The following is a 71,904-nucleotide window of genomic DNA, read 5'->3' as shown; positions in this document are numbered from 1 at the left end:
ATCTAATTTCCCTCCATTTTTATTATCCAAACACATGCCTTATTTTTCAGATGCTGAAGTTCATTTCAGTTATCTGGGTGGGCTGTTTTTTTTGCTCATCTTGAGGGGTCATGACTATGGGTAAACACAGAAACAGATATTTAACAGGGGTCTCTTGGCTGATGCTCCTCAAATGACACATGCAGCTTTACCCCTTTGGCCATGTGCAGAGCTGACAATAGGATTTGGCATTTAAATAGTACAAACATTAAATAATGCAATTTGGCAAACTTATGGCACAGTAGGGAACCTGGGAAATTGAAATTATATTTTTGGCTCAGTTGTAAAAAGTGTAGAAAATTCTGTAGCTTCCCACGGCCTCAGTTTCTCCATCCGTAAAATGTTCATGTGAAAGCCCTGAGTAGACCGCCTTGATAAAAGCAGGTGAAAGTATATGTAAGAGACAGGTGTTACAGCATTACTGCTGATCTCTCTGTGATTGGGTCTAAGCCCTACTGGCCGTGGGCTGGTGCATTCTGGCTTCAATTCCTGTGGTATTGAAGAGCTCGGGGGTCAGCTCTGTGGCTGGCACCGGGTAAGGGTTGCGCAGAGAATATTCCCCTTTGCTAGCAGTGGTCAGCCAGCTGTGTTAAAAGGAGACACTGTAGTTATTTTTTCCCAGGAACATCTATGGGCACTCGTCACTCTCCAAAGTGTTGGAGGAGGAGGAGACCTGTTTTTGTTTGTTTGTTTGCTTGCTTGTTTATTTCTGTTTGTTTGTTTTTCTGGTAACTTTTTGCTGAGTATTTAGCAGTACTTGGGAAAGAAACACTTTCATGGTTTATTTTCCTGAAGCCTCCTCCTGTCCCAGTCCTCATTTCCTATTTGAAAAGAGACAGAGCAGCAGTTTTTAATGTCTAAAGGGACTTACCCCATGAGTAAGCAGGGCTTGTCAGTCTTTGGATTGCAAAATCACCCCTTCTGTCCTTGGGAGCTGGCTATGCTGTGCAGTTTCTGGAAAGAAATGACTAAACAAAACTGGAAAGCTGAAACATTATTATAATCGTCTTATCAAGCACTGAAGAAAAACCCAAAACACATCATGTTGAGACAGAGGAGCCACTCTGCAGACCACCCTGCAATTGCCATACCCAGGAAATTGGTAACCATCCCAAGAATCAAAGAAAGGAGCCTAACCCTAACAAAGAACACAAATCACCAACATCCCAATTGCAGGATAAAACAGTAGATGGACAAGATATGCAGAAACTATTTCTGGACCACATAAAATATACAGATTCAACAAATGATGCATTAAAAATGACAGCACAAATATAAGTTGACTTCCCTTCCAATGCCTCCCTTACCACACTGTCTCTCCCTGTAATACTTTCCTTCACTCTACTGATATAATAAATGTATGAAAAAAAAAAAAAAACAAAAAAAAACAGAGAGGGCAAAATGAATCTGGGATTCAGCTCTGCTTAGCAGGAAAGTTAGTGGTGACCAGCAGAACCAAGCAATTCTGAGTGGCACAAAGATGACGGTATGGGAAATGCTAAGCAGATAAATAGCAGAAAGAAGACAAATACAACTAGAGTGATCTTAGAGTATACACTGACTGTTATGTAGGTGAACAGACAGGGAAGAAAACTTTCTGCACACTAAGGAAGGTCTCATTTGGACTTGCTGTGCTCCATATGTGCCTACCAAAGAAAGCCCTTAGTTCCAGTGTGAGCTGTAAGGCTGCAAAGGCAGTGGGAAGGGATGGCCTTGTGGCCACTCTTCTCTCTGAGGGCTGCAATGAGCCTGGTGTCCATCTGTCTCAGCTGAGCCCTGGTTGCCCCCCAAACCTTCAATCTCCCCTAGTCCAGCACAATAGATAGAGTCGGTAATCCCAAATGGCAGTAGTTCTTAATGGTCAGGCCATTAAGTCTTGTCTTTATACTCTTAGGAAAACGGGGGGTGCAAAACCCAACTTTTTTCTTTTTTCTTTTTTTCCCCAAAAGAGACAGATTTCAAAAAAATCTGGGCTGGATGGGTTGGAAGTCACTGGAGGAGAGTGTGCTGGTGGAGGGGTAGCCCTCCCTGATGACTGTGCTGTGATTAGCATTAGAGATCCAGGGCTTCGTGGTGCCCCACCAGTTGGCAACAGCTCCAGAGATCACAGATGGACTAAAGATGCACCCAAAAGAGGTACCTGGAGGCAAGCTGCCAGATAGCACTGGGGACAGCTTCAGGGAAATATTTGTCTCTCTTGTGGAGATGGGGGGAAAGCCAAGTTAACTAGTCTCAGAAGAAGTAATTGCAGTAGATGGAAACTAGTATTTTCTGAGGTACAGGCTGCTTAAACTGCACTGAAAGGTATTAAACTAAACAACAAGAAGAACAGTGGTAAAGGAGATAGCAGAAAAGTCAAAATACCCAGAACAATATTAATCAAGGTGCCAGGGATGTGAAGAAAAGTCTCCAATTGCCTTTAGGGACTGCAAGGAGCCCAGCAATAAGGAAAAGGATATAGATTTGCTCACTGATGAGCACACACACACTTGGTATTATAAGACACTGGAAGAAAAACTGGCATGACTGGACTGTTAAAGTCAGCAGTTCAAAATTTCTTTTTAAAGACAGATGAAATTAGAATAAAAGGACAGGGAATAGCATCCTATGTCCAAAATGGCAACAACTGTCTCAGAATCATTGTCAGGTGATCTTCTGTGCTTATGGGCTTGTGTTCCAACACACAGAGCAGAAGATGGGGGCTTACTGATGTCTATGGCTGTCCACGAAATCCCTCTAGAGTACAAGATGACTGGCTGCTTAAATGCCAATCTCACAGGTGTAGAAAAATGAAAACTCTTTTGTAACGGAGCATTCCAGTCTGAATGGCATGTGCTGGAAGTTTCGTGCTTCCAGTACTAAAATATCTTTGGAATTTTACCGAATTACAGATGACAATTTTCTAGCTGGGAAAGGGTGGCAGTTGACATGGGACATTTCTAGACTGGACGTCATCCTGGCAGAGAGATAGAAGCTGATCTCAGAACCAGAAATCAGCAGTTGTTTAGACTCAGATCAACTACATCGGTTCATGCAAAGCATATAAAATTCACATCAGTAAAATATATATATATATATATTTAGAGTTTCTAAGAGTCCAGTTTTACAAAACTGGAGTAATTAAGACATATTTCAGCTTGGAAGAATGGAAGTGGTAAAATATGAAAGATCAAACTCTTTAAAAATGTTTTATAAATTATCCAAGATCTAAAAACCTAAAGTCAAGAAAGATGGTTTAAAAACAGCCAGGTGCATACGAAAAAAAAAAGAAAGCATGCATAACAATTAAAACCCCGTACATAATATATGGAATAAAGAGATGTGGATAGCAGTGTAGATAAATTATGAAATGTGAAAAGTTGCTGAGGGAAGAAAAAAGATACAAAGGGAAAGCTATAGCCAGAAGAATTTAAGACAGTAGAAGGATTTTTGGGCATCTAAAGAGCAAAAGGAATCCCTAGTGTTGCTTCACTAGTTAGTCATGGCAGAACTGTCAATAATAAGCTGAAATATTCAATAAACCTTTCTGCAATGGGGCTGGAGGAAGAGAGAAGGAGAAAATGGAAAGTGTATTAAAGTCATGCAATAATGATAAAATATATCCCCCTTCCACAGTAACTATATGTGGTCTTAAATTACAGATACTGAATAGGACCCCTTCAAATCATCATGTTGGTGAGTTTCAGTCTGTGAGCTGAGAAGCTTTTGGTGGATCATTAATAATGAGTTTCAGTAAATCCTGGGAAATGAGAAGACCATAAAAAAGCAGATGCACCCATATTTAGAAAAAGCAGAAGAGATACCTCAAGTAACCAAAGCCAACTGATAACATTCCCTGACAAAGTAGCAAAATAGCAGATGTGAGACCAGATTAATAACAATTTAAAGGAAGGAAATATTGCTAATAATTATTTATAGAAAAGAATCTTGTTGAACTAGCTTAGAATAAATTTTAATGTGATTACAACTTTGGTTGATAGAAGTAGTAGTATTTGCAATGCAATAAAATCATGACATTATTGCATATGGGGCCACACATCTTGAATAACAAAGCAGAATGTTATAAAATCAATGTCACATTAAAAAGACTGAGAATGTGTTCAATGGTCTGTTCAAATCTGATTATATACAGGGAGTCTCCATCAAGATGGTCCAACAGTGATTTTTTTCCCGTTTTCTATTTTAGCAATAACTTAAGGGGCTAGGGTGGAGTTCCTCACAGCTGAGACAACAGTTTCTCACTGAAACAGAGAGAAAACACGGGACCTGGTCAAATAAGTATTTTAGGGTGGCTGAATACAAAATGAACCAGTCTGGGAACAACACATGTAGGTTGCATTTCTATGGGTTCTCTGCATGTGGAAGGAGAAAATTTGGGAAACAAATCTAGTGGTCAGGATGAAAATCACCTGAGCACGACCTTCTAGCATGTCACTATGGCCAGAATTCAGTCTCTGCCTGTATAAAAAAAGAATGAAAGTTTGTGAGAGTATTTCCATAGTTGTCAGTACTGGCACTGTGGTCTCTGGTGTCCCATGTCCAGATCTGGTACCCAAACTTCAGAAAGGATGCAAAAAAAATTGGAGTGAGTTCAGAGAGGAGCTCTGAGAATAATTAAAATATAACTAAGAGTAAAAGATTTAAGTAATGGCTAAGAAAGAAGGTTAACAGTGACTTGATCATACCCTGTGAGTATCTCTACAAGGAAAAGACTTAGGTAATACAGAGCTTTTCAGTCTGCCAGACAAAGGTACAGTGACTAATAAGACCAATGGCTGGAAAGTGCACTGAGGCAAATTCAGACCAAAAAAGAAGGCGCATGTTCTTAACAGCAAGGATAATTAATCATTTGGAATGATTTACACAGGGTTGTGCTGGATTCTCCATTACTGGAATTTTTTCAATCAAAATGAAACACTCTTTTAAAAGAGCCGCTCTGCTGCAAGCACAGCTTTTAATCTTAGGGCATAAATTAATACAAGAAAGTTGTAGAGTTGTACGGAAAGTAATGAAACTAGTGAGACAATCACAATCTCGTTTGGCTCTAATATTGATCAGTTTAAGAATCTACATCAGTAAGGGGTTTATATGTTCCTTTGCATAACACTTGGAGGGTTTTCTTCCTTTCCTTTCCTTTTTTTTTTTTTTTTTGTGATGAAATCTGATTTCTTACATATCCACAGGATTCCAGGTGTCAGAGCTTTAAGAGCCATAGTGCAACAGAGGCAAATGGTTGTATTTTCAAAAGCAGAAAAAGTTGAGATCAGTCACAGGATGAGATTCAGTTTTAAAAACAAATCTATCCAGAGCTGAAGCACTTGTTATAGCCTTTCATTATAAGATTTTATTAGTTTAAGCCCCTTAGGAATGAATATTCCTCATTGGCCTGATAAAAATTCATAGCAACAAAGTTAATAAAATCTCTCTTCACCTGACAAATACAGCAGGGAGTATTTTTAAAAAAACTTCTGTTACAAAATAATCCTCCCAAACCGTGTGTGCATTGTCAAAGAGTTAACTTTAAATAGCCAGAAGTGGTGACCCATCTTTTGGTCATCCTGTGTGCCAAAGGTGACCCATTAGACTTCAGAAGAAGGGAAAAAGATAGGAAAATGGTTGTTGATAAGTGAAATGACAAGAGAAAGAGAACTCTGTGCCTCTGGTTCTCTGAATCTATGATTTCGTTTCCTAAAAATCTTTTTGCTTTCACTAGCACTTATTAGTCAAAATATCTCCTAATTTCAGTGCTGTCAAAAAAGGCCAGATGCCACCACTAGACCCAGAATTTTCCTTAAATTAAACTTGTCCTCTCTTGTTGCACCCAAGAGTCTTTACCATCAGTTGGATGTAACACCATGTTCCAGCTCAGGGATTGTTCCCTCTGTGCTCTGACAGACATTTAGGGACCTGTGTGGCTGAGACCTTTGTGGAAGAGACCAAATACCCGCACACTCATATTTACATTTGCAGATTCTATAGATTTGCAGGCACACTGGGTCATCCAATGTACCACCAATGCCAGGCTGAATGTGTGGCTGTGCACCCCAGGGATGGGTTATGTGTGCACCAAGTCTACCTAAGCACACGTGTTTCCCAACACAAGAGACCCCTTACGTCTTGCCTTGCATGTGGGACAGCAAGGCACAGTGAACAGAGGATTTATGACATGCAGGCTCTGCAAAGGACTTTTCCTTAGATGTGCCTGAATTTATTCCACTCTTCATTGGCGAGCATTCTTTACTGCTGGGGCTGTCCTGCTCTTGTAGCTTGCATACAGAGGAAGCTCCCAGAAAGTTTCAGACTGAGATGAAAATTTCTCCCTTGTAAAAAGAAGTGTCTGGCTGAAGAATACTGAAAAATATCGTCTGTGGGATTATGTAGAAACTGTCTTTTCCTGAAGATCTGAGAGGGTCATTTTCCTTCATTCTGTACTGCACTGTAGTGAGTCATGAGTTCTTTATTCATTTTTTTGTTAATACAAAAATGATTGTGTAATTAACTTTACAACATCTGGGAGTAAAAAAAAAAAAAAAAAAAAAAAAAAACTATATCAAAAAACCCTTGCAAATGGGAAATAACCAGGAACATGAGATCATCTTTATATCACTGCAGACTTTTATTAATGTTTGACTCAAAGGGATCATTTTCTCTAGATTCTTTGGAATCCAATTCTTCATTTTCATCAACATTCTGGTAATATATTAAGCATTTTCATGCACTTAGTTCTAAAGTTAACTGTTTTCTCCCTCCCCCTCACCCCCCCCTTTGATCAGTGACTTGTTCTTAAATTAAAAGAACAGAGTTCTTCCTTTTACCTCTGTACAGAGCATCTCAGATGTGACCCTTGGATGCATTAACTGGCTTGGCATAATTCTCTGGTGGTGCAGAGCTGGGCTGCCTGTTCCCTCCCACATCTTCTCCTGCTTAGGTGGAAGGGAGGAGAATAGGAAAATGCATTTTGGGACAGGGTGGGGCATACCTGAACTTGCCTAACACTCAGCTGTCACACAGCTTCTTACAGTTTGAAACCACCTGATATAAATTACAGCTGTCCCTCCTTAGATGCAGGGGGGAAATCTATGTCAAAAGGTACAGATTTTGTGTTATTTTAAATTATATGATCTGACGGTTAATGGGGATCATCACAAGAAGAGGAGAGGAACAGATCATGTCCCATAGTAACATGAAGTTTTGATTTGTGTCAGTCTGGGATGGCCACTTAACTCTTGAGTGATGAAATCATGGTAAAGGTATGAAGCTCTTCTCACCAATAGTTTATACCATATGAGGACATGTTTTGCCCATGCCACCATCTCAGAAATGACATTAATTTATTTTGCTAAGGAGGTGTTGAAACTTTCTCTTTGTATATTCTGTATCTCTGCAGATAGAGCACTGCAATCCTGCTCAGCAAGGTTTTTCAATGTATTAAAATCTGCTTTGCCACAGAATCAAGTACATTTGTCAGCCATGAAGTACTCAGAGCTTTTCAATCGAAAGGCATAGCGCATGCTTTGGAGGGCAGATGAGGCAGTCATTCAATCGCAGGGGCTATGCTTGTCCAGAAAACCTCTGCTGACTCTTAAAGTCTCCTTGGTTTTGCATTTTTCAGCCCCAGACCCAGCCTCTCTGACCACCTCTGGAAGTTCCTGGACTTCTTGGGCATTGTACATCCTGTTACTATCCTTGTTCCCCTTGAAAGGGGCAAGGTCATGAGGGAGCCATCAGGGAGCTGCAAGGGGAATAGGTGCACCTCAGTGTAGCCTCTGACAGAGCCCAACAGAGCCCCACTTCAGGACCTAACTCTGCTGCTGTCTTTGCACACTGATATCTACGTTTTTTCTTTCAGCAAGACAGAGGGCAACTGTTTATAACAAAAGCTATGGCTGCTGCTCTATCCTGTTGTAGTAAGCAACGGGTGTATGTTTTTCAGCTTCCTGAGCCCATTCATGCAGAGACAGCACTAAAGACGAATAGACTCCAAGACACTGCAACAAGACCAAAAAATAGGAGCTTTTTCTACTTAACTGCAATGTTGTTGGAGTGACAAATATGTGGTGGACCAACTTGCACACCTGGAGTGGCTGTGATGGACAGGTACAGGCTCTTCATGAGAAGACAGAGAAGATGAGGGAGCAAGGGGCTTGTTTGTGCAAAGTAACAGCTTGGGTATAAGGAGCTTCTCAGTGGGGTGGATGATCAGCTGGTCAAGAGCTTGGAGGTCAGAGAAAAGACAAGTAAAGGCAACATCATGGTGGGGGTGTGTTAGAGGCATCCCATCAGGGTGAGCAAGTGAAATAAGCCCTCTTCAAAGCCTCTGAATCACAGACCCTGGTTCTCATGGAGGAGTTTTTAACCATCCTTGATAGGTGCTGGAAGATTAGCGTGGTGGGACATGAGCAATCTAGGAGGTTTCTAGAGGGTGTCAGGAATAACTTCTTGAAACAGGTACTGGCTGGGCCAACCAAGGGTGACCCACACCTGCATCTGTTCTTCACTGATATGGAAGAATAGGTTGAAGATGTGGAAATCAGCAACAGCCCTGACTATGACAACCATGAAATGGTGGGGTGTAAGATCCTGAGTGCAGTGAGGAAGGAGAGCAGCAGAGGGCAGACCCAGGTCTTTGGAAGAGTGCAAATAAGTGGGATGCCGGGGGAAGAAGCTTTGAAGGGCAAAGTTGCTCAGGAAAGCTGGCAGACCTTTAAGGACTTGGATGCCCAAAACGCAAGAACAGCCCATTCCAGTACTCATGAAGACAAGCAGATGTATCAGGAGAGTGCTTTGGCTGAGCAAAGAGCTCATGATGGAGCTCCAGTGCAAAAAGGTATCATGCAGTGGGTGGAAGCAGGGACATGCTACACCTGCATTTAAAAATATTGCCCAGGCATGTCAGGATGGTGTCAGGGAAGCTGAAGCATGCCTAGACCTAACGCTTCCAAGTGACGTCAAGGGTATTAGGAAGGGCTTCTACAGCTCCATCCATTTTCCTTGTTGAACGAGGAAAATATGGGTCATTGTTGAATGGGAGGGGTAGATTAGTGACAGTGGACACACACAAGACTGAGCTAGGTGTCCTCTTTGCCTCTTTGCTAAATGTGACCCTTGTGCTACTATCTATGCTAATAAAACAGGTTGCTATGAAGTAAGCTGTCACATTCACAAATTGTGTTATTGTTAAAACATTTATGTTTACCATTTTTAAAAGTTCTTGTGTACTCATAAATGTAACATCTGGAAACAGGAGGAGAAGAAATGGAAAAAAAATATTGCTATTTTTATTTTTACTCCAGTTCTTAATCTCTCAACTTAGATAATAATGGGAGTAGACTGAAGTTCAAGCTGTATTTCTGCATTGGCAGAAAAAAAGTACAAACATGCAGGGGCTTCCTGGTGATGGCTGAAACTCTCCTGCTTGTGGAGATCAATTTTCCACTGAAACGTTTTATCGAGGGCAGAACCCTTTACACAACAACACCTCATTGTTTCTCTACCAAGATCCAACCCTGCAGCCATAAGTGACTGCAAGCCCACTGAATTCCTTCCACAGAGTTCAACGGGCTCCGAAGTAGACCCTGGAGCTTTAAGTAATTACAGTTGACTTTCCTGAAAAGTTAGATGCTCCTCTTCCCCTCTCTGAGCCTCCCACTTCTCCCACGCGGATGCTGGAAGATCCCAGTTCAAGCACTGTGGGCCAGTCCTGAGAGCAGGCATACTCCGGGATAATGCGAGGCGTTCCTGCTCTGGCTGCAGTGAGGCATTGACCCAGCACTGCACATCTGTGCACACCTCATGGGCTTTGTAGGGTAACTGCAGTGGGTGACCCTGAGTGCATTGTCCCCACTCTGTGCACGGGAGCTTTTCAGGGTGAGAATGGGAGTCCCTCAGGTTCAAGAATTCAGGAGGAAGAAAATTAGGGAATTAAAAGAGATTTTGCAAAGGAGAAGGGGAAATATTTGGCAGATAGGAAAAGGCAGAAGTGCTCCTCCAGGTACGAGGTATGGGATGAGAAGCGATGCAAAAATGAGCGGGACAAAGTGTGAGAGGCCATGAGCCTTGCAAGCTGCTTGCTCTGATGTCCCAGGGATGTGTCTTGCTTTTAAATCTCCTTCCACTTCCTGAGCTGCGAGGAGTGAGGTCACTTTCTTAGAAAATTTCCTAGGACTACAGCCCAGCACATGAAAGTCCTGTTAAAATATACAAGCTTGCTGCACTAAGCCCATAATTTTAACAGGTCGGTTGGTTTAACAAGACCTATTTCAGAGTGCAGACCTATGTTCTGAAATATGTTTTGGATTAGTGCGGTGGAAATGCGTTGGTTTTATAGGTCTATTCTCTACTGTAAATTGCTTCTCACTTGTAATGGATTTTTATCCTCTAGCAGGTTTAGTCTTTTAACAGGAATTCATTGGACGGACACACAAGTCATTCAGTCTCATAATAAAAGCTGCTTCATGATACTAACAATAATAGAGGACTTTATGCTAAGGGCTGGATCCTCAGCATCAGTAGAGGGGTTATTCTCACTGCATTGCCACCCTACCTCCAATCACATGCCAAGCCTGTGGCTGGTGGACCCTTGCGGTTGCTCTGCATTACGGTTATCTGGAAAAGCCCTCAGAGGAGGTGCTCTGCATCAGGGCATGGCAGGAATATATTTGCCCATGCCCCTTTCTTCCCTATGTAGCTGTATTAAGAACTTATATATCCCTTGGAGGATGTGCATGCTTCCTCAGGGCTCCCCACTTTGCTGGTCACAGCAGCTCTGGGCTGCAGGAAATGGGTGAAACAAGGTTGAGGGAACTTCATCCTAAATACTTAGCTCTGGGCCAACACAGTCCTTGCTAATATTTTTCAGGCTGCAGGTGGATGGGGATCACATCACCTAGCTCAAGTAGCCTACATGTGAGATGCTGCCTTGTGGCAGCAGCAGGGACTCCAGTAGGTGACTGACCCTCCCCACCTGCCTCAGGCTCCTGCCTTGCGGTATGGAGTGGCTTGTTCTCAGGAGGAGCTTTATTTTTCTCTGTGGTCTACAGAACACAACTTGATCTGGACATCCAACCATAAGTAGTCTAACATTAACCAAAACAAACCCCATCCTCTGCTGTTGGCCTCTCACTCCCTTTTTTTTTGTCAGGGACTGTGGCATCTGTCATACGAGGGGTGGATTTTTCTGCCTGTGGTAGAATTGCAACTGGGAATTCGTTGAGGAACAATATTGTATGGACAAGTGGTTCACAGGCAGTTCCTTTACCTCTTCAAAGCTCTTGCAACATGTATGATTTGATATGGGAGCATTTTATGCAGACACCTTTCAATTATGTCTTTATCCCTTTACATTGTGCTTACTGTACGTCACTAATGTTTTCCTGCAAGTACAGATTCTCTGTGTGAGTGGAATGTTTTTGTGGACTAATGAAATTGTTCCAAACCCCAGATGCAGGGGACTGAAACGATTTACTCAATTAAGACAAAGCAAACAACCTCCCCACCCCCAAAATATAAAGTGCTAGTTTCTACTGCTTTGGAAGCAAGATATTTCAGCTTCTCATTAGGAAATGACATTTGGAATGTTGGCTAGTATTTATTAAGAATGGAAAAAAAAAAAAAAACAGCTTCAGAACCAGGAAAAAAAGTTTTAATTGCAGGTTAGATGGAGCATTCTGCACTGATACAAAATAAGCTTTCTGTTTTGGTTAGAAGAATTTTTTTTCGCTTTCTTTCCTACTTTTTTTCTGATTTGGCCACTGAACCAAAAAAAAAAAAAAATCTGTTGTGCCCTGAGCTCAAGTTTATATGTCGTGAATGCTAATGGCCGCAGGAAGAATAGCTCAATGTAAATAAGTTACATTTTCAAAATTAATGAGGTCTGCTAATTGAGTTTATCCAGGTAATAAAATCCATCTAATAAAATGTATCCATCAAATATAATTCCTCCAGTTCTATAAAAAATATATGTTTCTTTGCCTGTATATCATCTGTGTGGAGATAATGAATACCTTGTGACATTGGGGTCATAGGTCAAATCCCAGACCTTATTACAAATCTAGGGAAAATTACCTTTTTGCTGACCTATAGTACGACCTAATAGTCTAGGAGGAGTTAAAGGCCAATTGTTCATTCAGCATTGCCAAATAATATATATATAAGTGTATATATATATTTAATAACACTGATGCAATGAAAACTTACTGCTGTAGATATGGATTTACAGCACGTCCACAGGGATTTCTCATGCAGATCTCAAGATGTCAAAAAACAACATAACAGCAACACTCTGAAGTGCATGTTTGAAATGAATGATGACAGACCTTGGCGTGTGGGGTAGGGTTTTATTGTTCCTCCAGTGATTTGCAATAGACCTGAGAAGTGCATCTTTAACAGCTTAAGACGACAAGCCTCTCTCACACGTTTAAGGATTTGGGTTAATTGCAGCTACTTTTGCTGGCTGCAGGGAGAGGAGATGCTCAGGGGTGCCGCTACATGCAGCAATGCCAAAAGCCCTTCCAGGATATCCCAGCTCTCCCTTGCTGCAGCTTCCAGGTGGTGCTGGAGCTGGGGCTGGGCTGCAAGGCTGAGCCAGGGTTCTTCAAAAACCCTTGGAAAGGGGGACCTGGAGCTGTGTGTGTTCCTTACTCTGCTTTACAGCAAGGCCCCTGTGGTGGTTTTACTTGGGTGGGTGGCCGAGCTTCACCACAACCGCTCTCTCACTCCCCCTCCTCAAAGAGGAACGGGGAGAAAATATGATGAAAAGGGCTCAAGGGTTGAGATAAGGACAGGGAGATCACGCAGTAATTATTGTGACAGGCAAAACAGACTCAGCATAGGGAGATAGTAAGATTTATTACCTATTACTAACAAGCTAGAGAAGTGAGAAACGAAGGAAAGAAACCAAAAGCACCTTCTCCCCCATCCACCCTCTTCCACCTCCTCCCCCCGAGCGGCGCAGGGGAACGGGGGAATGGGGGTTATGGTCAGTCTATAGCGCTTCTTCTCCGCCGCTCCTTCTCAGTCACTCTCATCCCCTGTGCTGTGGGATCCCTCCCATGGGATGCAGTCCGTGCTGAACTGGTCTGGTGTGGGCTGCCCACAGGCAGCAGCTCTTCAAGAACTGCTCCAGATATGGGTCTGCACCACGGGGTCCATCCCTCAGGGGCAAACTGCTCCAACCTGGATCTCCCACGGGCAGCAGCTCCTGCCAGGTTACCTGCTCCTGTGTGGTCTCCTCTCCATGGGCTACAGGTCTGGCCCAGAATCTGCTCCGGCAGGGGTCTTCCATAGGCTGCAGCCTCCATCAGTGCAGGTCCACCTGCTCCACTGTGGTCTCCTCCACGGGCTGCAGCGTGGAACCCTGCTCCACCGTGGTACTCCATGAGCTGCAGGGGGACAGCCTGCTTCACCATGGTCCTCACCAGAGGCCGCAGGGGACTTCTGCTCCGGCACCTGGTGCATCTCTCCCTCTCCTTCTTCACTGACCTTGGCCCCTGCAAGGCTGTTCCTCACTCCTCTCACTCTCCCAGCTGCTGTGTGGCGCAGCATTTTTTTTTCCCCTGTCTTAAATATGCTCTCACAGAGGCACAAAACTACATCACTTATTGGCTTGGCTCTGGTCAGCAGTGGGGCCCTTACCTAACATGGGGCAGCTTCTAGATTCTTCTCACAGAAGCCACCCCTATGGCCCCCTGCTACTAAAATTTTGCCATGTAAACCCACTACAGCCCCTCAAACAACTGCATCAGTGGAAAGTAGGAGAGAGCAAGGTGACTTGTGTGGTGTGCAGGACCAAGCTATGCCCTAAGAGGTTTTTCAGTTCTCTGGCCAAAGAATTCGGCTTTCATATGAAGAGGGAGAGCGCTGCCTTTTCTGTGGCTGAAAACACTGTCCAGTATCAGTTATTATGAGGCCTTTCATAACAGCCTCATGCAGTCAGAATGGGGGAGTTTTAAATAGTCACAGCTGTTCTCCGCATTCATTTGCTCCCTTCTTTAAAGGCTCAGCCCCATTCCCAGGATGTAGGTCATTCACACGTCTTTCTCGGTGAGCTTTTCTCCTGATTCCTTTCCAGCCAGCCACACGGTCACATCTCCCATACTTCCCTGCATGGTCATGTTGAACAGCATCCTGCGTGCTTGAGCCAGCCTTGATTTGCAGGTCTGCTGCCCGGTAATGACTGACAAACAGGCCACAGATTACTTCCATTTTATGACTTGAGTTTAGGGAAATTGAGCATCCTAATTAAGCACAGATGTAAGGTTAAAGTGTAGAACAATCTGGACTGGTTTTCATTTAAGTCTCTTTCTGATTCATTTGGTTCCATAAGAGAGTCACAATTAGAAAAAAATATTTTGTCAATGTTGAAAGACATGTGATGTAGAACTGATTGGATTAAATCTGAGTTCATGTGAATTTTGGCAAATTCAATTAGGAGAGGCCCTTGCAAGTACTCTGTGGAAAACCTCCAATGGCTTTGCAAACTGTATTTGGATTTTCCTGTCCATAATGCTGCATGTGTTGACAGCGTGCCATCCCCGCATAATGTGCGAGCATTACAAAAAAGGTTTCTTTGCTTTGCAGGAACTGTAAGGTGAGAAATGGAGCGAGACTGCAAACCCAGCTGCATGTGAGGCTTCCCAGACCATGCAAAACGCCAGGTGAGCATGCTTCAGGGGGCAATGTGAGGACAGATCGTGGTGGGCTGCATCGAATGGGGCTGGTTTCTGGTGCAACAGAAGTCCAAGGCTAGGTAGGAGAATTTTCTGAAGCAGGGGGTCCTTCTTGTGCCATCGTTTGTCTTGCAGCTGGTGCACAGGGACCCTAATTTCTGGCTGCAATCTCTGTTTGCAACCACTGTGACCAGGTTTTTGTACCTGGTACTAAAATGTCTCATGAAATGCATTTCTGGGTCTGAAAGCTGTCGGTCTGATCCTGCTGCTTTTTGACAGTTCTCTTATTGCTCCTCACTTTGGTTCATAGCCCTTGTGTGGGGAAAATACTTGCAGAAGTTCCTGTGTCAAGCCAGATCTACTCTGGGGGAGAATTGGCTGAGTTTTGCCCAAACCCAACTTGCTCTCCCCAGCCTCTCCTCCCCACGCAGGCACATATGTATCCCTGCTAGAGGTAATGAGCCTGAAACAGTTTTATTTTCTGACTTTGTTCAAGATAAAATCCAGCTCCTGGCTTTCCCCACAATAGGCAGGAATGTGCATCAATTTTAATACCGGTAACATATGTCGTAGGCTTATAATATTTTTAATAACCCTTTGTTCTGTCTGTGCTGGCAAAACATGATCACCAGGGCTCCTTTGGCTTGATAACTGCTCTGAACAAACCAACAGGCAAGCAGGCACAGCCTTGTTTGTGAAAAGCAGTTATTTTCCTTTCCTTAGAAATGCGATGTTTTGTTATTGATGCAAAATGAATTTGCTTCTCCCTGTTCTCTCTCTCTTCTTCAGTCATGCGCTGGATAGCATGGCAAACAACAGCAACAACAACAAAAACCATCAACAAAACAATAAAAACAGCATGTAAAAATGGACCCCTGCAATACAGTCAAAATAGAAAGCAGGGAGAAATCTTGGTGAGAGAACCATGAATTTTGTTGGCCGTTTCCCATCTCTCCCCGTAGCGGGGGATTGTCCCATGTGTCTGACAGGGGTAAAGTCCCTTTTTTGCTGTGGCTTTCTGAGAAGCCCCTAGCTGTGTCAGCTTTGCCTAAGAGCTTGAAGTGTTTTCAGAAGCTTTAGAAATACTTGCTGTTTTTGATGCAATTTACAGAGCCCCTTCTTCTTTCTTTTTCTTGTGTAAAATATTTTAAGAACAAAGTCACTTCATGAATGTCCTGAAAACAAAGAAAACAAAGCACACACACACACACACACATACCGAAATGAGAACCCCCTGAAACCAGCAGCCAAGGATATCTGAGCCCTGACGTAGCAGCCGTGTGGGCTAGAGCAGCTGTGGCTGCAGATCTAGCTTCCCTGCGACATGTACAAGATTCAGACAAGCCCAAATCCATGGTTGAGGCTCCTGGGCAGGCTGGGTGTATTCACAGTGTTACCTCCCATCTCCTGAAGTCCTAGCAGCTGGCAGTGAGGACAAACTTGTGCCTTGTCCCCACTCAGAGTCCCCCAAATCAAAGCTGTTTCTGTTTATATCTTTTGTTGAAATGTTACAAGGGGTGATTCTGCCAGAAGCAAGAGCTGTTTACGTTGACCCTTTCCACTGCAGGTCTCTTCTTCCGCACATATACTGGTGTTGGCTCGTGGCACTGCAGTTCATGAGAAAGTGTGGTAGTTAGAATGCTGGTGCATCTCAGACTCCTGCTCTTTAATGGAAGTTCTTCCTCTCAGCACAACTTTCCCTCTTGGAGGAAATTCTTGGCTCCACCGAGTCAGTGGGAATTTTTCCTTTTCCTTTCATCCAGCCAAGATTTCCTCCATCATCTTCTGATAGCATCGTGAATTTGCTCCTCCTTTCATCATCTCTGCCTGTTCTGGAACTTGCTTCCTGTGCTCCTCAAGTCCTATTGTCGAACTGTTCCAATGCCCTTCCCCTTAAATGCCGTACTGTGGTCACAAGTCCTTGTAGGAAAGCCCGGGGAAATTTTCTCTGGATAACCTTAAAATAATACATGCAATCTTCTGCAATCTGGTATACCACAAGGCAGAAGAGGAAATTATACTTGGGTCTTTTGTACCATTAGAATTGACAGGGATTAATCCTTCAGATTTAGGTGGAATCTAATCTCTCTCTTCCACCTCTCTACATTTTGGATGCATAATTATGTCTCTGTGGGGAGACCAGGGATAGATTCTGTATGACACAATTATTCTTCCCCTTGTCCGGCCATCATGAACAATGAGGCCAACTTTCTTGATACTTCTTTGGAAGTGTGCACACAAATCCCATTAGCAAATTAAACGCTACAAGGAAAATCATCTTGAAGCCTTGCTGTAGTTGTTGAGGAGCCAAGCTGGGTCATATTGCAAACTTGAAAAGAAAATGACTAAGCTAGTGATCTCTGTTTTGGAAATAAACTTTTCCTTGGAGGTACTTTGGAGGCATGTGGGAGTGTTTGTTTGTCTGGTATATGTGAATTATTCAATTATGTCTTACTGAACTGTGGGTAGTTAAGTTATTTTGTTTTGAGGTACTTTTACAAATCCTCTGTAGACAAACCAGTTCATATTGGTATAGTCTTAATATGTTATTGTTAAAATGGTACATGAAATGTTACCCAATTTTTTTCTTCTTTTCTTATAGTGCAGTTGTGGGATTCTATAGAAGTAGCAAATATGAAGGCACTGCTTGCCTCTCCCGTAGTTTGAGGAGCTAGATTTTGGAGTTACTTGCCCAAAATGACAGCAATGCTATATCTTCCACAAATCAGTTTCTGCATCAGACACCTGAGTTTTATGAACCTAATATCTATTAAGTCAATGAACTGTAGGATATTGCTTCTGAAGCAAGGCTGAGACACTCAAGTGTACTGACAACACCCGCTTCTCAAAACCAACTTAAGCACTTGACCTTAAACTTAGCACCATCCGTGAACCACTGGTGGGCAGGAGGAACCCCTGAAGCACAGCTCTGTTCAGCAGCTTGGGGGGAACTTACCTAGGTCAACAACCTTCCCTCCCTCCTTCCCTCCACCCCTGTGAGCTGTTGCATAGTGCTTTCCAAATATCTTGTATCTGGCTCTGGCTTCCTTCACTGTGCAGAATGTGGCTTCTGGAAAATGTGCCTTTCAGAGACACTGAGATGGATATCCATCCAAATTGCATGGGTTTTACGTGGCTATGAAGTCCACATGCAAAATTTGTCAAGGAGGACATGATCCTAATCCTGTTTGGAAATGACAGAGGAAAGAAAATAACCACTGTTATTACCATAAACACACAAAACCTGTGCCACAGCTGGCATGCCAACAGACTTCAACACATTCAGTGTTGAATCCTTGTATATTGGGCTTGTTCACTTATTTATGCCCAAAATCAAGCTCCTAGCCATGCATCTCCCTGCTTGTACCATGACTGGGTGCAATTCTGCTATACTAATTTCAGACTCATTGAGAAAAACTCCAAGCATCATATTACTCTGTGCATTGCATATGTACATGGTAGCAGCTGATGAAATCTTCCAGGAAGGAAGGGGAATATCTGCAGCCTTGTTAACTAACATTTTTGAAATGAGAGGGAGAAAAAATCTTAGCTGGAAGCGTGGATCTGTCTACTTACCACCATAAAACGGATCCTTCCCGGTGCCTTTGCAAACATGCAAAGAAGCAGGGCAAAATCTCTCCTAAAAATAGCTTGGATTAACTAGTCTGGAGATTTACCAACCTTGTTAATTCCAGGGAACTGGTAAGAAATTTTCCATATAAATTGGAAATTATCTGAATGGAATGAAAATGTTGCCAAAATGTTAGCAAATTCTTCATGCTCAGCCTCTGTTTTCCTGTAGCTCTCCTTGGGCCTGACTCACCTCCTCCTGGAATCACTGGACATCCTTCTCCTGGATTGTTCGAAGCTTATCTGGTCGTGTACATTTTATTTTGAATTTCTGAGAAATTTATGTACAATGCTGTGAGTTGATATAGAGGTAAACATTTATTGTACAGAGAATAAATACTGAAAAGCGATGTTATTTAATGGAAAAATCATTCTGCTGGGGACACTATACACAAAATCTAATGAAACTCTTAGGAACACATGAGAGAAATGTGGGGTTCCTTCACTTTGGGGTGAATTTCACATGTAAGACCTCAGCTACACTGACATCATACTATGAAGCAACCTATTGTAAACATTTTGCATTGAAAACAAAAGGTAGAACTTAATTGAAATAATCATAAAACTATTTTTCCTATACTAACTACAGCTGTGGGGCATGTTTCTATGGAAACAGTTTTCCTTATGTGCTTCTCTATAGCTAAAGGTCTCAAATGGACCTTCTGTCTACTCATTGCCTGTATAAACTGCAGATTCTGTACAATAATCTCTAACACAGATCAGCTGAATCTCCTGATATGTGTCAGAAAACATTATCAGGAGGCAAACACCAGTTATTGCAGGTTCCCATAAATTTATAGATAATCAGGTCCTTAGTGGCAAGTTGGCATCTTCAGTGTAAGGACTGTATTGAGGAGTTCTGATTAGAGGTCATTGTCCTACCCAAAGATGTAACACAGCCAGGAATTCTGTGGCTTCACCTTTGCTGTACAAAGATTTATGTTGCTTTGATTTGAATAATTTATGCTGCATACTGCATTCTAGATACCAGAAGCTGAAAACAATTTGTTCTTTGTTGACATAAGTAAAACACTCGCAAAATAGGTGATTAAATGAACCACACACTTTTAATATTTTTTATTGTAAACCATCCTTGTAGGAAGAGAAGGCATAAGTAAAGCTGATACTTGTTCAGTGATACCTGACAGCATGAGCTAGTTGGTAGATAAAGCCATGTAGATTGTGAAACAGCTTCTATTTAAAAACACAGGATAAATTTTTAAGGTATGCTCAGGTTATAAACTACTAATCCGTACAGTGTAAGCTATCTCTTTATATTTTTCACATTCAGAGATACCTCAGTGTGAAGGTATATATATGCAGTTGTTTTTATATGCATATGTACACATAGTATTCTCTGTAAGAATAATGCAGATGCAGTTGGGGTGTACAGACTGTGATACCTACATGACTGGGTATTATTGAGTTCAGCAGAAGGCAATAAGTACATCCACATTTATTACAACAACCAAAAGCGTTTCTTTTCAAACTGTGGGATGTTATCGTTGATAGAACATGGGCCATGGCCATGCATTTGGTTGCCAGAATACAAGTGTGTTATAACTACTCCTAATCAGCTTTGAAGTCGGTAGGGGGTAACTTTAGAGTCCTTTGTATTGCACAGGAGGGTAAGACCCATCTTACCCTGCTTTGGAGTTAAGCATGATGCCAGAAGAGTTGCTTGGGATTATTCTGGAGTCAGCAAAGAAGTACCTCAGAAAGGGAGCTCTCTCTCTGAGGCATGCAACATGGGAGGAGATGGGTGGGCTAAATGAAACAGGACAATTTCCCTCATAAGGGAGACAGCCTCTGTGTGCGGCATAGAAGAGGCAGCCCACACCACCAGCTTTAACTGGGCACCTGACTCTTAGATAAGTATATTTAGCTGACATGCATACAGTCATGCAGCTACTTCTCATTACCTGATACCTCCAATGTCACATTATAAAATGTGATTCATTTATGCATTTAATTTTAAATCAACTTCACTTTTCATCAGATACATTCTCAGTTTACACTCCACTCAGTTCAGACAAAATAAACTGGCAAGTCTGTTATTTTACATAAAAATTTCCTCTTTCTGGTTTCATTCTGTGCCACAGTGTTTTTGGACACCGATGGGAGACTTACAGTGTGTGTTTTACACATAGTAAAAAGCTGACAAGTCTGTATCCTATCCGAGTAAGTGTGGTTGGGTTAACCTTCATGGCTGGGCATGCTGCATTTGGGTAAGGGGTGGCAGAAGGAAGCGAGAAAGAATGAAATCAGGGTGAGCTCCAGCCTGGCTCTTGCCACTTTATGGGAACATTTGGGGATTGAAAACAATGTCCTGGCTTAATATCTCCTGTGCAGCCCCCACATGCAGTTCCTGTTGCCATCACTGAGTATTATCAACCATGGACTGGGAGGAGAAATTCATGCTATAAAAATGGCTATGGATTTCCTGAACTCACCACTATTATGACTGTTTATACTAGACCAAAGTGTGCCCAAAATAACCAGGGGTTCCTGTAAGCATTTTGGGATCAGTCTGTGGTCTCTTAAAGGATTTTGAGTGTGCAGTAATTCCATTTATTCTCATGGAATTTCATTAGATTTTTACCTGGGTCCTCAAACCATTTTTTTCCACCTTTCTTCCCTAAAATTAATTCCATTGCTTTTGCTATTATTTGGATAGCTAGGGTTACCAGATGAACATTCTGAAGCGTGTGGAGCCCTGAAAGAGCACTTTCAGATCAGGGAAATGCTGCAGAGCAAATCAAGGGTGGTGGACCACGTTGGCCCAAACAAAGGAAAAGCTGTTGAAAAGGGAAGCCTGCGTAAGAGGGTTTTGGTCAGGAAGACAGAAGAAACTTAAATAGATAGACAATTAAAAAAAAAATCCTCTTGCCTTCTCAGTTTATCTTCTTTGGTTCAGTACCAGATATTTTTCAAGCACTAGACACCAGCTATCTGAGAATACCTCAGCCCATTGAAACATCTCAGAACCGTGTTACAGGTGGGCTGTATTGAAATGTTAAGTACCCATTCATTATTTTTTATTAGGGATTACTGGCTGGTGAGATACAAGTACAGACAGATTATAGACAATCATTACAAATACACATCACATCAATACACAATACACATTGCTCGGTCTCACTTGTTTCACCGTCAGGCTCAGGAGTCCAATACTCTTATCTCCAGACTTGTGCAAGAGGTATATTAAGGAGATATGTCCTAACACTAAAACATTTGCTATCCTGCAGGGTGCTTTTTTATTGATTTTTTTTTCTCATTATTGTTAACATATCCTTATATAGCCAAGTCTAATGAAACTGTAGCTAAGCTTCATGCACCTGCTTGGGCTTACTTCCCTTCTCCCAACAGTCAGAGTAAATTTCTGTTAGGGTTAAATGCAAAGAAAATGAATAAACAAGGAAGACTGCATTAAAAAGAAGGCTCTCTGGAGCTGAGCAGTGAGAGCCAAAACCACCTCTGCTCCATAGCCCTCTTTGTCCTTCACAGAAGCCAATTTTGCAGGACAGACTTCTAAATCTGAGCACCAGCATGTGGAGTCACTGAGCACTGCACACAAACTCTCTTTCCCTTAACCCACATGATGTGAAGCCTGCTCAGCTCTTGAGCTGTGTCTCCTCTGGTTCCCATTCTCTTTAATATTGGTGTTTTACCACAATTGCAGATCTGCCTTTTTCACTCTAAAGAAGAGACACTTTACTGAAATTGTTTCCATCATTTATAAGTGCTCCTTTCCACTATCGCTTTAACAACAACCATGTCAGCATGCGTTTAAGCCATCAACACCTGTGTCTCAACTCACCCTTTGAATTATGGAAGAGTTGTAAGGGCTGCCTATCAGAATGGTATCTTCATTAATCAGCCTTTTAATTTCACAGTATATTGCTGCTACAAGTGAAGAGAAGCCTGATTTGGGTTTGGCTAAACCTATTCTAACTGCAATGTTTACAAAGGAAAGCAGCACACAAAAATATAAGTATTGGACAAGAAATAATAATATTTACATTTATGGACTGTGTTTTCCATTCCAAATACATCCAGCCCTTTCCTTTCTCTTTGTAGTGACATGCAGCTTTTAGGTGGTTGCTCTCACTGAAGCTGTTTGCTTTCTGTGGGACGGAGGAACCTGAACAAATTTCCCTTTAAAACCTCTGTCCCAAATTTTGGTCTATTTGTTCTCTTCTCCACCAATTAAGGTAGTATGGTGTTGTAGCCTTGTAGCACCAACATAGCAGAGCTCAGGGCGAGACCTTACAGGACAGGGAGGTGATTTTACCTCAGAGCAGCAGTTTTGCTGGCTCACACTCCCACACCTGCATACTGCCATGCCCCAAGTCACACATCCACGTGGCCCAGCTAGCAATCCTGTGGCAACAGATAGGGCAAGAGATACTGCCTGGAGACTCCTCTTCACATCTCTTAGGGTTTTAGACTGGTGATCATGGTCTGGTTTTGGATGTATCCCCTTTTAGGCATTGTCATCAATTACCCTCTTTTCTCTTTCCTTCTCATCCCACCACAGTGGTCAGTAGGATTTATTCTTCCTCCTTTGTCACTTTCTGGATGTTTTGAGGCTTTGGTCCCATTCTGGCCCCTGCTGTGTTCATCTGTCTTATGGCTGGAGGGGATGGAGAGGACCTGGTTATAGGGGATACCTAATTCAGGTACTGACATCAGGCGGCTGATAGCTGTAGGCTTTCTGTATGAAGGTATTCTCCATTAGGGGGAGATTCAGGAAAAGACCATAAATTAGACGCTCAGAATTTACTGCTTGAGGCACCTGTCCCAGATGCTGGGTGAGGTTGTGAGGCAGTGAGTCTAGCCTCAGAAGGGAAGGATGGGAGCTTGGTGTTAAACTCATCCAGCATGGATGTCTGTCCAGGCTCTCAGCTTGGATTCCTGGACATAAATGGGGAGAATGGCATATGAACCCACCTGAAAATTAATTCTTAATGTCAGGACTTTGAAAACATCTAGTAAGGCAGGCAGGCAAATACTAAGTATTTCAGATGTGTCAATGCACCTAAATTCATTTTCCACAGACAAGTGTTGGGCAGCTCCACCATGAGCATCTCACCCAGGCCTGCTGTGTACTCTTGGCTCTGGTCTGGGAGTGGTGGTGGCACTGGTGGCTTTGACATTTTGCACCAGGGATTTATGGCCTGTGCATGCATCAGAAGCATGGTAAATTCTGAGCTGTGATTTTTAGGATGGTAGGATAATTCAGGTGGGAAAGGACTGTAGGTCACCTAGTCCAGCTCTAAGCAGGGTCAGGTCTGCAACTGAGATATATACTTTTACAGATGTATATGCTTTCTAAGACTCATTTTGTTTCTTTTGGAGAACATGATTATGGAGACTATATATGTATTTTCCTAGTGAATATTGATTTTTCCCCCTGTACAATACACTTGCTTAACACTAAAGGTTGATGTGAATTAAGGAGTCCATATAAGTTATTATTTATAAAATTATAATTTTAGCAAACTGAGAGAGCATTACTGATGTATAAATAGTTTTGTTTGGCAAACAAGTTTCAAAGGTTTTGATGATCATTTTGGAAAGTCATTCTTTGTCATTCTTTACATTGAAAAAGGCTTCCAGTAGCAGAGCTAAGTCTAACATCTTCCTTTCAACTTGGCAAGCAGGGGAACCACATGAGGTCACCTGGCTTGCAGCACACGTCTAACTTGGAGGCAGAAAAAACTGGTGACTGTTGAGCCTTGTTGCTGATCGATTGTCTAATAAAAAAATAAAACTGAAGCAATGTTAAGAAATGTCTGTTCAACCACCCCTGCCAAAAATCTTTCTTAAACTACGGTTTAGGATTAGCAAATATACTAATGCAACTTTTCTCCCAGTGGACCTGTTTTATTTTAAAATCACTTTAGAGGTAATAGAAATTCAAAGTGTGCACAATTTACATTTGACATTTCATCCAATCTGTCTATTATATAAGGATGATGTATCTGCATATGAAGGAACTTGAGGCACAGGAAGGTTGCTTGGTAATGCACAAATAGACCACAAAGGAAGCTTTCTTTTCTCTCTCTCACATTATGATTCTCTGAAGGACAGTATCATTTTTGTGTCTCCTCCCTCAAGCAGCATGAAGTCTGTGTCCACAGAGCCTGAATATATGCCATGGGAAAACAAAACAACAAATGGAAAAAAAAAAAAAACATAGCCTAGTTTGAAAAATCTTAGAAAGTAAGGGACAAAAACACAGCCATGCTTAGTGGCTGTTACTAGTAAGTTATTTTTAAAATTAATTGCATCTGTGTGCTTCTGGAAAAACAATCACATGAGCTATTATGTAAAAATTTAAATAAGGAAAATTATTCAGAACCCTCCAATGCATTTCACTTGCGTGTTCGTAAAAAAAATAAGGATTAGTCAGTCCCGAGCATTTACGTGTACATGTAACCGTCCAAACCATGACTGCAGCAGTGCTCAGTGCAGCTCCCCGCATGGGGTGCTACGTGTGTGTGCAAGACAAAGCCAGCCAGGGTCCAGCAGCCGAGGTGAGGACTCTTTCTTTCTACGAGTGGGAGGAGGAGGTAACCTCTGGCAGAGGCACGGCAATAAACAGCTGGTGATGGCGACTCCTTAAACTGTTCCAGCTAGGTCTGCCAGGTTTAATCTGATCATACCCCTCTTTTGCTGTAATGGAAAAAAAAACAAAAAACAAACAAACAAACAAAAAAACCCATCAATTTGTAATTGCTTAAACCTTCCATCTCAAATACACTCTCCAGTTTGGGGTGCCTCACCTCTTGGTGATTTATGAGATATATGGGACATGATTTTTTGAAGAGAATGGTGCTTAACTTGCAAGTGTTGAAGACAACAGGACTTGACAACACACACCACGGCTTTAAATCCGGACATGTCTCAAATTAAAGAGGGAACACCGGCGTGTGAAATGACCAGCCACTTCTCAAGCCTGGCCTCTGCTCTCCCCAGCCACCCTGGGGCAGGATCTGTGCATCTCCTCGATGCAGGTGTGGGGTCCATGTCCCACACAGGTCCTCTCCTTCCACGTGTCATCCTGCTGAGAATCACAGCACTGCTCAGTGCTTTAGCCTGATGAAGAGCCATTGTTTTTGGCTGGCTGGTGAGCACAGCGGGTGAGCTGGGTTAGTGTACTAGATTTGCCCCCAGTTGTTTGGTGAGAGGCAGGGAGCTCACAGAGATGCTGTGAGATGGTGCCCTGCCTGTGGCTCATGGGAACAAGATGTGGTGAACACTGAGGCCAAAGGAATGAAAAGGAAAGAACCTGTTAAACTTATCATCTGTGTTATGGAAAATGCCTACAGGTCCCAGGGAACATGACACTGCCAAGTGCACAGACACAACAGAAATGAAAGCAATGCCCTAAACTGTAAATAAGGCAAGTAAATGAAGAGAAGGCAAGATGCTCTGTTATAACTCCCTTTTTGCAGGTGGGAAACCGAGGCAGGGAAAGATTAAAAAGCAACTTGCTTAACAGCACATGGGTAATGCATGGCAAAGCCCCATACCCCCTCATGCTCGCAAATCCCAGGTATTCCTGCACCCCAGCAGCACAACCACCCAGACCCCTTTTGTACCCCACTCCTTTACTCCTGCCTTCCCCTTTCATCCTCACCACGGCCTTTGTGTTACAGCAATACTGGCCTCCTGTTTTCTTTTTTTCTTCACTGATGCTTGTACATAGCATGATACGTTAGGCTCGATGCTGCACCTTAGATTGAAGCGTGTCCTCTCTCAAAGACAAACAGTGTCACTCTGGGTGGGAGAGGCTGACCCCTCTCCTGCCCCGGTGTCCCTTCCTAGGCACCTTACCAAGTAACGGGAAGGACGGACGTAGCTCGGAGAAAGGCCGCGGCGACCTCTGCTAATGCTAACAAGTCTCTCTCCCAGAGAACACAGCGAGGATTCATTAGCACAGGGAGGAACCAAAAATATATAGGATGAAGAAAATTAGGCAAATTAAGGATGCAGTCAGTTTCGCCTCCTCTCACGCGGGTCCCCAGAGGAGTGCAGTCAGTTTAAGCACTTGAAAAAGCCACGGGGTCTGGAGGCAATGTGCTTAACTGCACGGGGAGCACCTGGCCCCTTGTCTTCTGCTTGTTGCCAGGAGGGTTCATGCAGGGCTTTTCCCCCACAGCCCAACACCAGCTCCCGGCATGTTTTTCCAGGCCTGTGGCCCCCATCCCCAGGCTCACCTCTGCGGGTGGGTGGCCAGCCCTCCACAACCCTCAGTGGTGTGGCTGTGGCAGGCTGCTTCACCACCTTCCTGAGCCTGGAAAAGCACTGAGGGACTCTGTGGCCTTTCCTACCCCTCCAGTCTCTCTCTACCATCCCACCACAGCCATCAGCTGGCACCCTCCGTACCTAGGAACCTCCCTGTCACAGCCAGCCTAACCGTGCAGAGCTGATAATCTTCTAATTAATAACATGGAGTTAGTGAATAACTCATGCTTTACAAATAAGTCAGCACACGGAGGTCTCAAGACCCCGGTGCATCCAAAGGAAGCCCGAGAGAAACTAATTGACATCTGTGGGGGCTACAAGGTCTGTTGGCTAGCCTTGCAGCTCTCCACAGCTGCTCACACGTACCCAGAGGAGCTATGGGGAGGCTGCAGGCAGCCAGTTTTTAAACAAAACCAGAAATCTCCACAGCGTCACGGACGGGTGAATGCTTGTACGCGTGGGTGCGTGGTGAGGAGTTTAAGTGGGAGTGGATCCGCAAGGAACGTGTGGCTTCATTTGGGTGCATGGCAGCCCAAGTCCTGCTTATTTAGTGAAGTCGAGGACTTACTTCCTTCTTTAAGGAAAAATTAATGAATAAGCACTCTTCTCCCTGATAGTGACTCCCACCCCCTGCCCCAAAAGGAGTAGCATGACTGTGCTGTTAAGCCTTTTCCTTCCCACAGCTTTTCCTCACTCAGCATTAAATGAAGAGCTGGTGCAGCAGAGGGACCTGCTGCAAATGTCAGCCCTGGGCCTCTGCTTCCTTGGGCCCGACATCAGGGGACCCATCTCCTTCCGAAGGCTACTGAGCAGCTGAGCCCTAGGGAGCAAACCCGGGGCAAACCACTGGTGTGGCATTTCTTGCTGCAGAGGCGGTGGTGGGGAATGGAAAGAAGAAAAGACGAGCATCAGTTGGGAAAATAAAGCCCAAAGCCCCTCAAAGTAGTGTGAGGAGGGAAAATACTCCACTTTGCTCCCTCTGGTGCCAGCAGCCCCACCAGTGTCACCTGTCCCACTGGTACAGCACCCCCCTGGGATTGGAAGGAGGCCCCACCACTCCCCAGGTGCCCCAGGCACCACAGGCACCAGCCCCATTGCCACCTCCAGGGGTTACTGGAGGCCAGCACTGGCCCAGGGCCCCCTGCACAGTGCAGGACCTGGTGGTCTCCATCAGTGCTTTCAGAAGATGGTCACTCACCTGGCAGGTGAAGGGAACCTTTGAAACAACACTAAAATGCATGGCAGAGTTTTGATTTTCCTTGCATGTCTGAGTCTAGTCAAGTCTCTTCAAGCATCACTAAATCCAATTAGTCCCCAGAAAGCCTGTGTGCTTGCAGGTAATTAGCCTCGGAGACGTCCTTGTTGCCTCTGCCTGCCTCTGTGCAATATGCTCTGGGGAGCTGGAGACTTCAGTCCGCCTGGAATGGGGTTGTGTAAGAAACAAGCTCAAAATCCTCAGAGTGCCTCTGTCACTGAAAAAATAAACCCCGCTCTTTCAGGTGCTATGTACGGAGATGCAGTGCGAGCACCCTTGGGTGCCTTGTGACCACCGCATGTGCTGGGTGCTCGCAGGGCTGTGTCTTTCTGGCCACCAGCAGCTGCTGACAGCCAGCGAAGCCAAGGGTGAGCTGCGGGCACAATCCAGGGGAAAACCACAAGGACGGGATGTTCCCGCAGTAAGGAAATGTTAGGGAAATTAGCAGTGTGCTGCAAGTATCAGGGAGAGATTTGGCTGTGCCATTCAAAGGCTGAGCGTGTTAAATGAAGTTTGTCGTATCGCTCATCCCACTGGCCTTCCCCTGATGGGGCATATCTTCCTGGCTGCTTCCACTCTTCCTTTTCTGTGCTAGGCACCAGGCTGTGCTGCAGTGAAGAACAGCAGCGAAGGAGAAGCCGAGGGCGTCTGGTCTGGGTAAACACCCCTCTCTACAGTGGGTTTCGCTCCACTGAAAGTCGAGGATGTTTGAGGGGGGACAGCACCCTGCAGGGCTGGGGGCCTGAAGAGGCTGGGGAGTGAGCCTGCAGTGGGGAATTAGGAACCTTTTCACACTGCTAACCCCTTCTTCCCCCGAACCCCGAGGAGCAGGAGGAGAGGGCAGGGGAAGGAGGAGAGGACAAGCCTCTTGCCTTGCAGCCTCCACGCTTTGCTCACCACCGACCCCTTAGAGCCTCGCTTGTGCTTGGGGCTTGGAAGCCCAGCAGACCGCCCTCGTGTAACTTCGTCGCAGTGCTCATTTGCTTCTACCTAGAGCTACTGTTCCTGGGCTTCCCACCTCCCCGAGTCTCACCTACAGTAATCCCTACCATAAGCACCTCTGCGCAGCCCCCCTCTGCGCGGCGCGGGGAGCCCGGCCTGCTGCCGGCGCTAGAATGTCTCCATTGTGGCCCCGTGCAGGCGCTGTATATAATCCTTCTCTGCCAATATATGTCTTGGTGAGCTGCCCCCTTCCCCCCGCCGAAAAGAAAACGACTATTCTTTTCTGTTTTAAGTAGATTTCGTGCAATAAAAAACATTTTATTGCTTCCAGTAATTGGTATTTAATTTGCAGGCCTTTACAACTTGCAAAGAACAGACTGCTTTAGCCGGGGAGCTGGTATGTGTGTGCACTTTGTGGATTTTATTCCACTGGCACTTGCTTAGTTGACTGGTGTAAAATGATACAATTATGGTTTTGCAATCAGAAAGGCTGCAGATAAAGACCCGGAGAGACGTTATAGGGTCCTGGGTCCAATTTGAAGCAGCAGGCAGGACAATATAATTTCAGGGGGCGCTGCCAGCCTCAGACATCAAAACTTGACTCCTGTTAAGCGTTTTCCATTTTACTGTCAGAAAATCAAAGTCTGTTATTTAAACCCGAGTCTCCCAAAGTTGATTTTCTGCCCCCCTCCCTTTTTTTATTTTTAACTGTCCTGGTAAAGCCGAGCCTACCTTGCACCCCCTGTCCCTTCGGGGGCAGGCCAGCCCCGGAGCCAGCTCTGCCTCTGCCCGTGGGGGCTGCAACCAGCCCCGCTCGCCCACCCGCGGCCGTGAGGCCGTGGGGCTGCTGCGAATCCGCAACGGGGATGTGCACATGTGTGAACCGGGTAGGGGGGCAGGGGAACGGAGCTGGGACGGGCGAGGACAAGCCCCGAAGGGACATTTCGCGGACACCCGTGGGGCTTCCACGCAGCCCCGTGGCGCCGGGGGGGAGCGCGGGTGGGCCGGGTGCCCACGCACGGCTCCAGGCGGCTGCAGGTAAGCGAAGGGGGCAGGCGGCGGCAGCTGCCGCTCTGCAAAAACCTGGGCAAAGCCCCGGGCTTCTGCTCGTAATAAAGTCGCAAATGAATTACTCCGTCCCATGAGGCTCGAGCCGGTTCGTGATTTAAGCTCGCTCGAACGTTTCGCCGGTTTCATCCTGGGAAGGGATGAGAAGGAGGGAAGAGAGAGTTGCGCCCTTGGCAGGGTAAATAAATAAATACCTAAACAGTCTTCTGTAGGAGAGAAGTTAATATACTCAATTATTTTTTCTGAAAAAGATCATAACATCTGGAAATTGATATCAAATGGTGTACAATCCCTGAGAGACGATAAACTTCCACTGTATAATATTTCCACTAGAAATCTTAATAATCCCATAAATCTTCCCTGTGAATTGGGAAAATGTAACAGTTCATTGAAATACTCATTGGGAAATAATTGAAAAAATGTAATAGTTCACTGAAATATTCGTGGGTTTTTTCCTTTCTTTGGTGCTGTTGCTAACTCTGTGCATGTGTGTAAATATTCCTACTTCGTTTTAAAGACATACACAGAATATTCCCCTGAGCGCTGCATACCATAAAAGAAAAATATGCCCTTTTGACTTATTAATCATTTTTACAGAGTTCAAAATTGCAGCGTCCCTAGCACATTACTGGAGGAGGCAAACAATTCTCTCGGCGTGCTTTTTGTGTCCCTACCATCGGTACAAACTTTGCAGCTCAGAACTTTTTCCCTCCTTTCCTGCAGTTATTTATTTGTTTGTTTGTTTGTTTTTTTCCTTCTGCCGGACTCTTCCAATTCTGCTCGAGTTATCCAGGGCGAGCGAAATCCAGGGGAGGGCTCGCCCATCCTGCTCGCCCACTAAATTGTAATTAATTACACACACAAAGGCTACGGCTTATTGCGATTCACCACGCGAGTGTTTTCTTTTCCAGAAGTAAAAGTAGACGAGGGTCTGAAGGCGTCTGGGCTCCGTGTAATGAATGTATGAGTAATTAACGTGGCTGGAAAGATGCAGCTTCTTCAAAAATAGCTGGAGCGGAGAAGGGACGGGGTGCGAGTGTGAGCGTGTGCCTCTGCGCAGGAGAGAGGGGAGCGTTTGTGTGTGTTTTTTGCCTTGGATTAATTTACCCCTTTGGTTACGTTTCGAGAAGTCGGACTAAAGACAATTAAGCCTTTAGCATTTCTGTCACACTCCATTAATTACTGCAGCCCCTCCTGTCCGGAACGCTTCGTAACATATTCATCAGGTACGGCACCCGCACGGCAGCCTCCGCCTGGGAGGCAGCCTATTGTTAGCCTCAACTGCAGCCTTGCCTCTCTTCCTTATTTTACTTTTCGTCCAAGGTTGTTTGCCTCTCCTTCTAAACTGTTTTTCTAAAAATATAACTCAACGTAAATGTTTTAAGATTAGATTTGCGGGGAAACGGTTTAATTTTCACCATATGTCTCCACAGCGGATCGCGGATTAAAAAGAAAAAAAAAAATCTTTCCACTGAAGCTACCCCCCCCCAAAAAAAAAAAAAAAAGATCTAATATAAAAATGTATTCTTCCCAATGCGTTTCCCTCCTGTGGACCATTTTACGGCCCCCAAATAAATCTTTAAGGTTTCAGGGAGGAAAAAAAAAAAAGTCCACTGACGACGGAAAAACAAGTCCTGCCATGGTAATGTCCTTTATTAATATTATAGATGTGTAGTGTGCTGGAAGGATCAATCATATCCATTCACAATCAGGATTAAGAGAGCCTATTTTAATGAAAATCTATTAGTCTCTCATTTGAGACACGGATGTTGCTTAAATCAATAAACAGCATAAAAGAGAATACGACGCAGGTTTCTAAATTAAAAAAAAATCCCATCTATGAAATGTGTTAAGACGTCTGTAAAATCCTGAAACCCTCGATCGATACTTATAAATATTTAATTAAAAAAAAAAAAAAACACAACACAAATTGAAAACCATTAACACTGCATCCATTCTTATTATTAAAACAAATTGTCCTTGGAATTATGTGCTGTGGAAATGGAGCCAGATTGAAAGGGCATCCTCTGAAATATGTTTACTCGCTTTCATGTAAACCAATAAAAATCTGCAGGAGTCTGTAGCATGAGCAGAAAGGTTTGATGTACAATGTCCATGATTACAGTCTCTGAATTAATCACGGGAGAGAGGGAGAGGGGGGAGAGAGAGGGTTGGCGATGGAGAGAGAGGACTCCGTTATCTACTCAAATCTTGCTCCTCGGGTCAGCGCTTATTAAAGCGTGAATTAAGACGATGATTTTTCTGTTTGCTTATTTGCCCCATTTCGCCCAAAATAAGCTGAAGCGGGGGGAGGGAGGGAGGGAGGAAATTGGTCTCGCTCTACGTCATCCCGTGAGTCAATGTACAAATGTAAATTCCTCTTATAAATATGAAATCCAATCCTTCGCCTTGGAAATGCTTAAAGCCAATGCAACGCTCGAACTCATTCACAATTATTCCTCTCGTTTAATTCGGAGAAAGCCCCCGATGGTCAAGAGGTCCCTCTGCGAGAGGAACGGAGAATAACAAAACTATTGATATTACGGGGAAAAAAAATAATTAAAAAAATCGCTCTTCTGTGGTACTTGGTCCGGAGCTGCTCCCCGGCAGGGCGAGGTTTCCCTGATCACACTGCCGGCTTTATGGCCCCTCGGGCTCCTGCCCCGTGCGCTCCCGGCGCCGCTTTTCCCGCAGCTCGCACCCAGGGGGGAGCCGCACGGCCGGCGCCGTGCGGGGCCCCGGGACGGCCACCGGGGGGGTGACTTTGCGGGGGGGGGCGGCTTAGAGGGGGGTCCTCAGCCCCCTGGGGAAGGCACGGGGATAGTTGGGGAGAGGGAGGAGAAGGGGCGAGGGGGTGCTTCGCCCTGCGGGAGGAGATGGGGGGGTCCTGCACGGTGCCCCGGGGAGGGCTGGGGCGAGAAGGGGGCTTTTAGGGGCGCGGCCCCCCGCAGGTGACCCGGGGGCCGGGCAGCCCGTGGAGATGCTTCCTGGTCCTGCAGGGGATGGGGACGGGGAGAGGAAGGGGGGCCTTTTGCCTAGCCGGGGGGGCGGGGTGCCGAGCGGGCCGGGGGCGCCGGGGAGTTGTCAGTTTTGCGACAGGGTCCCGGGAGCCCCGTGCCTGCGAGGGTACGGGGTTTGGACGGCAGCTCCCTCCCTCCTTTCCCCCTCCCTCCCTCCCTCCCTCTGCCCATCCCTCCTCCCCAGCCCGTTATCAGGCGCAGCAATGAGCGCAGCTCCCCGCCGGATGCGCGGCCAAAGTTTGCAGCGGGGACGGGCAGAAGCGCCCCCCACCTTTCCCCGCACCCTCGCCCCCCTGCCTTCGCTGGCCGCCCGGCTGCGGGCTACGAGGGGGGGCCGGGGGCGCTTCCCGCCTCCCCCCGCTCCCCGCAGCCCCCAGGGCCGGGCCGAGCCCCTCATCCCCGCGACCCCCTCGGGGCTGCGGCCGGATCCCCGGGGAGGGTTACGATTTGCACCGCTATTTTTTTTTTTTTAAATTCCCCCCCCCCTTTTTTTTTTTCTTTCCCCTTTCCCTTTCCGGTGCTTTGTTTCGCTTTTTTGCTTTCGGAGCCATCTGAGGCAAGTTCTCCCCGGCCCCGGGCTCCCTGCCCGGCTGGTGGCGGAGGGGCCGGGGGCTTTGCTGCGCCGTGTGCGCGCCCGGTGGCTGCCCCGGGGTCCCGCAGCCCCCCGAGGGCACCGGGACCCTGGGGGGCTTTGGGGGGGGTGCAACCGGCTCTTTCCACCGGGCGGGGAAGGAAGGCGGAAAGGGGAGGGGGGCTGTGTTTTTTTCTTGGGGGGTGGGGGGGGGGGGGGGCTTGGGTTCGCCCCGGTCCCCGGGGGCAGGAGCCCCGGGGGCGGCGGGAAGGGTCGGGAGGGCGCGGGGAGGGGATGGGGGACCCGGGAGTGCGAGCCCCAGCGGCTCCGGGAGGGGGGGGAGAAGGGCCGGGACTGTCTGTCCTTCCCCCGCTGGCTGGAGGAGCTGCGGAGGGGCTGGGAGCGGAGGGGGGAGCCGATCCCGGCCGGGAAAGTTTCCCCGGCGGCGGGGTCGGTGTGTCTGGGTGTCCGTCCGTCTGTCCGTGCGTGCCCCTGTCTCCGGCAGCCCGGCCTTACACACGCAGGCACATGATAGAGGCAGAAGCAGCTTGTCTTTTTTTTTTTTTTTTTTAGACATACATCGCTTCCACGTCTATCGCTTGCCTTTATTATTTATGTGGTGCCGTGTGATATACACTAGAGCCTCGGATTTGATTGGCGTTTGCAATGACAAGACCTGTTTGTTAAGTTGTAAGGCTTCCTCGGCTCCCTCACTTGTTAAATGAACTCCGGAGGAAGGATGCCACCGAGACACAACAATATAATAAATGTCAGGGATATCCGCAGGGCCGAGATCAAATGATCAATCCTTGTCCCCTAGATAATCATTTTAAATTCGCACAGGGGGAGATTGATTTTTTAAAGCCCTTTATTAATTGCTTCCTCGATTATTATTTTCCCCCTCCTCCTGTGGAGGTGTTAACTCTGGTGCTGGGGGCACCTTTGGCTTAATTAAACGTATTTTTAGGGTTTTGGCGTTCTGCTAATTATCGGAGCAGTCGCACGCTCCCCTAGAAAAAGAAACAATGGCCCCTCGCTCGGGCAAGAATCCTCCTTTGGTTGCAATTGAGAGCAGAGGGCGGCGTGATTACGGGCTCCGATTATCGCAAAGTCGAGACGAGGAACTGACACGGGAAGTCAAAAGCTAAACGAATAGAGGACCAAATTCCTCCAAACGCCGAACCCGCTGCCTTACAGCCCCGGGAGAAGAGGGGGAAATAAAATAGCCAGAAAGTCAGCTCCGCATGCAGCTCGAGCCGGGCGGAGAAGTGCTAGGAATGCCATCGCCGTTATCTGGAGATTAATTTCAGGCAGCTATTCAGGCGCACAAAGTAATAATTATTAATCCGGGGCTACACCAAAACTAACGGCAGCCTAAGAAGATCGAGGCGGGGAAATTAGTGCCGAGTCCTATCTTAAATCAAGCAGGCTAGGTTTCGTTAGAAAGAATGAAGAAAAAAAAAAAAAAAAGGAAAAGAAAAGACAGACGATGTAATGCTCTATCTGTCGAGTACAAACTCCCGTGCTAACAAATTACCCCTCCGCTGCACGCAGCAGGGCAGCTCTCCAGCCAAAGACGCATTTCAGATCGTGATTTCCCCCATCGGTATCTCCAGCCAACGTACGAGCAGCAAGCACGAAAACGGACCCCGCGGTGCTCCCCCGCAGCTGGCGAGCCCCCCGCCCCACGCCCCCTCCGAGCCCCCCGAGCCCCCCGAGCAGGACCATGGAGGCTCCTCGCCTCTCCCTTCCCCGCAGCCCTTGGTCCCCTCCGCGCACCCAGCCCGGGCCGCCACAAGCAGCGCTTTAAAAAGAGCATTTTTTTGTGGGGGGGTCGCCGATCATTCCGACCGCTCGGTTAAGCCAAATTAGCTAAGCAGCGAAGCCGGTCGGATTTGGAGGGATCTCAACAAAACGCACGTCTGCAGCTTTTTGTTCGTTACCTTTTTATTGAACAATCATTTTCCTTTCCTCTTGGTAGCGACACACTTAATGGCAGGAGCACAGTTATTTGGTTAGCTGGGTCCGCTTTTACTCACAGTGTTGCCGCGCACAGGATGTCCTTACAGTCAATTAAGTCTTCCTCGACTTTCATTTCTGCAGCCCCTTTATGGAATGCAGACCCCGATTTTTATGTTTTGCTCCTTTTCCCCTCCCTTTTATTCCTCTCTCTCCCTCTCCCCCTCTTTTTTCGCTCTCGCCTCTTTGCCTCCCCAAACCGAGGTGCGGAGATGCCAAACAGTGATGAAATGAAAAGAAAGCCAATTGCTGGACTGAGGTGGGGGAGATAGCTGCTAGGAGTCCGCCTGCGACTATGGAGCAGGCAGTAATTGCTGGAGACAGGGAGAGCTGGGGGTTGGGCTGAGGTAGCCATGTATAAATAGTGTGATCTCAAATTGAAAGGCATAAATAACAGCAGGAGTGATCTAACCCTATACAGCCCATCTTCTACGTGCAAAAACAGCGTGCGGAGAGGACGGCCACATCTCCTACTGAAAACAAGTGGATCTCTGTGGATAAGATCACCGGGCAGCCATGGAAGAACTTACAGCTTTTGTATCCAAATCTTTTGACCAGAAAAGCAAAGAGAGCAGCAGCGGCAGTGGCAGCAGCAACAAGAAGGAGACGATCACGTACAGGGAAGTTTTGGAGAGTGGGTTGGCTCGCTCCAGGGAGCTTGGAAACTCTGACTCTAACCTGCAGGACATGACCGAGAGCAGCAACCACTGCCCGGTGCACCTTTTCAAAGACCACGTAGAGAGCGACAAGGACAAACTGAAGGAGTTCGCCGCGGGCAGGACGGCCGAAGGTAAGAGCGAGGCCGGCCGCCCTCCGCCCCGGCCCCCTCCCCGGCCGCCCCCGGTGCTGCGCAGCGGGTCCGAGCCCCGAGCCCGGCATCGCGGAGCTTTGCGGGGCTTTGCGGGCAGCCCCCAGGCCCCTGCCCCCCGTAGGCGCTTAGCAGCACCCGGCCGTGCGTGTGCAAGGCGCGCCCCGGCGTGCAAAAAGAGCCGCAGCCTCGGGCCTCCCCCCCCTCCCCGCCGCCCCCCGGCCCGCCGCCGGTGCGGTGCTCTGGGCGATCTCTCGCACGGGGGAAGGGGGCAGATGTTTTTAGGATATATATATATATATATATATATATATATATATATTTTTTTTTTTGCCAGTCCGCGCCTTTCGGGACGAGGCAGCCTCGTCCGGGAGGCTCGCAGCCTCCGCAGACCTGCTCTTCCTGCTTCCGGAAGGCTGCCTCTCCTCCCGGGGGGGGATGGCCGATGTGCGGGGGGCTCCCCGCGACCCCCGTGCTCCAAGCCCCGGGCAGCAACCCGGGCCGGGCCGAGCCGGGCCGGGCCGGGCCGGGGCGAGGCGGAGCCTCCCCAAACAGGGGCCTTCGGGGCCCTGCCCGCCCCTCTCACCTGGGCCGGGGGGCGGCCCGGAGGGGCTCGGAGCGGCGGCCCCGCTGCTGGCAGAAGGGAGGTGAAATAAAAGGCGATTTTCCAGCAGGCTGGCTCAGCACCGTGCCCAGGCTCGCGGGGAAAGGGGAGCACCAAAGGGCGGGGGGGATGAGAAAGTTGAGAAAGTGTCTCCAGGCGAGTTGGACAGGTGGACCTGCCTGGGGAGCTACTGGCCAGCCCGGGGTAATAAAAAGCGGTTAATAGGTTGGGGAACAACAGCCAGCCTTTCAGCTGTTTCCTCCCTTTTGATCTTGTTTAATAATAACGTTGGGTGAACGGCGATTTAATTTACAGCCCCGACGCTTGTGCAATATCCTTCTCCCTTCCACCCCCTCCCCAAATGGAAGGACCGGGTGCGATCGGGTCGGGTACCCGCATTTCTGCGCAAGCCGCTTCCACGCAGCCCTGCTGCTTGCGCTGCCCGGGTCGTGGGTTTGCAGAGCGAGAGGGATCAGCGGAGAGGAATTATCCGCACGGAAGACATTAAAAAAAACCCAAACACAAACAAAAAAAAAAACAACCAACCAAACAAAAAAACCAACAGAGCACGCTCCAGGAAAAAAAATAATCTTTAAAAAAAAAAAAAGAAAAGCGAACGAACGAAAAAAATCTCTCTGCTACTCCCCCTTTTCCCCGTGTATCGAAATTCTGGCTTGTATGTTTAGCTAATCTAATCTATGGAGAGGGGCTGGGGGTGGGGATGGAAGGGAGGAGTTGGAAAGAACTGAGATGCTTGTGACAGTTTAAATTCATGCCAGGTTTCAGTCTAATTTCAACTGATTCCAGCGTGTGATTTCAGTCCCACCGATATGCTAGTTAATATTTTATACCTATCACGGACATGCTGTAGTCCCGTATCTCCGAAAGGAGAAAGAGCTTTTGAACGCGGCTCATTTTCCCTAGGCATTTGCTGGGTTAGTCCCCTCGTCTTTTAATAGGGGTTCCCCTTACAGGAGAAGCGCGAACAAAATGCCATTAAAAACGAGCAGCTAACACCCCTCGGGAGGCCGGACCCTTCCCAAAGTTTTAGGCAGGCGGTCGCAAGCCCGGAGCCGGGGAGCCCGGAGGAGTGGTTACGGTCGGGGACAGTTTGCATTTCAGAAGTCAACACGAGCTTAGTCATATGAATTTCGGAATGCCTCCGATTATATAGGCTTAGATATACGTGCATGCGCAGAGATGCGTGTAGATAAAACACGTATGCATGTGGTGAGGAGGGAGAACCGGATTGAATTCGGCACCGGCTGCTGATGCGGCCGCCCCGGCCCGCGGAGGGGAAGCGGGACAAAATCCCGGGACCTCGCCGGTGCCTCGCTCCCGTTCCGCTAACCGGGCTGAAAGGGGGACGGTGCTTTAGGCCGCTGGGCAAAGTAGGGAAGAAGAAGAGAAAGGAAGCGAAAGCAAGACGCCCCCAAAATCACACGCGTAGGCAAGAAAGGGCAGTCGCTTTCCCTCACTGCCCCCCAGTCCTACTCCCCCCTGTCCCGGACACGCGTGCCCAGGCGGCTGTCTCCATCACCAGCCCTCCCCGAGCCCCCCATTAGGGCTGGGGGTGTTTGGAGGGGTTGGGGGCACCCCCGGTCCTTAAGCCCGCTGCCCCCCGACAGGCCGTGCGGCCGCGGGGTGCTTGGATCCGGGGGAAGGGGGTGATAACGGGGGGGGGGGGGGGGGGGACGGGAGAGGACGCTCTCGGTCCCAGGCCCACGGAAAGTTTCTTGTACGAGGCAAACATTTCCAGCCCAGCTTCACCATGACCCCAGCGGGGAGCTTCTTACACAACCTTGTTTATTTCGGGAGAAAACAGCAGCGGAGAAACCCCCTTCCCCCGCCGCGGGGTACCGGCGGTTCTCCTGCCAGCCCCTTCCCCGGCCTGCCCCTGCAAAGAACATAAAGTTAAAATAGTAATAATAGCAACAATAATAATATCTACATTTTTTTTTCTGCCGGGGAATCGGCCATGCTCAGCCCGACACGGTGCTCCCCGGCCCTGCCCCGACGGCGCGGCCCTGCCTCGGGCTGCCCGGGCCCCCGGTGCCCAGCGGTGCCCCCACGGGCTGAGCTGAGTTTGGGGAAGCGGAGACGGGAGGGGGGGGAGCGTCCGTGTGCTGCGAGAGAAACTTGGGAGCGGTGCTGCGGGGAGGCTCAGTGTCGTTTTCCCCTTCCCCCTCCCGGCAGGGATCTACGAGTGCAAAGAGAAGAGGGAAGACGTGAAGTCAGAAGATGAAGATGGACAGACCAAGCTCAAACAAAGGAGAAGCAGAACCAATTTCACACTAGAGCAGCTGAATGAGCTGGAAAGACTTTTTGATGAGACTCACTATCCGGATGCCTTCATGAGGGAGGAACTAAGCCAGAGACTGGGACTGTCTGAAGCTAGGGTTCAGGTAAGAGAAAGGCTCTGTTCCTGGAAACGTCCTCACCTCACCTCCTCCCTGCCAGCGGATCCTAGCGCAGTGCCCCGTTTCATCCCAAGAGGGGAGGTGAAGGCAGAGACGACACGTGTGATGGGGAAGCTGTTTGCGATGCCGGTGTACCTGTCCTGCCACACAATAAGGCTTCTCCGAGGGCGTCTGCCCGGTCCTTGCAATTCCTAGGAAGGTGGTTTGATTTTTATATTCGGGGTGGTGGTGATGAGGAGCCTCTAACAACTGTGCGATTTGCCTTTTTAAATTTTATTTTATTTATTATCGTATTTTTCCTTGCAAACGTGCCATTAACTCTCCCTTAATCCTCATTTCTTCTCCCCCTTCCTTTTATAGAGCCGTTTGTATAAGAAAAAAGGGGAGGGGGGTGGCAGAAAACAATCGCCGTGCATAAGGCTAGACGGTTCGGGTGCTCGGGGACGGGATTAGCCAGAGCCGGGGGAAAGGTGCCCCCTCTGCTTCGCACAGCAAGCGTATGAATGCATGGCACCCCATCTGCCGGAGTCTTCCCCCGGCCCTCCTATCCCGCTTCAGATGTAGCTAAATACCAATTAGCCTTCTAAACCTTGAAAATAGGTCCGGCTTGCTGTATTTCTGGGGCCATCGGAGCTGTCTGCTTCTGTGGCTTCGCATGGATTGTTTTTAAACTCGATCTGCGGCTTGCTGCAGGGGGAAAATACACCCCCTCCCCAAACCTGAAGCCAACTGGGGAACGCATCCCCAAGCCAGAAGTCTCATAAAAACAAACAAACAAACAAACAAAATAACCCAGCACCCTAGAAATAATTAATATGATCAACCTGTGGCTCTCTGACCAGGCCCGCAGAGCAGGAGAAACCTGCAGGAACCCCCTTGCTGGGTTAGGGCTCGGTGCTTGGCCTCAGAGACCCCAAAGCAAACCAAAACCCAGCCAGAAAAAGTCACCAAAGACCAAAGCAGCCTGGAGGCGATGGATGCGTGTACATGTACAGCTGCTGCCCGGGCGCCTGCGTGCCCATAGGCGCCCATAGGTGCCCGTGGGGGCATCGGCGGCTGCTCCCCGCCTCCCGCAGGGTCCCCGCGGTACTTTTGGAAGGTGGTCGGTGCTCCCCGAGCCTGGCGGGGAGAGGCGGGGAGCGAGGGGCTGCTTTTTCCCGTGAGAGCCACGGGGGGAAGCCGAGGGGCAGGGTCCCGGACCCTTCAGCACGCCTCCATCCGAGCGAGCGAGCGAGCGAGCAGCTCGCTCCAAACAGCTGCCTCCCGGAGGCATTTCCCGAAATAAATAGCTTAGCGGGGTTGTTTTCTTTCTTCTTCATCTTCTTCTTTTTTATTATTTTATTTTTAAAGGCTCTTTTCAGCTCCTGCCTCTCTCGGTATAGGAGAGCAGGGTAGGGGATGGCGCCGGGCACTCGTCTTAGAGAGGGATGCTTGCAGGGGATATTGCAGGGGTTCAGAGTGCTGCTGGCCTGCACTCTCCCGGAAGATTGATCTAAGCACACCATATAAATTAATGAAAAGATTAAACTTTTGCTGAAGGGGACATCAACTCTTATGTCATCTTCCCAGATCTTCTTACTTGGGCTCTGTAATATCTTTCCAAGGCCTTGATGTACTGTTTCTATAAAAATAAATTACTTGTAATTGAATTCTGCACTCTTTCTTTCAAGTACTTTATTACTGAGCAGCACCTTAACAGGATGTTCATAGTTGCAGGAAAATTGGTGCTTCAAGTGCTTACAGATCTTAAAACAGCACACCAAAATAGAGAGAGAGAGAGAGAAAAAAGCGCTACTGATTCCGGTGGAGACTATGAGAGAGACAAATATATTATATATATATTTAATCATCTTACAAAAGAGGTTTGCACGAATGAAAATAATGCTAGAAATAAAAGAAACATCAGGAGGGAAAATAGGAGCGATAGATAATTAATTAGGAAATAAACTGAGAGCTTGATATCCATCAAGAAATGGAAATGGAAAAAAAAGCAGAAGAGGAGGGAAAAAAGGGGAAGATTTTTTTTAATACTTTCAGAATTGTTCTCTAATTCCTATCTGAAGCGCTTGTCCCTTGCTGTTAAAGGATATAGTTTCAATTTAGTGTGGAAATTTGCTGTAAATAAATTGAAGCTCCTATGGTAGCTAGTCCTTATTAACCTTTTATTTTTAGTGTTGTACTGGAAACTCATATCACCCAGCTGTCAGGGTTATAATTGAAAGTTATGAGACCATAGTGAGGAGCAGGCAGTAATTCAATTACAACAAATATCTTTGGGTTTATGGTGCAGGGCTAAATTAAATGTCATTATTCACTGTCTCTAATGGAAATCAAAAGGAAATCAGATTAGAGCATTTGTGAAAGAAATCACTGAGTGATCCTTAATGAAGAAATAACTGTCTAAAACAGTGTACTGTGCTTTACTTAGCATATTCATGACTAATTGGAATTGATCGTGAATCACACCAAGCCTGATTTATTATCGCTTAACGCAGTGGCTAATTCATCACTTTTATTCCTCATAACCTTATTTTTTCATAGCTAAAGGGAAAGGGCACTTCGTTTTCCAGATTTAAATATAATTTCTGTTTGAAAGATGTTCTGATTTGCAAGAGAAGTTGTTTAAACGCTGCTTAAATTCCTCCTGACAATTTATACTCCTTTGGAGAGGGAGAGAGAGAGCAAGGGGGGGCGGAGGGGGTGGCGTGCGGGGGGAAACACACACGAGGAGATTTCCTGCAAGGATTTACAACTGTAAAAAAAAAATGCATTATTGTCGCAACCGCCCGATGATATTTTGCGTGCTTATCTAAAAATCCCCAGCAGCCCGGCTTAAAGGCAGAGACGCTGCCGGTGCGCTGCGGCACGAAATGCAGCCGGTGCGGTGCGTGTCAGGATGCGGAGGGGCAGCCAGGGCTGCGGCGGCAGATACGGGCTTGTCGCGGGGGGGCTGTGTCGGCGACAGGCGACAGTGGGCAGTCCGCAGCGCCCCGCAGCGCCCCGCAGCCGCCCGCTCTCCCCGGGCCACCCCGGGCAGGAAAAATGGTGCTGGAAATCAGAGAAGGCCAATTCCTACTTAAGAAAATCACTGAGGTACCCGAGGTAATTAATGCCTTTGGAAGCCTTTCTTTGCACTAATTACTCCGTTGTAAATGACCATCATTAAGGCAATTGAAGAAAGCTTGAAGGGAAAATTTGATGTAGGAAGTGCAGTTAGTATTAATTAACCGTATGATCTCTTGGCAAGTGCGAGAACATCAAAGGTGGTAGGTGTTTACTTAGCTCCAAGATTTTATCAGCCGTGAAAGTCAATGTTTGTCCACAAGCGGTGGCTTTGGTGTGCGGATCAGGGACCGCGCAACGTTTCGGTCCTTGCCTCTGACGGTCCTCTTGGGGAGAGTCGCTAAACTGAGCACCTCGGGAAAGTGACCAACATCAGAAATGCCCTCGGAAAAGTCGCGGTGGCGACTGAAGGTCCTGAGCTTGTTCGAGTCAGGGAGCCCGGAATTAGGGCAGGATTACTGGTTTGCAGGCGTTTCTCGAGCAGGGGCATACGTACTTCTCTGAATCCCGGTCCGGGAGGATGTTGCTCTTCTCTGCTACAGAAGCGAGGTTTCTTTCACTCTAACGTTTTGGGGAACGGGAGTGACTCAGCCCCTTTGTTCAGCTCGGTGTCTCGCATCTCCTCCGAGGTCTCTGGCATTCCCACACCCGGCCCTGGGCGAGTAGGCGGGTGGCCCGGCCCCGTCTTTTAGGGGCCAGGTCCAGGGGCCAGACCCCACGCCGGCTGCTCCCTGGCCGCTGAGGTGCAATGGGATCGGGCAGCGGGTCGCCCCTGGATTTGGCGTGGGCAGATTTAGGGATCTGCCAGCGCAGCCCACTGCTCCGGGCAGGGGGCGCAGGGACAGCCGCCGCTCTCCCCGGCTCCTGCCAGCCGCCCCAGGGGGGCTCAGTGCGAAGCCCCCGGGCCCCCAGACTGCGAGGCGGCTTCTCGCCTCCTGGGTTCACCCCTCAAAAGCGGGACCCCCCCCCCCCCCGCAGGCAGAGGGGTTGCCCCTCGGGCTGCGCTGTGCCCCCGGGGACGGAGCTGCGCGGAGCCTCCCGGCCCGGCTCCCCCCTCCAGCCCTGGATCTAATCCGCTTTCTTAGCAGCTGCCCCAGTCTACCTCCAATTTCTTCTTTTTTTTTTTTTTTTTGGTTTTGTTTGCCTTTTCTTTTTACAGGTCTGGTTCCAGAACAGGAGAGCAAAGTGCCGAAAGCAGGAAAACCAGATGCACAAAGGTGGGCAGGGGGCGCGGGCCGGCCGGGGGGCGGCGGGCTCGGACCCCGGGGCGCCCTCATTGCTCACCCGGCCCCGTCTCTCCCCGCAGGTGTGATCCTGGGGACCGCCAGCCATTTAGACGCCTGCAGAGTGGCCCCGTATGTGAATATGGGAGCCCTGAGGATGCCTTTCCAACAGGTAGTTAGCTCCGCTTTTCTTTCCCTTTCCTCCCCCTCCCGGCGAGCTCCGACCCCCTTTTCGTTTGCACGGGAGGAAGCTGGACACGTTTACAAATGCCGTTTATACGCAAGTTGGCACGTTTTAAAAACAGCCCGTAAAAAAACTTGGCGAAGGAGCCCCCGCCCGGCTGCCGACGGCTCAGCGCCCCTCGGGCCCCGGGGAGGGGGCTCCGCGACCCCCCCCGTGGGGGCACAAGGGGATGAGGGGGGTCTGGGTGTGGGGGAAACCCGGCCCCTGGCAGCCGGCTCTTGTCGCTTTCCCCCCGCCTTCTTCTTTTTTTTTTTTTTTTTGTCAATTAATCGGGGAATCGATTTTCCCGGCCCGAAGGGACCCTCCGCCACCTTCTCCTTCTCAGAGACACGTGGAGCTGACAGATTAATTGTATTGATTTTTAAAAGACATATTTGGACCAAAATAATTAAATACATAAATAAACTTCCCCCCCACCCCCCACCCCAAACTCCCCGGAGCTGAAATCTCTCAGTCAACCCAGCGTGTTTGCGCAGGTCGAGGGCTCTCCAAAGCAAACACCGCCCTGGCAGAAAAAGAAAAAGGCGAGTTTTCTTAGCTAGGTTTAAAACAGAAGGAAAAAGGACAGAAAAAAGAGAAAGAAAAGAAGAAAGGGTTGGGAATTAGTTGTGTAGCAGTTGCGGCGCGGATTTGTCCTTCGACTTGCGGTGTTATGGCGGGGTGTGGGGTGGGTTTGTCCTTTGATTTGCGGTGTCCGGGCGGGGCGTGGGGTGGGTTTGTCCCTGTATGTGCCGTGCCTAGCTGTGCCGTGCTGTGCCGTGACGCCGTGCCTCTTCTGCCGCCGCCGCCCAGGTCCAGGCGCAGCTGCAGCTGGAGGGGGTGGCCCACGCGCACCCGCACCTGCACCCGCACCTGGCGGCCCACGCGCCCTACCTGATGTTCCCGCCGCCGCCCTTCGGGCTGCCCATCGCCTCCCTGGCCGAGTCCGCCTCCGCCGCCGCCGTGGTGGCCGCCGCCGCCAAGAGCAACAGCAAGAACTCCAGCATCGCCGACCTGCGGCTCAAGGCCCGCAAGCACGCCGAGGCCCTGGGGCTCTGACACGCTTCGGCCCCGGCCCCCCCTCGCGCACACACAGCCCCTTACTCGACCCCCCCACCCCACCCATCGCCCCCGGCCCCGGGCCGCCCCGCCTCCTGCTCTCCGTTTTTTTTTTTTTGAATCATTTTTAATTTTTGTCCTCTTTTATTTTATTTGTTTCTTTTTGATTTCTTTCCCCTCGCTTTCTTTCCAGTACTTTCCGGCAGCCTTCTCCGGCTGCTCTCCTTCGCTTCATCCCGCCCAGCAGAGACTTCGTGGCCGGGGGGAGCCGGGGCGAAGACGGTGACCGTTGGAGGCCGTTGGAGGCCGTTGGTGGCCGTTGGTTGCCGTTGGCGGCCGTTAGCGGCCGTTGGGAGCCGTTGGTGGCCGTTGGCGTGTGGGGAAACTCTCCCGGCCCCGGGTTCCCGGGCACACTCACACGCACGCACACACACACACAAACAAACACAAACCAGAGACTTTGAAGAGGAGAAAGTAGGTGGGAGGACAGACACACAGACAGAGAGGAGGGAAAGAGGAGAGAGAAAAACAAAACACCGTCACCACCACCACAACAACAGAGAAGGAAATGATCTCTAAATTATGTTAGTCTGTGAACATTGGGGACCTTTGGATATTTTTTTTGACCCTGGCAAAAGTGATCGCTCCAGCATAACGTCATCCGCTGCTGTCAGTTTTGCTACCTTGTGCATGTGTCTAACTAAACACGTTTTGAGGATCAAAAGTATATTAGAACAAAACTAAACAAAACAAATAATAATAATAATAAATAATAAATCCTTGGGGCTGGTCTCCATTAAAGATGACATTTCTTTGTTGCCAACAGTATTATTTCACTGCCATGAATCTCTTCCATCACTGAGGAGCTGCTGCTGCAGAACTGGTTTGAATTTAAATGTGGAATTTCAGATCTGAGGCAAGGCAGTTTTTTCCTTTCTTTCCTATAAAAAAAAAGCAGCAATAACAGAAAATGTGCGTCTCAAATGGCTATGTCCTTTGAAAGGAAAAAAAAGAGAGAGAGACTAGAATTTACTAATCTTTAACGATAACTTGAAAGATGGAAACACTAAGAAATGCACCTGTTTTGCCAGAATCACCTGAACTCAAAGAGATGTGTTGTGCCATAGAAACAGGTCAATTTTTCTATTTTTTTTTCCAAATGTCTGGATCATTGAATTGAAATCTTGCTGTTTTACAGGATGTAGAAAGAATGACTTATACGACAAAGATGGACATATGGTTTTAAGGCATAATACTGATGCAGTGTTAATTTTAGTGAAATGCAATTAAGTGCAGTAAAGTGCAATACTGTAAATATTATAGATTAAAAAGAAATAGCCGTACTTATTCTGTTAATAACCAATTCTGCAAGAACCATAACTTAAGTCCTTTATGCTCAGACTGGTGCATTGCAGCTCCTTGCCAAAATGACAGTCTGAGTCCTCCATGAATGGATAAAGTTATATGTATCACATATGGGAAAAGGTAGATGCCATGATTTCTAGTTGAGTCAACGTGCCATGTTTCTGGGAAGTAAGCTGAAAAGTCTGTATGACTTTTTTTTGCAATCATTTGAAGTAAAGAGAAAAACCAAACAAACAACAACCCACAGAAGTTTTGTAGAGGTGGACAAGTTTGATATTTGGCCATTTTAAATTTTGCCTGTGATTTAGTTACCAAGTCTAAAGGTAATGCTTAAACAAACTAATATAAATGCAGAAATGATGGGGACTACGAAAATCCTTTAAATTTTGTTACCAAAGTGTCTGAGTTTACTGGCCCTCTCCCTTTCCCTTTCCTCCATATTTCTACTTTTTATGCTATTCACCTCTAATGAGTTTATTATATCTTTTTTTTTTTTTTTTTTTTGGGGGGGTGGGGAGAGGGAAGAGGAAGGTGCAAATGTTGGTCTTGCCTACATCTAACAAGACAGCTATTTGTTGCCTTTGCTATCAAGGCCTGCATTGATGGAAGGTTATCCTCTCAGCAGTACTGTTAAGCCTGCTTTTTATGTCTCATTTAACAACTCATTACTAGTTTTGGCTTTTGCTGATGTTTATTGAATCCAAATATTACTGTAGGACAAAAAATCATACTGTAGAAAAATTTTAGACACTTATCTCTTTCTTTTTTTTTTCTTTTCTCCTTCAAGTTTTGATATTTTCTAGCAAGCAAAATTTCCGAAATATCAAGGTTGTGCCATTTCCCTTCTATTTATGATGTGAGAAATAGTTATATTATGGATTAGCAAGAGCTGAGAAATGTTACCTGCCTTTTCTATCTCTCTGTGAAATCCCTGTACCTTTTTAAAACAAGGCCAATATGTTAAGATAGTATTACTTGTTGCTGAGAACTATGGACAAAAATCTCAAGCAATTAACATTTTCTTATTGAAAGAAAACATTACCTAGAAAGGAAAACATTATTCATGATGATGTATGAATTTGTGGCTAAAGTAAGAAACTTTTAGAATGGTTCCAGCACTTCTAACATGCACATATTAAAAATGATAAACATTACCATAGAGATGTTTTAGGCTACCAGAAGTAATTTGTTATACTCGATACCTACAGCCACTGAAGGAGAATTTCATACAAATTGTTGAATACTGAAGGCAAGGGAGTTTTTGATTTGGTGAACCGTTAGTTATCTCTACCTGTGATCCAACTATTCCCTTTCAAGTCCTCTTTTGTTAGTTTATGAGGGGCTTGTGTTATTTTTCAGTCCTGTGCTGGACTTTCACAAAACAGTGAGTTTCACCCCTAAATAATTCTACAGGATGAACTCATTTGAAGCGTAGGTTTGGGGTCTGAATTTTCTTGGATGTTTTCAAATGAGGCTGCCCGGTGCTCCCAATCTCACAGCATTGCAGGATGCATGTGCAGTATGCATCCCTCTCACATTGGCAGGAATAACTGCTCCACTATTGCTGTTTTACTAGGTACCGACACAGCAAAAATGTTTTTAGGTTTCTCTCAGAAATTTTAATGCATATTTTCTTTCTTGTATTCAAAAAACTTTGGTAATACAAATGCAGTTCCCTGCTAGCTTAAAATAAGGATGGTAGTGTAGCATAATTCTTTACAGAATGAAAATTTTTTACAGAATGAAACATTTTTACAGTTTCTCTGGATTACTAGGACCTTTTAATGGCTGTCCCAAGGGCAGCTTTGCTCTCCATCGCAGAAGGGAGGAAGATGGCAAGAGTTATCAGTTTAGCCTGTTTTGAAGGAGGTACCAAAGATCGTCCTGGGGAAAGGGTCTGGACATCGCTGAGAATCTGCCAAGGTACTTTGTGCTGTTCTTGCATTTCATTTAACATGAAAGGAAATGGAAAGGTGCACTGAGCAAGGGCTGTAGCCAAAACCGGTTCTGCTTTGTTTATTTCTAGAATGGGTCAGTTGCACCAGTGGTGGTATAAAAACTTTGCCGTGATTTGGATGGCTTCTTCTTGCCATCCTCACGTCACTGGGAAGAAATGAGGAGTTCTACTTGGGCTACAGTGTTATGGGCTGTACTTTTTGCTGAGTGCAAGTCACTGTGGCTCTGTTTGCCTTGGAGCTCCAGTGATCCATACGAACTGAGAATCTGGACTGAAGTGTCTACTCTGTCACTGTTATCACGTGTTCTTTCCTTTGCATTTTTTTTTTTTACTAATTATTTCTCTCCAGGAGGTTAAAGATAAGATAGCCAGGGTCCCAAGGTGCTTATTAAAGTTTAAAAGTATTGTGACTGCCTTAGATTCTCAGGCATGCCAAGCCTCATTTGTGGTCTGTCATCATCCAACCTGATCTTTGCGTTATCTTTCATGGAGAAGCATGAGTTTTCCAAGACCATGAAAACAGCAAGCACTGGGCAGAACTCCTTTGGAGCAGGCCTTTGTTTAACCTGTGTGGATTGCTAAAGAATCTTCCTCAAACGTTCGGTCCGGTATTTTGAAAAATAACTTGAATGATTGCCAAATGAATAAAGTTGTTTACAAACAAGCCTATAAAAAAGGCTTTGTGCATTACATGGGTCCCTTTATAATGAAAAAAAATAGCCTCTGATCTTTTTTTGAACTGTCAAATAAGCTTAAATATTTCATCCATTTGTATCAAAAGAGCAAGCAGGTTCCATGGTTCATTTTTATTGACTTGGAAATGTGTGAAAAAAATTATACTGGATTTTTTTTTTTTTGCTTAGTAGGGTCATATAGATGTAGTGACATTTTGGTTAATATCATAATACTTAGCACTTATATAATGTTTATTTGCAAAGCACTGTATAAATGTTTATTATTTAATCTCACCCATTATGAAGTAGATAAGAATTATTATCCCCATTTTTGTAGAAATTAAGGCATATAAATCAAAGACCAGTTTCCATCACCCATAGACAGCACCGAGTACTTTTACTTTTGATTTTGTAATGTAGCAGCATCCCCCGGATCATAATCTAACAAGAAGTTCATGGTGCCAGGCACCTTTCAAAACTGTGAGTAGCAGAGGCACAGCTCCAAGGCATTTGAACACCATACCTGACTTTATCAGAAGTCTGAAAGGGAACATTGAGCATGATTCAGAGTGGCAGCGTGTTCTCCACAGAACAAGAAGTTACTGCCCGATCCTCTGACCTTGGACATCAGTGGGAGTTCTGTTTGTGACTCAGCGGGGCCAAGTTGTGACAGTGCTAAGGCTAGAGTTGAAAATCAGAGTTCCCAACGGCATGCACAAATTGTTAGAAAACCCCAAATTTCCAGCTTCCCCTACTATAAATTTTTCACAAAGACCAACTGTGCTGATGTCAATCCTTTGCATGCTTTACCTGCTATATCTTTCAGTCTTATGTTTGCCTATAAAATAATAATGAGACATGATTTGGATTGACATAACACGTTGGGACTGTTGACTCAAATACAGTAGACACGTAGTCCTACAGAAATTCAGATCTCTAAGGCAAGTGCAGGTTATGATTTTTTTTTTTTTAGTGACAAAAATACGGATGCTTACTGCTCTTTTAAATGTGCTAGGCAAAATAAATTGTTTCTTCATTTTTTTTTTAAACAGATTTTTTTTTTTTGAGACATTCTTACTTTGGAGATGGCAGGCTTTTTCCCCCTTAAGTTTGAGAAAAATTTTTGAAGTATGGAAAAGATAGATTACAAGTCTTTCTTAGAAATATGTTTATTTTTGTAATGTCTAATATCTAATGATCCAGGTGACATCCTTGGAATTGCTAATGGTACTCAACTCTATAAAGTACACACAACCAATATGGTTGGAAATTTTGTTGTGTTTAAGAAGGATTATCAAAGAGCCCCAGTTCTCATCTGTAAGCAGCCTACTGACCCCACTGTGGTGTTTTTTTCCCCTGATATGTCATAGTTCCCATGGTTAGCAAGTTTCAAAAAAGCTGTGGCTAACATAGTCGCTTGAAAACTTCTACTGGTTGCAGTAGGATGCGGTATACCTGGAGAAGGCCTGGTATTGGAAACAGTAAAAAGAAATGCGATGTGCTGCAGAGTGCGATCTCTCCTTAAGAGAATAATTGAGCCTTTTGCTTTATGACTCATGCTGTTTGTAAAATTACATCTCTAAGCTGCATCTTCTTTAAAAGGTGCACCATGGGTCTTATTGATGTAACCCAGTGGCTGTTATTATATTGGTTATTTTTGTTAATTGGCCTTTCGAGCTAGATCAGTGAAAGGCCATAGGCTTTGGCGTTTGAGGCATTCTTCAAAAGGGGTATGATACCAGGTATCCCTCAAATTTTGTTTGTCTGTTAGACAGATTTAATGCTAACAGTTGGTGCCTAATTTTAGTAAATCAGCCTAGAAATTTTCTGATTTCCAATAAACAATTGAAACTTGATGCAGTTCATACACCTTATATTGAAAATTGATATTTAACTAAAATCAGTTGAAGAATGTAGAAAATATCAGATTTTGAAGCTTAAGATATTTATTGAAAGGCAATGCTTTCATGAATCTAGGCTTATGGTATGTATTAATTACATCAAAGACAGGCAAATATCTCTGTTCCTTTGTATTAATGTATGTGGATGTTTTATTTATTGTTTTGTTTGAAAATTTCTAAATGTGTATTATTTTAATTATGTTGAGTGTAAATTTGACAATGTTTTGCATTTATTTTTATATTTTTTAAACCTGTTGCTTTTGCAAAACTATGAGCAGCCAGTGCGATTTGCAGTACCATTGCGTTGTTTTGGTTATGTACACATAGTGTGTCTGAGTTTACAGACATTTCAGGGATTGCTAAAATGAAAAAAAATATTCCAAAACCAACTCGTCTTAAAAGTTTGTACCCCTATGCTATTGTGGAAGAGAAAAACAAATAAACAAAAAACTTTTTAAGGTTTCGGTTATGCCAGCATGCTCCTACATGAATTCACCAGACATGTTGAGTTCCAGTTTCAGAGTGTATTATGTTGAATCACATGATATGAATGTACATCTTGTAAAAGTGAGATATGAATAAACTTATAAATATTTGTAATCATGTGTTAAAGAATACCCCAAAAATACTACCAAAGGGTCTATAAGTACTAAGGTATTTTCTCCTGTTAAAGCAGAACTTTTCTGTATTTAACACTTTATTTAACACTTTTTTTTTTTTTTTTTTAACATCATACTCCCTTTCTCCTTGCAAGGAATGAATGCAGTGCATCTTAATCTGTAGTTGTAGTTCTTACAGATCTATCACTGGCTCCAAAGTTAGTATTACAGAGCAAGTTATAGCTTAGTGAAGACTAATCAGAACCTAGCCTCTTGCATCCCACCTATGAATAACTTATTTATTTATTTATTTATTTATTTTAGATTGCTAAATTGTCCTTAGCATCAACTGAAATAAAGGACTCCACGTATTGGACTATTCTACAGATTGTAATTGATGGGTGTGATCTGTTGTCTGCTCAAATGAATATGAGAGGCATTAGACCAGGCCCTTATATGTAAAGCAATTAAAGAATTTTTCCACGTCCCTGATTATCAGTACATTAGATATCATTTTCTCCTATAGTTTTAATCTTTACAGTAGTGAACTGTTTTTTCTGGTGTTGAAAAGGATACCTAAGAAATTCTCCTGTTCCAATGCACCGTGTTTTTTCATCAACGGCAAAAGCAAACTTGGTTTGTGGAAATTTGTTAAGAGTCTGTGGGTCAGGTTCCAATCTTGAGATCTAGTCACAAACATTAGTGTAGACTTGTCTTGTTTGAAGGCCATCCCTTCTGACACACGTTGCATTTAAACTTCATCAGCCTTGCATGAGGGGCAGCTCCCTGTCCCAGACATTCCCCCACATCCTCCAGGCAAGTCCTTTTCTTGTCTGCAGCTGGCTGTATAAACTGAAGTAAGAATTCATACCTGGCTTTTCTAACTCCACATTTTCTGCAGGTATTTGCATTTGCTGGAGGATCTGACTTGGAACATAACTGGAAAGCAATTGGTACAATATTCCTATATCATGATTGCTGTTTCTCTCTAAGCGAACGCCACAAACTGACATCCTGTTTTTCCTGTCATTAACTACGTAAGAGACAGGCTATTATAAAAAAATTAATCCTTCCTTTCTGTCTCTTAAAGGTACGTGGGCAGTGAATGCTTGTCAGTAGCATGTACTGTATGAGCAATCAGAAAAAATATAAAGTGATAACAGCATGTGCTGAAAGATTAGCTTCACCAGAAGACTAATAGCAGTATAAAATAAATGTTTAAGCACATTTTTTTTTATACTCATTTTCAGTTCAGATTTTGAAGTGAGAGAAATTCTTTTGGCAATTAGTTTTTTAGGGAGATTTTTTTTCCTTCTTAATTTTTGTTAATAAGCATGCTTTTCAATGGCTACAAGTTCAATTCACTTCTGAATTCACTGACATTTCTGAGGGAGGTTTCCTCTCTCTTGTCTTTGGGTATATTTTTCTTCTTTGCATGAGAATTTATTTTTAATTCAAAAAATACTTTAACTCAATTGCCATCAGCATTTTTGGCTACTGTCTCTAATTCTCTCTGTAGGATCAAAATTGAATTAGATAAGAATAAACACAGTAAGAAAATAAATGCCTTATGAATTGTCAGTAAAATTTTCCTCTCTTTCTTGAGTAGCTCCTCTTTTAGACTTATTTTTTGTGTTGCATACATCTGAAAAGAAAATTATGAGGAGCTGCACAGGAAACAGTACTGAGTATCTGTAGGCATGTATACCCATGAACTGTGGAAAAATTACCAGTATGTGTGGTTGAGTCCTATACTGCCTGCATATCTAAAACTCTTGTTAAAATTAAAAAGAAACCTATATACTCAAGTCTGCAGAGGCAGCCACAGAAAGACAGATCTAAACTCATGGACCACATGTAAATGACTAGCAATTGCACAACAAAACAAAAGGAAACATATGTAATTTCATTTCCGCAAATCAAATACTCAGACTTTGTTAACAATATGATTAAAAGTAATGACACTAGTCTTATATTTAATTGCTGGTTTATAATTGCTACCAAGAGGATGTAAAAATACAAGGTCAGAAAGCTGTATCCAAAGAGGGGTCTTTATGTCTCACTCTAAAGTTAGACTTCAGAGGAATTTAAGCCCTTAGTTCCAAAACCTTAACACAGGACTCTTGGCTGCTTCTCAAACTCTGTTGAAGCCTGGGGGCTGCAGGTCCCCTAGTTTCACACATTAAACTTCTCCATGAGCCTAATGTTCTGCTTTTGTGCGTGCCTGGCACCTGTCAGATCTCTGCAGCTGGGAGGCTTTCTCCTCCATTAGACTGACTGAATTACAGAAGCTGGGCATCTGCTTCTTCTTGCTTAACTTCAGATATTTACAGTGCGGTCATCCACAGCAGAACTTGTCAGTGGAAACAAACAGTCTCTTTTAGCAAATAGGTGAGTGTATTAAGGATGAACTTTAGAAGCAGCCTGGCTCAGATGTAGCCATCTACCTTGTAGACACCTCTCTTCAGACAGAAAAATTCCATGGCAGGTGTCTTCCACATGCTTCCTTTGTGTGTCCTCCACTGCAGAAATGATGTTCCACCACTTGGGTTTCTTCAGAGGAGGAGATTTCCTTTTACACAACTCAGTAGCTATTAGATTCACCTAGGAATCTACAATTTGGGTTTTCCTGGTTTCTTTTGTCTGAATAGATGGGGTAGCTGAAAAGCTAGAACTCTTGATATTGGAGAAATACTTTACAGGACAAACTAGACAGGGATCTGTTGGGAAAAAGTTGACTGTAGCTATGCCATTTGGATAGCATAGCAGGCAAATGCTATGATTTCAGCTCTAGCTGGTTTCACTAGCATTTTTTTTTTCTTTTCCCTGATATAATAGTCAACCAAAGCACGAATTGATTTTCTACAGGTGCTTGGGAAAAAGAACTATCATAGTTTTCCCTAGGTGTGGCTCAATATGATAAGATTTGAACATTTCCTAAATATATCAGCTTTACACAGCAAAGTTCCTAGAGTTCATGAAGTTTTCAATTTTCCTCTCTTCCTGGTTGTAAAAAGGCCTCTTGAGGGGAGTGGTATAAAGGTACATATACATATAAACATTGATAAACAAATCCATCAAAGCCTGACAGAATTTCAAGTACCACGCATACAGACTTAGGATCTTTAGTGAAGCAATCTCATATGGTTCCACCTTATGTTATCATATGATTTTTTACCACAAGACTGCTGTCTTAGTTGGTACATGAAGTAAGCTGTGCTCAAGGACTGAATCAAGACTGTGAAGAGAATGAACCTTTTTTCTAGGAATGTGCCTCACTTGCTTGATGTACCTGTAGGTGTCCATATGTAGACAAGGGGGCAAAACACTGCAAAAAGAGTAAGTTTGGCTTTGTCGCTAGCACAGTTAATGATCATGCAGGAGAAGTAGATCTATCCACCTATGGGCTGATACTACTAGATACTTCGAAGGTAGTAAGGCATTTCCAGGATATCCATTAATGTGTGCTTTTTGTGTTTTAGGGGTTACAGTCATAAGACTGGGAGTCTCATGTACTGAAATGCTCAGTTTTGGCTGTCACAACTTTAATTAACAGAGGCTTGGGACTCTGAGGAAGTGAGAAGCATTATGTAGCAGTGTAGATTTGTTCAGTCAATGTACCATTGACTTTTTAGGTAGGTCATTACGTCTTTCTACTTCATTCTATGAAATGGGTTTAATGACACTTTCCTAGCATGTGCATAGGAGTGACACTCTCCTAGTGTCTACATAGAGGGATTGTGACCATAAATTCATTAATCTTTATAGTATATTGATATACTAGATTTACAAGCATCAGCACAAAACCCATGAGTCAAGAAGAAACTCTGTATTCAATGCAATGTTCAGAGGATGTGCAGTAAATAAAGCATGAGGATGAAGAGAAATATTGAGCAGCTGCTGTATTCACTGAACACTTTGCACAGAATAAAGCTGGGGTCCTGTGGAAAAAAAAAAAGAAAAAAGAGAAGACATCTTATAATTAAAGTACGTATCATAGTGTGTATACACATGGGAGTAGAATTCAATTGCACAGTAAATGCCAGTAATGGCACTTCCTGACTTTTGGGTGTTTAATGAATTAATGACCGCTTATTTTTTAGCCTTAAGTATAATTTCCTTCAACATTTACATATCTGATTGCCTAGTTATTCTTTTTCAAATTAAAAATTTACAAAGCCAGACTGTATTCACTGTAGAATGATTAGGTCTGGGTCGCTGGACCATATGCTGAAGTCTAGAGATGACTTGATCCACAAAAGAGCCTATGTTAATAGCAGAGAAGATAGTTATGGTGTCATAAGCTTACATAAGACTTGGTAAAATCAGCTACCTGAAGGAGTATTGAACTTATTGACACAAAATGTATGGAAGGCTTCATTTTATGGACATTGGAGCCCTCTGATTTGAGGTTAAGAGTTTGGGGCCTTTTGTGATTAGAGATCAGAAAGATGAAGGTTCTCAGTTTACATAAGATTTCAGCACAGTGTGTCTCTGCTTAACAGTAAAGGATATGAAAGGCTCACAGAAATTAACTGGTGAGCGATCTGTACTTTTACTTTAGGCCAAATGATACTTCGACTTGGGAAAAAGAGTCCCAGTCTCCTTTTGTTCTCATGCCATCCAGATGGATCCTAGTCCATCCCATGCAAAGTGTGCTCCATCATCACTTGTGATGTGGTGCTGGTGCTGCTGGGTATATAATTGTTCAGAATGTAGAAAGCTTCAGCTGTGAACTGAAGCTACACTAGATTAAAGTGAGGGGAACAGCTGGGAAGTGCAGAAGCTGGCCAAGTCTGTAGTGGTTTCATTGGGAAATGCACAAGCTTTAACCTGGTGTAGTGGGTGAGATGAATGACTGTGTTGACAAATGAGGTCTTTCTTCAAAGGCTAATTCAATGTAGAGTATGCCATGTTTGCCAAAGACTATGAACATGTATATGGATATTTGCAGTTGAACAGAATTTTTTGTATATCTGAGCCCTAGGAGTATTGATCAAGACAAAAAGTTTGCCGGAGATGCCAGCCATCATTAATATAGAAGGATTGCTACTGCTCCTCCTATAGTTACTAACTTTACTATAAAGGAAAAGCTGTAGTATTGGTAAAACGTTGAACCGCTTTTCAGTGTGGTAGAATTAGAATAGTCTGATTTTCTGGAAATGTTTTTTTATGGACCTCATGTAGTTTTTTTCTAGTATTTGAGACTTGAACTGTTGCAGGGACGCATAACTTTTCTTGGCCAGTGATGGGCAGAAATATGTTTGCTGCTATACATAGATTTCAGTGGCTTTGGAAAGTCCAGTTTAAGATTGACACAGACTGGAAGGCAGGGCTTGGGCTAGTGTTATGCACAAAGGAACCTTTTTTCTTAACAGAGAGGCACTTAATTCATTTATCAGTACCTTGGAATTGCTTCTCACTTTATCCTTGTTACTAAATAATTGGGTAGTTCAGTTTGGAAATGGAGCATGTCTAAGCCTTGAATGGTGTCTAATATCTTTTCTTTGAGGAGGGTTCAGTGTTTTATTCATGGAGAAGCATAAGGAGATTTTTTTTTTTAATTATTTTTTATTTTTCATAATGAACACTCTTCCTGAGCTAATGATAAAATAGATCACACCTTAAGGTCTGGAGTCATTTTGATGAACAATAATCTAATAGGGAAGCATAAAGCAGGACAAGGAGCTGGTGAGTTCAAATCACTTGTCTCTTTCAAATGTTCAGATTCTGTTTCCTTATCTGCTAAATCCCACCAAAACTACATGCATGTCAAGAACCGGGAAAATCACGTTTTCAGACCCATTACTGTAAAGGTCTGTTTCTGGGCTTCATGCACTTTACATTGGACCCTATGACTTTTGCTGTTACAGAAAGGCATAGCTTTTATTGGTGAGTGATGGTTTCTCTCAGATTGTTTTAATTATTTTAATTTATCTTCTGTCTTAGTTACTCAGCGTTCCTTTATTCCTTTTATCTGAATGTTTGCTACATCCAATCTTCCTCTTTAGTCCACAGTGGTCTTTCTATAAATAGGCTAAAATCAGATTGCATAAGTTTTCACAGTTTTCTGAAAAAAAATGTGGTGGGGGTCCCTTACTGCCAGACCAATGCCAAATTTTGAAAGAGTAACAGCACAGTGTTATCATGCAGCACAGCACAGCCAGCTCACAAACTTAGTTTAGTCTCAGCCTTTCACTTGGGTTGTAATCTGTGAAGTTTATAGGGTCTTGCAAATTATATCTTCTTGAGCTAAGTGACTTTATGCTGACATGAGGAAGAGTAATGCTAGCTATGATCTGTAAACCATTGTAAAATATCATAATATATTGCTAGTAGAGCTACATCTTATATTGACTCAGATGTTGGAGTATCTTTCTGGGAACCACCCTTCTGAGCTAAGCAGTGTCTGATTGCTTGTTTTCTGGTAATACTGAATATGTTGCTTTCAGTGTCTGAAGACATGAGTGGCTTAGGTCTTATCTACCTAAAAGGCCATGTCTCTCTTGATGTTTCCATTGGTCGATAAAGAACATTTACTTTGAAGACCTTCCAGCATATACAGGAGGCTGCTGTCAAGGTATTCCCTTTGGAATCTACTTCCTCAGCAGTCCAAAATAGCTTTAATCCCCTGTCCCTTAAGGTATGCTGCAAGGCGTATCTGTCTACTTGGGCTCTTGGGGACTGGTATGGCCTACTTTTCTCTGCGTTGAGTATACTTTGAGGAAGTGATCTTAAAAAAAAAAAAAAAAAAGCAAATGTTTGCAATATCCACATATCTTTTACAACACTACGAGGGCTTGAATACTGCTTGCATACTTGAGCATGGTTCTGCTGAGAGTACAGGACAACTACTGATTTATATCCTTTACACTTCTGGCCCCTGCTTCAGGTCTGAGTTATAAGAATCTGTTTGTATCTTTGTCTTTCTCCCTGACCTTACTTGGAAGTGGGCCTGGACGAAACCTGTATGTGCATTTGTGCTTTCTCTTCTGGGATGTCATTTTATTGCGGCTTTATTTTTATTGCAAAGTCACCTGCTTTACACACATAATAGGTGACAGAAAAGCAATCTCTGAAAATTTAGTTTCTTCCCTACTTCCAGAAGTTTGGTATGTTTTTTCTGATTGTGTGTTTCCTTCAGGTCTGTTGCATGAGGCAACCTTAGCATGGACATGACATGATTAAGCCTCGTGGACAGCTTCCCAAGTTTCTTGAACTGAGTGTTATTTCTGGAAATTGTAAATGAGACATTTGAAGGATACACAAACTCTCTGTGCTGCAGGAGGACAAGGTTAAAAAGGACTGTCCAACTCATCAAGCAGAATTGCCCCAAACTCCACTCAGCCATGGAATAGTGTTTCTCTTCCAAGGCTCTAGAGACCACAAGGCTAGAACCCAAGAGTTAGAAAAAGCACACATTTGGGAACTTCTTTTTTATTTAAACCTTTCCCCCTTCTCCAAGATCTTGTTAGTTAAACTCCTCCTCCTCATGTTTTAAATATTTACAGGAGTCCCAGAAAGGTTACTCCTTCTTTAAAGGTTGTAAAAGTATATACCATGTTGTGTTTATAAACTTTGAGAATTATCATCTTTCATGACACTTAAATGTCTGCATTTTGACATAATACATTTTTTCATCTTTAATAAGATTACTATTCAAATTGATTGTTGTACCTACCTACAATGAATGAAAAAGATGACAGAGTTCAGCTTTTTGCATGTGGACATAGGAATGAGAAAGAAGTAATGTTTATTTCAGAAACAAACTGTAGCTATGGCAACAGATACATGCTGTATTTCATCTGGGAAACATAAGCAGCCATGTTAGAAAATAAGAGGTTATTTCAATAATGGCTTTTCAATAATTCATTGCATGAATTTTACAAGCCAAATTAAGATGTACCGTCATAGTTCAACTAATGAGTATTAAGTTCATTTTGATACTCAACAGTTATTATTGCTGCAAATAAACACTCTTCTCAGGTTATGATTAAAAAACTGCCCAAGAAATATTTCTCAGAGAGTCATTAACAATAAAAAAAGAAAGTTTGACATTTTTCAAGTGGAAATAGAATGCAAACTTTTAATAGCTATCCTTGTTACTGTTTGATATCCATGGTGTCTACAGCAGGGTAACAAAGATTTCTAACTACATGTCCACAGGCAGAATGGGTTATAGCTGAATATTTATTTAACTAGTACTTAAATACTTACCTAATTCGTAAACATTTGTGTTAGCGTATGTGTTTCGTACAGGCACATTAGCAGAGTTTCTAATTTAGGTTGTTTCTTTTTAATAATTCAAACTAGTGCCATCTTTCCAAAGCCGTAGGTGTTGTCCCTGGCTGCTGCTTTGCTTGTACTCTGTCTGAAGCTGTAAGTCTCTTACCCTCTTGCAGTATCGCTGTCTCTGAAATTGCAGTAAGAAATATGAGAAAGCACTTTATGTCTTTGTTTATAGCAGTTACAGAGAGCCCAGGCTGTGTGCTAATGATCTCAATAGTGACTAATGAGTATAGAAGTTTTACAAGCAAGAAAGAGAAAGAGACATGTTGAAAGAGACTAAACGGCAGAAGCCAGAGGAAAAAAAGTCTTTGAACACTAAATCAGACCACCAACATTAAAAACTGACAGTAGCAACCTGGAATTTTCAGGTGAAACTCACACCCATCCAGTGGATCAATATAGGACACATACACCAATTTATATTTTTTAACATTATTTTAATGGCTGTTAATTTTCAAATTATCAGTTAGAGGGAATTAATCATGAATTAAAAGGGCGTATATCTTTCGTACCAATTACTTGTAAAGGGGTTAATTTTATCATTAAGGAAACATGCAAAGAAAATCACGTGCAAAGTGAACACAGATCTGGCTCAGACACATACTTTGGCAGCAATTCCAAAACTAAATCCTTGACTGGCTACTTTCTTTGCACATGAACATTTTATGATGTTTAACATAAAATTTACGTACAAAAATGGTTTGTGCAGACCTGGGAAGATTGCACTCATGTTCCTGAATAGCTACTCTAGATTAGTGATTCTTCCTCTTTGTCATCCCCTCTGGAAAATGGAAGTCCATTTTATATGCTGGACATGCTTCATGGAGAGCATGGTGAAATGAAGCTTTTCTTTTTTGTGTGAGTGCCCAGACAGTCTGTAAAGGCCTGAAGTCACTAGGAATGTAATTTCTCACCTTATGAAGGATTACACAGAACTGATCCTTCAAGCATCTGTCCCCAGTGAGTCTGTTATAATAAAGAGCGTTTTTATTCTGAAGAGATTCACCATTGTAGGGAATTTAATATATTTTTTTATTTTTTTTCTCCTGAAGACATAATTTTACCTCCACTTTCCCTCCAATAACCCAGAGCTAAATGTTTGTTTACATTTGTGAACACAGTATTTTTTTTTTCCTGTGATTTTTGGTAGGCCATATTTAGATTTTTTTCAAATGTTTTGTTATGACAGGAAATTACATTTTATGTTTTAAATTTGCTATTTCAGAAATAAACACTAAAGACAAAATTTTCCACCCTGACCTACACAGCAGCACTCAACTCCAATAGTCTGTTCTTCCTACATGAGGGAACTCCCATTGATGTGTGGATCTGAGAGGAGAATTCTGCCCTAAGGGCTCAATTTTGCTCTGAGATTGACATATGCATATCATCAAAAATAGAATAATCTATGCATTTGAGGAGCTATCAGCAGCTCCTGTGCAATGCTGTTGCTCTTGGAGATTTCTGACATTCCACTAAGATGTGTGATAGACTGAGAAGTATCTTGGGTCTAATGTTTGTGTTAACAACCCCTCCCCCAAATAGATGAGGTTTAAACAAAAGGGAGATCTTTCTTTGTTACTGTAATTGTTCATATTATGGCATCTCAGGCAAATTTAACAAATGTTTTTTGTCTGATATCACTTCCTTGATTAGTTCTCATTCTAGGGCCTCCTCAGACAGGTACTCTGTCAGGAGCTGTATGTCTGTGTGCAGTTTTTCACATCCTTTGACATTCTCTGAGAGCCATTGGCAAAATATGGCATTCGTGACCCTTAGAGGAAAGAGTGGGCTAGGCTGGTTGTAAGAATTGTAGTTTCACTGGGGGCAGAAGAGTACTACAGTGCCTTCTTGCTCCTTGGTGTTTGTAAATCTAGAAAAAAAATCTGAAGAGCAGAAATCATCTCCACTTTTTCTTCTTGTACAACAACCCTCACAAGCCTCTGCTTCTTATTTTTTATTTTATTTTATTTTTTATTTTTATTTTTTATTTATTTTTTTATTTTTTATTTTTTTATTTTTTGTTTATTCTTTGTTTTTTATTTTTTATTTTTTATTTTTTTTATTTTTTTGTTTATTCTTTATTTTTTATTTTTTTATTTTTTATTTTTTTTTCCTCCAGGTTTTCCTGGTGGCCTGAAAAATATTGTCACTTACCTCCATTGAGCACAAGTTTGGATAGAAATCATTAGGAATTCCAGACCATTTCCCTTACCACAGCTTATCCCACCCTTTCTTTCCCATTTGTGCTGGTGGTGAAGCTTATCTCAGCTACAATTTGCTTTGGGTAACATTAGCCATCTAACAAGCAAATTCTTAGTCTAAACAGTGACATAGTGCTATCATGGCAACAACTCCTGAACCACTTGATAACTGTGTGATGCTCAAGTTTCAGACTTACCACCCCTTAGGTAGAGAAGGTCTTTATTACAAGAGAAGTTTTTAGAGACTGTCCAAAAGGGCACAAATTAACGCTGTTTGTATTGTACTAACAAACATAAGTGTCAGCAGTCAGGAGACAGTGTCATATCAAAATAAGCTTTCATCCTGCTTTATAACTCTACCTATGCTATGACCTGGGCCCCTATTTGAAGTTGCAACAGGAAAGGGGTTCTTCTTCTTGCCATATAATAGGAAGAACGGTAGGAGCCGTCTGCCCCCTAGCCTCTTTTTCTTTTTTTTTCCTTTTTTTTTTCCTTTCTTTTTTCTTTTTCCTTTGCTGTAGTACAGAAAGAACCCTTTATTGAAAATAGGAGCAACAGCACAAGTCTTTTTCTCTGGAGGAAAACTTGTTTGTCTAGAGGAAGACATTGAAAAGCAGTTCTCAGCACTGCTCACTGGGCTCCCTGCACTCTCCCTACATCACACAATTCTTCTAAGGGTTGTTTGGAGCAATTGGTTAAAACACCTTTACTATAAATGGGATGTCTTGTAACTCTTGGGAACAGTGCTCATATGCTTATTCCACTAGTTCTTTAACAAAAGTCAAATGTCCATAGTTTGGAACAAACTTGTTTATGCAAACAATAATGTGCTTCAGCCTCAGGGACTGGTTACAGCTTGGAGTGGGATACAGCTCCATACAGGTGTTGACAATGTAGGTTTCTGTTAGCTCAGTGTCTGAGACTCTCGCTGAAGTGGTTGGAGGTCTAGTTAATTCAGTCAATGGAGTTTTGAGCAGATACTTAGGGACTTACTCATCTATGTATGGGAGATAGTCTATGGTATCTGAGACCTCCAATTAAGGCCGTCAGTTTTGGTGTAATACATATGAGGGACCTTCTGGAGATGTAGCTGGTACCAAACAAGATACACTAGAGCACCTGAAATGGCTACTGACTGAACCATGGATCTTCCCTCTGAGTAGGTTGACACTGTTCTTTTTTAGCCATCTACATTGTTAACACCCAAGTTTAGGCATCTGAATCTTGAACAAAATTCCCACTCCACAGTCAGTGTGCCATGATTAATTCCTAGAATTTGGTCATGTTGACTATAGTGTATGATATGGGATTAGTAAAAAAAAAAAAAAAGAAAAAAAAAGTGGTATTGTTTCTGATTTAGTAATTGATGTTAGTCAAAGGCATAGGGAGCTAAATAAATACAATAAAAATTACTTTGTGAATAAGGGTAATGTATTATACTTAAGAATAATAAATTTTACTTGTTTGGAATTTTATAATACTTTGTGTTTCAAGAAAATTTCTCATTTAAAAAGTATGAATATTTGCATACAATGCACTAAAATGATTCCAAATGTCATGAAAATATATTTCCAGCTATTATTTGAATTTATGTTCAGGGATCTGCTCTCTCACTATATCACCTCCCTCTCCTCATGACTATTTTAAGTGCTTTGTTGCTGCTCCTTGGAGCTACAACATACTTTCTCTACGATCTCACTTTTGCTTAAGGTAAACTTTAGCCAGAAACTACTGCTCCAAACCTTTCAACTTCAGGATGCTTCACAAACATTTAAAACTAATCATAACACCTTTCAGTAGGAAATATAACACATTTTGCAGGTGGGGAAACTGAAACAGAGAGAGAAAACAGCATCCCAGGAGAACACAAGAAATCCTCAATCTGCTTCAGGCCACTCAGCTTGCTGCCAGGCAAAATGGAAATGTGGAATAGCAACAAAACAATTTGTAGGGTTCTCATAATCCATGACTATCAGAGGTAGCTCTTACAGTATGCTCACTGTGGATATGGTTGGTGACACAGCTACAGAAACCTCCTGTGTTGTACAGGTGGACAGGTGTGATGGTAGGGCTCTGATAAAACACTGACTGATTGTCACACTTTGCATATGAGCCTGCTACAATGAAAAGTGTGTGTCTGAAGGTCATATACAAACCATTAATTTTTGGAAATAATGTCTCAAGATCGTCAGATCAGCATATGTATGGCTGAAATATGATGTGGTTCCTGGAAATGACATAAAAGCCAGACTGCAGTTGTTTCTGTAGCAGAGACACCTTAAATCTTTCACACTAATAGACATAACCCTCTGAAGGTAGAAATCCCACTTCCTCAAGCTGGTGAGACCAGTAATGAAGCATCTGTCATACTTTTGATAGACACAAGAAAATATTGATATTAAAAAAATAAAAATATTTTCCTGCATTTATAGGAATTAACTTCATATAAAAGAAAGAAAAGAACATATTAAGGAACAAATTCAGACTCTCTGAAACAGCAGAAACCTGCACTAAGAAAATCTAACAGGCTGAGAAAAAAAACTAAAGCAAAATAAAGCACAAAAATCCAGAGTCTTTCCTTACAATTTATGTGATGCAGCTGAGTGCATCTGTAGTGGGCACTCCAGAAATCACTTTTCATTAAATCATACTTTTCCTGCCTTTAGTTTTTTCCATATGTCGTAGAACATTATAGCCTTGCTTTACCAGTCAGATGAGCCAAATAGCTTCTCCTAGAGGCAGAAGAGGCTGCAGGCTGCATCCTGTCTCCCATCATAATGGGATCCACTGTACAGGAGCACTGGAGCTGGCATTACTTGGTAAAATTGGATTTACTGCATATGGGTAATAGACTGATGCTTGCCAGAATTGTGCTGGTTGAGCCTGTGCTGACCTCCATATCTGCCTCACACTCACATGCTTCAGAAGGGTCCAGGAAAGAAGGTGAGGGAGGGCAGACAACCACGACCAGAAAAATGCCAGATGCTTATAAGCACCTTCTTAGGCCATTCCCTGTTTGCTTGTAAGGAATTAGGGGCAAACAAGGCTGAATATATTGTCTAGCAAGGCTATTGAGCTGGGTGTCCCATAAATGCAGGGCACTTTTTTTTTTTTTTTCAGGTAAGATTGTCAGCTGCAGACCATCAATGTGTTTACTAAGAAAACCTGTTACTTTGCATCCTGTTTTAGGGCTGGACTGTGGCTCTGCTGATGGTGATATGGATGTGACGTGATTCAAGAGGAGACAATTTAGTCAATGAAAGTAAAATTCTATCTGTGGGCCCCAGGTCTACCATATGCTTCTTTCTCATGCTGGCACACACTGCAATGGGGTGGCCTATGTCCCCAGCCTCATTAGGAATAACTTGACTTCCCTTCCTGGAGATAACACTTCTGATCATGATATTCAGAAAAAAATACCTAGAGGGCAGAATAGAGACCTAAGACTAATTTTTCAGGCATTGTTTCAGTACTGGAAGGCTGATTATCTTCCCTTGTAATGTCATATATTTTTAATTTTAGCATATCTTAATCTGAGGGCAAGAGAGGCAGCTTTACTCTCCCGATAGAAAATATGCTTTCCAAACCTTAAAGATAATAAAACTTGCAATGCTCATGTTCATTTATCTTATTTGCCAACATTAGAAAGCACGATTCTATTTCTTCATTCAGATGTCTTTTCAGTAAGCTTTTTTTCCACCCTCCCTTCTCTTTCTCTATCTCCTTTTCCTTCCCTCTTGGGGCTCAACCTTGTCAGTGTTCTAGTTCATTCACATTTCACATTGCTGGTCAAGGTAATGTGCTTACGGTTATGAAATGTTGATGGATGGCCAAATTAAGCTGTAATGCCATAGACCTCCTAATCTATTGTATTTAATTAGAAATTTCTCAGGAACTCTCAATCCTTTAAATCCTTTCTTGAGTGAAAGCTATAGGGAAACACAGTATTTTGCTTTCTGTAAGAATACTAGCAAGTATAGGGAAAGTACTTGGTATTGATCATAACTATTTCCATGAATTTGGTCTCATCTGAAGGAGGATTTTTCAATGAGCTAAGGCCTGTGCTGCATGGGCATTTATCTCTATATGTGAATGTGATCACAAGACTTTAGGCCAGTAAGTGTTTTCTACATACTATAATTACCAACATTGATGGTCAATAATAATTTCTAGCTTTTAGGTATTTGTAGAAGAAATGACTCCACAACAGTATTGTTGACGATACTGCATTGTGTGATGAGAAGGATCAGATGATATGGTATCATTATTTCTAAAATTGCTGAACTGTCATTCTCTAAAGCTAGTAATAAGAATGATAATAGCATGACTGATGAGATCCCCTCTTCCCTCCTCACATCAGACTATATATAGGGTTTTCCATAGCATGTAGCTCAATATTTATACTGTTAAAAATTCTTTTAAAGCCAAACTCAGAGAAATCTTTCAGAGTGAAAGTAAATGACAAACCACTAAACTTACTTTTTGGTGTCTCTAGCCTTTAGCTCCAAACTTTTGAGAAGCTTTTCTGATAACCAAGAAGGGAACACATTATCCTTACATTTGACTGCTTACAGTAGATTAAAAAATCTCCATAATAATCCCATTTTCGCTCAGATTTTCTTTCATATGGTCCATTGGAAATAGCAATGATCATGTGTCATCCCAGTTTAATGACAAATCTGTTATGAAACTAAAACTGATACCAGGAAGATTTGTTTAGTTATTTTGCAATCGTGCATGTGTGACCAGAAAGAGCAATTTTCAAACTGAAAAAGAAAAAATAATTGCAAGCAAGTTTTTATTACTTCAAAAAGTGCTAAATATATGTCTATAGCTTCAGCTGGTGAAACCACAATGTACCTTCAATGATGTAAGCAAAACCACTCTCTTTTGATTTTGTTCGGGACACAACGACCTATGAAGGTTCAACTTGAAACAATCATCTTTCTCACTGCTTCAGGAGAATCTTGCCAAATTCAAAAGGGAAAAACTATTAATATTTTAAGTTGTGAGGGTTTAAAGTGATGGATTTACTCGGGGTCAGGAGGAAAAATTTAATCTGACCTCGTGTTTTGGGTTAAGAAAAGTGCTTCCAAAGGCCTGAATCTGAATAAATCTGAGTTGGCCTTGTGCTGGTCCTTAGTAGCAGCACTCCTCTTGGAATCTGAAGCTCTGCAGGGATTATGAGAACATGGAATTTGGAGGAGGATAGTTTGGCTATGTCAAATAGCTTATTCCCCTGAAAGCGTTGAATATTCCATAAACAGATGATAGACCAGACTTTATGTGAAAATCCTACTGAATTTACACAGTGGGAAGACCAAAACTGTAGTAGCAGTTATTTAAAAAACATATGAAGTGTTAACGCGGAAGATGAAAACTTTTCTGTAAATTCTTGCACTGTTCTACAGCATTTTGCTGCTGGATTGTAAGGATTTCAGTCAAACCGAGGTGTCTTGAGAATGTGGAAAAAATATGTTATAGTGTTATTAATACATTGGATCTTTCCATAAAGTTGATATTATCTTCATTTAATTTCAGATTCAGCTTTGCTTGTTAAGTGCTTTATACTCCGATTTAATTTAACAAAATCTAAGAGTACATCCTACCTCTTGACAGGAGCTCATGGGCTGCTGATGCATCTTTTTCGGTTACCTTGATATTGTTATTGTAAAGATACAGACTTGTTTATGTGTCTGGGAGACAAATAGACAATAATTTGCAGCATTACTCACTGGATCAGTTTTTACAGCAGCCTCAGACCTCTTACAAATTTATAGGTATGCCTACATGTGATATTTATATGGAAGATGTTTCATTATCACCTGGCATATTATTGAAATGTACAACACATTCAAACTCTGCCTTTCATCAGAAAAAAAGGTAATTTTGACTTTTTTTTTTTTTTTTTTTTTTTTTATGTCTCTGCTTAAACCTACCCTGTGTTGAGGTATTTCCAGACGATGTCCTTTTGTATTTTGGCAATTCCAACCACATGGGATCTGAAAGACTGTCCTTATTTACAAGGGATTTCCAGATGTTTGACCACCTGCTTGGGCCTAGCATGTAGATTGATCCTTTCTCACCATGTTCAGAGATGAGCATGGGTAAGCTAGTGTATGAAGCAGCAAGCCTTGTGTTTCCATGGTGTTTCCATGAAGTACCTGATAAAGATGTAGTCAAGGACAAAGAGAAGGAAGTGATGCTTTCCCACTTTATCTGTTGTGGCATTTACCTGTTTCTCTTATATACCCAAGGTGTGAGTTTATTTGCTTTTATTTATTTATTTATTACTGTACCACTGATTCTGGACCAGATGTACTAAGTCCTATGCATTTTGAGGGCAGCAGATTTACTGGCTGTGTGCAGACCATCTGCACGCTGAATGTGTAACAGGTCCAGTCCTTCCAAGAACTGCTAGATTTACCAAACGTGCTACATGACTTGCACACCTAGGAAATGATGAGAGGAATTGTGCCAGTCCTAGTTCTACGGACAGCTCAGAAAGAAGAGGAGAAACATCTTCTACTGTAGGAAAACTGACTTTAGGGAAGAAGTTCTTTCCCATTCAGGAAACTTTTTCTGTGAGCTTTGGGTAGAAGATAAATTCAGTGTCTGTTGGAAACCTTAGTATCTGAGAGAGAAATCTGTTCAGCACTTAATATGGCTTCAGGCTCTGTAATCCCCTGAGGCAGCAAAGCAACCTCAGTGCCTTAGAAGCTCCTTCAGGGTGTCAGCCTTGTCAATGTGGCACTTGTGAACCACTGTTACAGGCAAGCCACAGGGCATGGATTGGATCTCTGGCCTGTAAAGATAAGGGATCCCTGGTGGTTGATGTGGTTGAGGACCATGGAGCTGGGATAGCTATGCACAGAAATGGAAAATGGGTGGCCTACCAGGTCAACTTCTTGTGCACAAATTGAGCACCAAGATGTACCTGATGGTGCTAGGAATAAAAAGGAAGGCAGAAAGTATCCTGAGCAGAAGTGTGAAACTATAGAAAATTTCACTGCAGAGAAAACTCTGGACGTATAGAGGATAACAGTAAAAGATCTGGATGACCCCATACTTTTTATCTGTTCATGAAAGTGAAGACAGATAGAAAATAATGGCTCTCTTGGACCAGTGGTCCTGAAGTTCCAAGCAGAAAAGTGGCTGATACACCAGAGGGCTATGCCTGGCACCTGGACAGGCTGAGAGTTGGGTGGAGAGGAACCTCATGAAGTGAACCTAGGGAGGAATAACCCCATGTACCAGTAGAAGATGGGAGCTGATCTGCTAGAAAGCAGCTCTGTGGAGAAGAACCAGGGAGTCCTGGTGGACAGCAGGCTGACCATGAGCCAGCAATGTGCCCTTGTGACCAAGAAGGCCAACGGTGTCCTGGGGTGCATTTGGAAGAGTGCTGCCAGCAGGTTGAGGGAGGTGATCTTCCCCCTCTACTCAGCCCTGGTGAGGCCATGCCTGGAGTATTGTGTCCAGTTCTGGGCTCCCCAGTACAAGAGGGACATAGAACTGCTGGAGCGAGTCCAGGGAAGGGCTATAAAGATGGCTGTGGCAATGGAGCATCTGTGATATGAGGAGAGGCTGAGAGAACTGGGTATGTTTATCTTGGAGGACAGAAGACTGAGAGGGGATCTTTTCAACCTGAAGGGAGGGTGCCAAGAGGATGGGCACAGGCAGTTTTCAGTGGTGCCCAGTGGCAGGATGAGAAGCAACAATCACAAGCAGAAACACAGGAAGGTGTATTTGAATATGAGAAAACACTTTACTGGGAGGGTGACAGAGCACTGGAACAGGTTGCCCAGAGAAGCTGTGGAGTCTCTGTGTCTGGAGATATTCAAAACCTGTCTGCATGCCATCCTGCACAATGTGCTCCAGGTGACCCTGCTCAGCAGGGGGGTTGGACTAGATGATCTTCAGAGGTCCGCTCTAACCTCTGCCGCTCTGTGATTCTGTGAGTTAGACTTTGTCAAACTAGCAAATTCCCTAGTTCAGAATGAAAGGGAGGACATAATGGAGAAACCAAAATAGTGCAAAGAAAGATGTTCGAGGAATTTATAATTTGAATCCTACATGAGCAGCATCTGGGACTGCAGATGGTGTGGAAAACAACACAAGCCATAAGCTGGAAAAAGGTATGTGCTGGATTACATCACTGTGAAATAGTTTGTAAGAAGCAGCATAGAGGAGATCAATGACAGCACCATTTGCTCTGGGGGATTCCTCATAAGAGCAATTCATCAGAAGATGAATGGACTATCACCCTGAAAGCAAGTAAGACATTTATTCATTTTAAATTGGATACTGGTACACATGATGGTGTGTTGATTGAAATAATGTTATCCTCCTGACAAGAAGCAGATAATAGAGAGTAAGGGAAGCTTACAGGGGTAAGCTAATAGCAACTAAAGTTAACATGAGGGTAAATAAAATAGACAGATACAGTCTGTATTAACTTTCTGGAGAAGAGTACCCATTATGGAATAAGAATGTGTCAAGCTTTTGTTCTCATCAGGATGATGTGCTCTCTTGAGAGGAAAGGAATACAATATACCCAAGGAAGAGTTAGAGGACACCAACCAGGGAACAAGCTGTCTCTCAGCAGAATGCACATCAGAAGAGTGAGTCAGCCTCCTTCCAGTCCCTATTCCTATTCAAACTCTGTTCCTCTTAAGAAAGAGGCTAAAAGAGGAGCTGGGTGAGTTTATTACCCCAAGAATCACAAAATGCATAGGAGAATGAACTGTGGGTGCATTCTTTGTTCATCTACAGGGAAGAAAAGAGAAACAGTTTGTTTTGCATCTGGATAGACCAGAAGAATTGAACAAATATGAAAAAAAAATCACACAAAAAATTACAGTAGCTGTTAGGGGATCACTTTCAGTTGAAGTTTTCTATATAAGGTATTTTTATATGCTGGATGTAACAGCATTTTGGGGAATACCTTTAGAAAAACACAGCACATATTTAGTGAAATTTCCATGACTTATGGAAAAAATCTTGTTTCCTTATACTTCCATTTAGGTTGTGTTCAGCACTTCATCAGGAAATACAACAAAGTCTTTATAGTACAGAAGGAATTGAGGCACCACATGATATTTTAATCTGGGAAAGATGATAAAAGAAGAGAATGACTGGAATCTCTGAGCATCCTGGAACAGAAGCAGAGCTGCTGGGTTAGTGTGACACAAGCAAAATGTAAATTTTCTATAACATAAATAACACACCTGAGAGAGAAGGTTATTCAGCAAGACATATAGGTAACAGGGAAAACACTGCTGTTGACAAAGAAATAGTAGATTTCTTGGAACGATGGATTACTTTAGGACAATTGTACCTTACACTTCTGCCTATATAAATAAACAGAGAATGCTCCTACACAATGACATTCCCTGACCTTAATAAAAAATATAGGATGTAAAAGGATGTAAAAAAAATTTAAGGGGGTGATATGCACAAAACTATGTTGTCCACATGTGCCTCTATGAAGATTTTGGTGCAATCTTCTTGCAGTAGAGTGGTCACAGCTAGAGACCAGTGGTTTATGCATAGTAGATGCTAACAGGAAATGAGAGTTAATAAGCTCAGATAGAGAAGGAGGCTTTGGCATGGTTGTAAAAGACTTCATGTCTTAGTTGTGGGAGGCCTTAGCTATTACTATTTTATTAGCTGAAATCGACTGCAAACCACTTATTGCTGTTACTGAAAATGGCCTTGCAAACACTCTAGAGAATTCACAGCCTACTTTTTTCAACTACGAATGGATGATTTGTAAATTGTGTCTGAACCTGGAAGAAATTTGGTGATGTAGACACACTCTTTAAAGTGTTTGACAGAAGTGACGAAGTCCAACATTAGCATGTTATGCTAATAAAAATAAACTTTGTGTTCTGCAGTAGACTAAGGGCTGTGAGTTTCAGATTGATTACATAGGATGAGACACTACAAAGAGTAATTAAAATTAAAATCATATTGGCAAGAACAGCATATTCCTCACCACTGTTATCAATTTAAAGGGGACTACTACCATGGCACGAGATCCTATTTCA

The 71,904-nt window shown here is 43.9% G+C and overlaps 1 protein-coding gene across 2 annotated transcripts; it reads left to right on the top strand.

The window, feature by feature from the left end:
- The first annotated feature begins 33,093 nt into the window (after positions 1–33,093).
- On the top strand, positions 33,094–51,357 carry SHOX (short stature homeobox). Of its 2 annotated transcripts, XR_004777966.2 has the most exons (7): positions 33,094–33,432; positions 35,888–36,256; positions 39,075–39,283; positions 43,521–43,578; positions 43,668–43,756; positions 44,621–48,154; positions 48,258–51,357. XR_004777966.2 is itself a non-coding variant. In XM_035542218.2 (6 exons), the coding sequence occupies exons 2-6, from the start codon at positions 35,983–35,985 to the stop codon at positions 44,864–44,866; spliced, it is 876 nt and encodes a 291-aa protein (XP_035398111.1). In that variant the 5' UTR covers positions 33,094–33,432; positions 35,888–35,982; the 3' UTR covers positions 44,867–51,357. The 2 variants fall into 2 exon arrangements, 1 of the variants encoding a protein (XP_035398111.1); XM_035542218.2 differs by having other exon boundaries at positions 44,621–51,357.
- The last annotated feature ends 20,547 nt before the right edge of the window (positions 51,358–71,904 follow it).

The sequence above is a fragment of the Cygnus atratus genome, chromosome 1 (genome assembly GCF_013377495.2).
Source record: "Cygnus atratus isolate AKBS03 ecotype Queensland, Australia chromosome 1, CAtr_DNAZoo_HiC_assembly, whole genome shotgun sequence".
Taxonomy (NCBI): domain Eukaryota; kingdom Metazoa; phylum Chordata; class Aves; order Anseriformes; family Anatidae; genus Cygnus; species Cygnus atratus.
Note: the sequence above shows the minus strand (reverse complement) of the source record. Positions and strands in the feature narration are given on the sequence as shown.

Bases quoted from the DNA above. Each gene is read 5' to 3' on its own strand.
- SHOX (XM_035542218.2), top strand. From the start codon at position 35,983: ATGGAAGAACTTACAGCTTTTGTATCCAAATCTTTTGACCAGAAAAGC. The intron at 36,257-39,074 runs GTAAGAGCGAGG...CCCTCCCGGCAG, and splicing joins CGCGGGCAGGACGGCCGAAG to GGATCTACGAGTGCAAAGAG. The intron at 39,284-43,520 runs GTAAGAGAAAGG...TTCTTTTTACAG, and splicing joins TGTCTGAAGCTAGGGTTCAG to GTCTGGTTCCAGAACAGGAG.